Source organism: Argentina silus, assembly GCF_951799395.1.
Source record: "Argentina silus genome assembly, chromosome: 19".
In the NCBI taxonomy this organism is placed as follows: Eukaryota; Metazoa; Chordata; class Actinopteri; order Argentiniformes; family Argentinidae; genus Argentina; species Argentina silus.
Genome location: NC_139673.1, coordinates 6,149,313 through 6,212,111, shown reverse-complemented (window position 1 = coordinate 6,212,111; position 62,799 = coordinate 6,149,313). Strand labels below are relative to the sequence as shown.

Below are 62,799 nucleotides of genomic sequence, written 5' to 3'. Positions count from 1 at the left end.
GAGTGTCCCTTTAAAGAGTGATGGAGCTAGCTACCCCACTAATGTCACCCGCGAGGCACATGGGACCGTCCCCCTACTGGCCGCGCTGACAGGTGAAGATGGAGGCGGGAGTGTGAGCGTGTCGGAGGATGAGAACCGAAGTGGATTCCTGTCTATTAGACATGGCGTCTGAGGGGCGGTGCATCGCCCGGCTGTCCACGCTGCCGGAGTCACCCCGACTCTGGGCCTCCGCCACTCTGGACAGAGGGTCCACCCGAGTGATACACAACTAAGCCTTCACGATCCATGTCTAATGAGACCACCGTGAAGTCTGGGTGGTCCTTCTGCTCTTTAACGCAGCCGACACCACAGTTAAGTCAGAAGGACATTTTCACCTTCTGTATCTCTCAGGGAGGGGCAGGTGCTGGCATCAACACCTCCCAGTGTGCAGTGGGAGGGGGGGACACCATTGACAAAGAGTTATAGTGTTGTGATGGGTTAGTGAGGGATGCCAGTGGAGGCGGCGGGGGGGGGGGGGCTGTGGAATGGGGTGCAGCTGCGATCCCCCTAGGGAGGATGGGGGGGGGAGGGGCCAAGGCTGTGGAATGAGGTGCAGCTGCGATCCCCCTGGGGAAGATAGGGGGTGGGGGGAGGGAGGGGGTCCCATGGGGAGGCCAGTCTGAGTGGTGCCTCAGCTAATGGACAGTCTGCAGCTGTGTGTGTGTGTGTGTGTGTGTGCATGTTGCTGGGGCTGGGGACGGGCCTGGAATGCACAGGATTCCTGCTGACCCGAAAACATAGGAGAGCACGCAGCCCATCTGATCAAGGGTGAGTTTCCAGTCCAGCGTTCTGTAAATCTCCACCGGGACAGCTCGGAACACAGACGTTTGGCTCACAGGTCCATACACCTGGCGTGAAGTTGGAAGTTCAACCCGCCTGGAGCAGAGTTTCACACACCTGGATTTTACCCCGCCCCCCCCACCCCTCACACCTGCAAGTCATACTAGCTTCCTTCCACCTTCTCTGTGACCAGATGAAACGTAGTCAGGTGCTTTTGAGGGCCGAGATACAGGACAGGCCCATCGTATAGGGTCAGGCGTAAACAGCAGTGTGGCGCTGGAGGGGGGCGGGGTGGGGTGGGGGGCTGGCTGGGCTCTGACAGACAGACAGGCCCTTCGGTGGTTGTGAGTTATGGGTAGAATGGAGTCTGTGGGCCGGGCCCAGTGTCATCTAGCACCAGTGGAATGAGACAGCTGAGCGTCCGCGTCACAAACAGAGCCTTGTTGGCTGGGCCGGCTGACGAAAGGCCTGCTGACAGCTGGGGACAGGGGGATGCCGCAGGGACAGAGGGGACAGTCATGTGCCCCTACGAGCCAACATGGAGGACCAGGGCATTGATACCGTCTAACCCATCTACTGTATCCATGTATTATATGTCTCAAAGGGCTCAATTTTGCTTCCACTAAATAGCGCCCCGGAGTGAAAAAACACGGGCACAAGCTAGCAACACATTTCATGTAAACAGCGTGAAACTTTTAATTGATTCATTGGCACGTCCCTGTCAGGATTTTCTATCTCTATAGGTGCTATTTAGTGGAAGGTCAATGGAGCTGTAGGTCTCTATGTCTAGAAGCTGCGATGGGTTGAGCTGTGGGCAAGAAAGAGTTCCACTGTGAGCTGTTAGCTGTTAGCCACAGAGAGGCTAACTCAATACATCACTGTTAAAGGCAGAGACTGACCTGAGAGAATGTGGCCACTGACCATCTACACTGAGAAAAAAAAAGGGTTCTAAAAGGGTTCTTCATTTGACGCCATAGGGGAACCCTTTGAAGAACCCTTTTGGGTTCAATGTAGAGCCGTTTTGGGTTCCATGTTGAACCCTTTTGGGTTAAATTTAGAACCTTCTCTGAAAAGGGTTCTATGTGGAACCCAGAAGGTGTCTACATCTAACCCAAAAGAGTTCTACATTGAACCCAAATGGGTTCTTCAAAGGGTTCCCCTATGGGGACAAATGAAGAACCCTTTTAGAACCCTTTTTTGTGTGTTAAAGGATGCACTGCATGGGGGGACCGGTTGTGTGTTAGTGGTCGTACGAAACAGAATAGAGAAGGATAGTTTAAAAGGGGGGAGAAATAAGCTTCAAATTGTTGACACACATATCATATGATCAATAAAGCTTATAATGTTGATAAGAGCAGTATACCTAGTGTTAAACATATACATACAATATGTAGGTAATATATGTAGGAGCTTTCCAACACTAACAAATGACTGCAGATTGTGGCATGTTTTACAAAAAAATATTGACTGAAAAATGACATCTGAATAATAGCAATAATCATAATAGCAACAATTACAATAATACTAGAGGTAGCAGCTGATTAGGGTCTTCTATTCTCACTTGAACATTTCAAACATGTCTCCTTTCATTTTTGTCTTCCAGGGCGTGTCCTGTATTGCATGTCGTCTCCAGCGCCTGTCCTCTGACAGCCCAAAGTGTCTCAGATACATCGCACCGTCAAGTGCTTTTCAAGTGGTCTTCAGCGGCGACAGGGGTCTCATTGCAGACGAGGAAACAGATGCACACCGATACACACACACACACACACACACACACACACACACACACACTCACACACACACACTGTCATATTATACAAACTGGACACTTGGCACTGCTCTCCCCTCACCTATTTTCCTTCATATATTTCCTCTGATACGTTACAGTCTCTTAAGCCATGGAGTGACGGTCTGGGAGGGTTTGTGGTGCCGGCGTGGCCATCAGAGAGGGTCTCAGCCTTAAAGGGATGAGTGGAGTCCAACAAAGTCTTTTCTCACGCTGTTCCTCTGGCTCCTCTAACACACCCCTCCTGCCCCCCCCCCCCCCAGCCCCTAGCCCTCTGGCTCAAAGAGAAGACTCAAACACTGGCCTGCTGCCTCACAGGGCCTCTTAATGCCTGGAACACCCCATAATAACCCCCTTCCCCAACAACAGCCCCAACAACACCCCAGTACTGGGCTGCACCTCCCCGTGTCCTCCACATGTCCTCTCCCTCTCCCTCTCTCTCTCTCTCTCTCTCCAGTCCCACAGTGCCAGCTCCTCCTGTGGCCAAGGCCTGGGCTTACTCCCCTTGGCCCAGTCCCCTGGCTGTGCTCTGCTCTGCTGGGCTATGCTGTACAGGAGGGGCTCCTTCCTGCAGTGTCTGCTGGCCTGGGGTAGAGTCCTGGGTGGGGGGGGCTGCAGGCCCTGGTACTGGGTGAGGGGGTGGGGGTAGCAGAGGGGGGCTCAGGACTGGTAGAAGTGGTGGTAGTGGTGGTGGTGTTCATGGTGGTGGTGGTGCTCATGCCTCTGGACCACCTGGGCCAGCCCCCCATCGTAGAGCAGCACGCTGGGCAAGTCCCTCACCTGCTCTTTCTCCACCACGGGGCCCGGGGCCGAGGCCGAGGGGGCCCCCAGAGAGCCCAGCGCCCGGTATTGGTGCTGCTGACCCTCCTTGGCCCTTTGCTTGTGCCGGCGGTAGGGAGCTGAAGCCTGGTGAGGAGCGGTCTGGCTGGGCAAGGCCGGGGGAGGGGGGACCCCACCGCCTCGGCTCCTCATCACCCTGCCGGAGGTGGTCTGTGTTACGGGGGTGCGGCTGTGGGTCTTGGGGGAGCGCAAGGCGTGTTTGTCCTGGCCCCTGGTCCGCGGGGGACACAGGGTGTTGGGGGGGCCCGCTGCTGCGCTCTCCGTGACCATCTGTGAGCGCCGGTGGTGGGGGTAGGAGTGGGTGTGGCCATTCTCGGGTTCGTGGGAGCGGGACCGGGTCTGGTTGGATGGTCGGGTCTGCGGTTCTGCTTTCACAGTGTGAGGCTCTGCGGTGGGCGGGGCTGTAGAAGAGGGAAACACGGGTCTGAACACGTGATCCATGACGTGTGAACCATGACATACAGCAGCTCATAAAGACATCTTAATTGAACGGTCGTTACTCATCATTACCAAATCAGCCGTTTCAGGTTTCATTCTTCAAAGGTTACAGAGTGGCACAGATAACTGTTAACACTGGAACCCCATGAAGTAATCATCCTGTCATCATTGACGTCTGAGACCAAAGCGGCCGCTTTATTAAACATAACTGATAACTCATAATGGAGCTCAGCCCGTGAACACATGTTGTATTGTGCAACGTGGCTCCACATGTTTCTACCGGCCAGACTTGTTGTGTGCAGAGCACCTCATGGCTCCAGGCAGGTGCTGCAGCGACAGGGGCCTCTACCTGGAGGCAGCTTCAAAGGATATTGAGGCGGCGGAGGAGGACCTCTCCATCATCATTATTGCCATCATTATCATTCCCCCCCCGGCCCACACACACCTGTTCCAAAGCGGGACGTGTAGTTCTCTATGCCGGCCAGGTCCAGGTAATGGTTCCGGCGCTCCAGGTTCTCGTCCACACAGTTGCGCTGGCAACCCTGCCCCTGCTGGGTGTGGTGGTCGCTGTGGTGGCGCCTAAGGGTGGGAAGGAGGAGGAGGGGGGACGGGTAGATGGGGCGTTTAATCAGATTACAGACATATCCTACTTCTCCAAGAGGAAGTTGATAGAATACATTTTGCAAATGGGTCAAAGTTGCTGCCCGATAAGATTTGTTTGTATTGTTGTCGTGTTTTCAGAGCGAGTGACAGATGTTCTGTTCAAACGCTGCGACGGGAGGCTCATTACCTGAGGAGGGCCCGGGACTTCTTGTCGGCACTTTTGGGGTCTTCGATGCCCTTGTCTGCCTTGTGTCTGGGGTAGGACACGTCTGTGTGAGAGAGAGCAGGCCATTATCAAAGAGAGAAGCACACAGAGCAGCCACACACTCCTCCACACACACACACACACACACACACACACACACTACAGCAGTCACACAGCCAAGCCTTAGAAGAAAGGAACCTTTGTTCACAACCCTTTTACTTTGAAGATCTATAAAAGAGGAAAAACAACAATGCTTCATTTATTCTATTTTCAACTCCAGGCCTCATATATATAATCAAATAAAAACATTCATCGCCCTGAGTTTATTAACGGGGTGAGATCTGATGTGGTTTGAAATTAGCATGAAGACAGCCAACAATTTTCAAAGCTGGCGTCTTTTGAATCGCTTGATAGATATAAATAGCCACAACAACAGTCCATAAACAAACAGGAATATGTTTTTTAAGCGATTTTTTTTCTCGATACTTGTTTACCCAGTCGTCAGTTAGAAAAGTTAAGTTGAATGGAGCTATATTTTCCCGACAGCTCTGAGCAGGGGAGAGGAAAAGGGGGAAAAAAAACACTTTGGAGAAAAGAAAATGGCTGTGGTTATCAAAAGGACTCGATGCATCTCTTAAGGTTTCTTTCAGAGTATTTGAAGGCGCTGGGGGGGGAGGGGAGATGGGGGGAGATGGGGATGGTGGGGGGGGATACTCTCTCGGCTCTGTCACTCATCCCATCATAAAAAATGAAACCCATTGTGCCGGGATGAGATGGAGCGATGGAGAGACAGGGAGAGAGAGAGAGAGAGAGAGAGAGAGAGAGACAGTGTGACAACAAACACACCTCTAGATGTGCTGACAGTAGGCAACGCAGGGGAACACACACAAACTCCCCCCCCCCCCCAACCCCCACCCCCCTCACCCCCAAACCCTGTAATCCCCCCCCCCCCCCAGGCCCTCCTTTACCTGCTACGCCAACGCCCTGCGTGCAGCTCCTCCACCGCCTGGTGGAGTCGGGCGCCACAGAGAGCTTGACCCGCAGTGTCTTACTGCTGCTGGGGGAATGGTTGACGGAGGCATCCACTACCTCGTATATGGTGTGGAGCAGGCTGGTGATGTCCTGAGGGAGACAGAGAGAGAGAGAGAGAGAGAGAGAGAGCGGTGAGCACAGGCCTGTATACGCATAGAGCTGGCAGCACACTGGCACTTCACATGCAAGCAGGCAACGAGCGCTGGTGTCAGTCGTTAAGGTTTCTAGCCTAAGCTGAACTGTTCAGCTTTCCCCATAAAGCGTTCAGGCAGGGAGGAACAGGCTGGAATGAAGGCATGAAAAGATGTGTCTGGGAGGTGGGAGGAGATGTCAGAGTGGATGTACAGCTCACTCCGCTCTACTCTTTGTTCATTTCCATACCTCTCTCTCTCTCTTGCTGTTCTATTTCTCTCTCTTTCTCTCTCTCTATGACCGTGCACATGATTCTGCGGTTCAGCTAAGTAGCTATGGGGGCATGGTTAAGACTTTTGCCTTAGGGCTACGAGAGAAAGAGAGAGAGAGAGAGAGGGAGAGAGAGAGTTTGAGAGAGAGAGACAAGACAGATAGGGAAAGAGGGCCAATATAACACCCGCACACAAAGAGAGTCAGACAGCGTCTGAAATCTGCGCTCGCTGAAGCCTTAAAAGCCTGTTTTAGGGTGAGAGCGTCACATTAATATCCCCAGATCAAAAAACATATCATGTTCAATTATACATTTTTCAAACCTTGTTAGCGTTTTCCCTTGGAAGGTAATTACAGTTTTGCTCTCTCGACTGTCACTGCCGGGAAACGCAGGGCTGACTAAATGACTCTGAAATTAGGCAGTTTTTTTTTTTTTTTTGCACCTATTAGCAACTCCCGCTCTCCTGTTCTCTTCCCGGAAAAAAAAAGTCAAAGTGCCTGACTTCCTGTTCGGTGCCGTCTCTCCCTGACTAGCGAAATAAAGGACTATTATGAGTTCTTCGGGGACCGGTTCCAGATACCGCTTTCAAACACAGACGTTAAAAAAGCCTCCCGTGTCATTTTTTGGTTTCCATTTTTTCATACGTGTGAAGAAATAAAAACAAAAGGATCTGGAGAAGAAAAAGCTGGGTGTTTTTTCTCTCTCTCCTTTCTTGTGCAAGCTGCCGCCTGCCTTCTTGTGCCTGCGGGGCCACGAGCCATGCCAAAGAAACTGGAGATCCAACCACACAGAGGACGGCTTCAGTCTCTCTTCACACCGTTTCAAGTCGCTCTCAAAAAATACGGGCCTTTTTGACGGCACTCTCAGATCTTTACAAGGCAAGAAGCCAGCCACTAGGTATCTTTGGATGGAAAAGGGGGAAAAAGCAAAGAGTTCTCTAGATTTGGCTCCTCACTGTATTATTGAAATGGATTAATGTGACTTAATCTGCTCTGTGTCTCACTCTGAAACATCCGGCTGCCATTCAAGGCAGTGTGGTGCACGCGTGTGTGTGTGTGCGTGAATGAATGTGTGTTTGTGTGTATCTAGTTGTGGTTTATTTGTATGTCTGATGGTCGACAGAGGTCCTTACATCTCTGGTGACCTTTCCATTGTTGTCAAAGTCATACAGAGTGAAGGTCCACTCCTGCCTGTTGTCCTCCTCCACAGAGACCGCACACTCCAGTTCCTGAAACAATACACAGTATCAATACCATACGTGTGTGTGTGTGTGTGTGTGTGAAGGTGTGTGTGTGTGTGTGTGTGTGTGTGCATGCACGTGTCTGTGTGTGTTGCTAGTCCTTCCATCTGTGAGAAGAGTCATATGTTGTCGCCCTAGTTTCGTCCTTGGGGACAGTAATAAATGGCCCAGTCGATGTTCACACTCACTTCAAATTGGAGCTGCTTCTGTGTGCCCGCGGGCGCCTGGCTCTCCCTCTCCTGCATCTTCTCATCCACACAGCAGCTGTCTGTCTTCTCTGGGGGCAGAGCCACTGTGGACACACACACACACACACACACACACACACACACACACACACACACACACACACACAGATTAAAAACAGGGTTGGGGGGCCCACACTCACAAGACTGGGGGACATGGACTGGGGTTTCAATCATAACCGGGGGAGAGATCACCCAGGGGATCTTTGGAAAGTTGCTAGCCTAGCATAGCCCTGGGGGAGTGTGTGTGTGGGGGGTGGAGGGGGGGTAGAGAGAGAGGTGGGGGTGGAGGGGGGGTAGAGAGAGAGGTGGATGAATGTTCTCAAACATGGAACGGAGCAGACATAAAATGCCAGGACAGGATATGAGTTAGGTGGTGTTCAAAAATAAATGCTCAACTGGAAACAGTGTGTGGTGTGTGTGTGTGTGTGTGTGTGTGTGTGTGTGTGTGTGTGTGTGTGTGTGTGTGTGTGTGTGTGTGAACATCAAAGACCCAATGGGAGGCCAGCCCTCTGTCCCTGGCTGGCCCAATACAGCTGAGCTCATAATTCTGTATGTGGCATGACGTTCGCTGAGCACTAGCTCCCAGACATACAGTACAGACAGACAGACAGTGCAGACAGACAGACAGACAGACAGAGTGCCCCCCCCCCTCCCACCCCTACTCCCCCCTCCCCCTCTCCCCTCCACCCTCACCCCCCCTCCCATTACACTTTGAAGTTGCCCATTCTCAAAACCTTTTGGATGAGGATCAGACCGGCTGTAAAACAGAATCACTAATTAATTAAGCCAAGTCAAAAAATGTGAAACAGTGTTTGTTGTGCTCGCCAAAGGAGCAGACAGACACAACAGCCTCCGTTCTTCTACCTCCTGATCCAAAGCAGATCAAAGAGGACCTGTCCCGTCCCTGGGCAGAGAGAGAGAGAGAGAGGGGGAGGGGGGGGGGAGAGAGAGAGAGAGAGAGAGAAAGAGAGAGAGAGAGAAAGAGAGAGAGAGACACCGAGAATGAAAGGCACAATCCCAGGGAGGCTTTTTTTACCAACTTTTTGGAGGAGAATAACGTCGGGTCTCGTCTTTTGATCATCCAGAGAGAGGTACTCAAAGGGAACATTGTGCACGGGGGCAAAAATCTGTTCAGTAGTTAGCCCATATTCTAGTGGAGATGCATATCTCACGCCTAATGAAATACCCAGAGGAATACTGTAGTAATCTGCCATCTCCCCGCTACCCCCCCCCTCCCCCACTCTGTCTGACCCCCCATCGCTGACATAAGCCTGCTCTTTATGGCTGGAGCTGCCGCCAGGGGATTGGCTGAGGATCAGACCTGATGGAGGAGAGGAGAGGAGGGGAGAGGAGAGGCAGGCTGGGGTTGGCACTCCCCACTCTAACCATGCCTGTTCCAATAGCCCTCCCTCCCTCCCTGCCATCCACACACACACACACACACACACACACACACACACACACACTGCTGTTGCAATATCACACCCAGGGCAGGAGCGATGCCACACGCTTGTAGATATCACACCCAGCTTAGGCTGCTGTATTACACACAACAGGGTCCGTGCCTTAACCACACTGCCAGGTGGCACAGCTCTATGTGTTCAGACTGCAAGCAAGTGGGGACAGTAGGACCTGTATACAGGTTTACACTTGAACGTGCATATTGCTAGTAACTTATAGTTCAGATTTATTCATCCTGTGAAAAGAATTACAGATAGGGCCTCTCTCTCTCTCTCTCTCTCTCTCCCTCCCTCTCTCTCTTTCTCACGAGTATGGCACGCATGCACACGCGCACCCAGATGCACGCGCGCACACACACACACACACACACACACACACACACACACACACACACACACCTCACTGCATGATCATAGAGTCGTGAGAATTCATTGAAAACACGCTTTCATCTTGGATCCCTTTTGCTTCTTCCCTCTTTGCAATTTAGCCAGCTAGTTCTTTTTTAATCCCCACAAAACTTTCTTTGGAAGTGCCGTCTGAAGCCCAGAGGACTCTCTCTCTCTCTCTCTTGCTCTCTCCTTTCTTTCTCGGTCTCTCTCTCTCTCCCTCTCCCCCCCCTCTCTCTCCCTCCCTCTCTCTCCTTTCACTCCACTTTGTCAGATGTGTAGTTATGATTGTATTGAAGTGGAGTTCATTCCAGGGTTGCAGTCAACCTCCAGTCAGACAGAGCCCCTTCATAAAACCCACCACAACGCTCTGTTACTGTTCAAATGTTCTATGGTTCTGTGTTTCAACTTCTCAGGTATAAAGAAGCGTTGTACCTGAACGGATATAAAGCATCACTTTAAAAAAAGTTTTTTTTTTTAAAGTGTGTAAGTTGAGTAAGCCTGTCTGAGCTGGATCACAAAGGGTGGTTGTCTACAGAGGGTGAGAGGGAGCGGTGGTGTGTGTGTCTGCTCTGCACCGGGAGAGGGCAAGCAGGAAGGAGAATAAGCTGACTCTTAAGCTGACACAGAGAGAGCTTAAAACAGGACTAAGCTACGGTATGACGGTCCACTTTACTCAAATGTGTATACGGATAACCCTCACTCTCAGAATCCTTTTGGATCATGTGTGGCGCCGACCAGAGTGAGAGGTCCTGACCCGGCATTTTTGTTTCGGACGACAACCCAGTCTACGTGAACCATGTGACCAGTCGGCCTCCAGGCAGCACTACCTAACCCAGCCACACCGACCCACATGCGGTGCTGTATCTGGGCTAGGCCCGTCCCACTCTACCCCTGCTGCCAGGCCAGCACCCTCCCTGTGCTCCTCTCCGGCTCAATTCACATGGAGGGGGAGGTGTGTGTGGGAGGGGAGGTGGGGACAGAGTAGATGGAGGGAGAGGAGGTGTGTGTGTGTGTGTGGGAGGGAGGTATCCTCCTGGAGCTCTTTAATCAAGGATCACACCACATGTGGGCGATACCAGAGAAGACAGAGGGAGAGGAGGGAGGAAGAGAAAGAGAGGGAAAGAGAGGGAAGGTAATGGAGGACTAATGGAGGAGTTTCATCCACCTCATCAGCACTTTTCGGGGAGGGCTTACTGGGGTGTGTGTGTGTGTGTGTGTGTGTGTGTGTGTGTGTGTGTGTGTGTGTGTGTACCTTCTAAGCGGTAATGTTCATCGCTGATCCCCTCAGCACACGCCTCATCCAAGGCACCCTGGAGAGAGAGAGAGAGGGAGAGAGAGAGAGAGAGAGAGAGAGAGAGAGGGAGAGAGAGGGAGAGAGAGAGAGAGGGAGAGAGAGAGAGAGGGAGAGAGAGAGAGAGAGAGGGAGAGAGAGAAATACACATCAGTTTATGAATGTATATAGTAGAAAGGGTAGAAAGAGTATATTCATCATGTAAGAACAAACATCTCTCGCTAGACCCTGGAAATTCACGCTAACGCCTGCCAATACGTAGTGTCACGGCGAAATCGAAATTACAACGTTCAAACTCTATATATGTAGAGCGCCTGACAACTGTGAGCTGAAGCTAAACACAGCCTTAAAATAGGAGGAGGCAGTAACTGGAGGATCCAAGCGTCAGTTGAGCGGATGACTGGCACATGGTGCGTGAGTTAGTGAAAGGACCGTCTCAATCACTGCGCTGGGAGTTCGGGGAAAAAAGGCTGGGTGGCGAGGTTATTTCTGTGACGGGGTCTGTTGTGTCGTCACTGGGGGCAGCGGTCTCGTTTTTTCCACCTCTTGGCGGGGGCGTCTGTGAGTGCAGACCAGAGATACAGGGGTTTCATATGTGAGCGCAGGGGTTCACCGTGGAAAGGTCTGGCTCAGGTGTCCTCCCTCTGGCATTATGGTCGTAACCATTACACTCACACACACACCTGAGCCGTGAGCTCTCTGTAACGTACACACACGCTACGTAAAACACGCTCACCCCACACACAAATCACACCCCGTCAAGCATCCACGCACGCACGCACACACACGCACGCACACACACACACACACCAAACCCGCCTAACTACAACCCCCCAGTACTGCTTTTTCTATGTAGCGCTGCTATCTCTCCGTATGGGAGTTATGAGAGTGAGAACGTGTAGGAGGGATTTCTGTTTAATCCACAAGAGGTAGAGGTCAGCTGAGTGTGATCCCCGGCCCAGCTCTGCTCTGCTGCTGCAGCACTGTGGGTGGCCTCCTACACACACACACACACACACACACACACACACACACACACACACACACACACACACACACACACACACACACACACACACACACACACACACACACACACACACACACACACACACACACACACAGAGGCTGTCTGACTCACTAAAAAACTTCACCTCTCTGGCAGGTTCCTCTAAGCTGAAACCTTACTAGCCTGCTATTTAAACTTGGCTTGAACCCCACTAATATGGCCCGGACAGGGAAGGCTGCCGGGGAGATAAAAATCTGATATAGTGTGTGGAGTGAGAGTGAGTGAGAGTGAGGGGAATGGGGGGCGGTGGGTCGCCAGGAGTGGGTTACATGAAATGGTTTTGTGTTGCTGCTGCTTAGTGCTCAGCCCCGGCTTTGAGAGCCAGCCAGCAGCCAGCAGCCTGCGGCCAGAGTAACAGGAGAGGCCTCTCCGTGTGTGTGTGTGTGTACGCTAGCGCTGAAAGGTCTTCCTGTCCGACGCAACACGTAAGCCTCTGCCCTGAAATCCTCCCAACTGTCGACACACATTCTGCGACGTATTTCTTAATGTCTGAATGCATTTAGAGGTGTTCGAAAAAGAGGGCCTGAAAGTAGCAGTGAAGAGATGAGGCTGCGCTGTGACGGTGTGCCTCAGCCTGCCTCAGAGAGAGAGAATCAAATCAAACTTTATTTATCACGTACGTAGAATACAGCCGTAGGCAATGCAATGAAATGCTTAGGGCAAGCAAACACAGCAAACAACAATCAGTCAATCAATATAATGATAATAATAAAAAACTGACATAAGGGGGCAAAGTGTATCGCAGAGAGAGAGAGAGAGACACACACACACCGAGTGAGTGTGTGTGTGTGTGTGTGTGTGTGTGTGTGTGTGTCTGTGTGTCTGTCTGTATGCTTACGTGTGCGGTGTGTGTGTGTGTGTGTGTGTGTGTGAGTGTGTGTGTGTGTGTGTGTGTGTGATGAGTGCACTCAGATGCCTGTCCTTGAGAGTGGCGTCAGGACTATCTCTCCGGGTCACCCAGAGGCCGTACAGCCACTACCAGCATCCCCAGCCCTGCTACCAGAGCCTCAGCCACCCTGTTCCCAACCAGAGCCCCGGCCCCAGACCTCACAACCCCCTACAAGAACAACATCACCTCTCAATCCACATTCCTCCTGCCTCTCTCTCACCAGGGTTTGTGTTCTGACATCCTAACAATGAAGGAGCTGGGCTTCAGTTACAGCGACAACCCTTCAGTCACATTCTCAAACGATACACGCACACACACGCGAACACACACGCGAACACACACACACACACACACACGCAAACACACACACACACACACACACACACACACACACACACACACACACACACTGTATTGAGCATTTTTTGATGAACGGCCCAAAATTATGGGGAGGTTAGCCAAGAACATGAGAACAGGGGGAAGAAGAATGTGCTAATTGGTTGTTGTCTGTGGTGATGGATGGCAGCTGTATTATTAGTATGCTGGGGTTACTCTGGGATTTGCTTTTGGCATCTCTGGTTTAATGTTGAAAAAAACAAATACATTCAGCAAAAACCTCAGATTTTCAGAGCCCTCTCTAGGCCGCCCCCCCTCCTCCTCCTCCTCCTCTCTTTTGCTCTCATCCCCTCATCAAATGACCTGACCGCTAAATGGCAGGAGGGAAATGAGCAGAAACAGACATGGAGAGAGAGAGAGAGAGAGAGAGAAAGAGAGAGAGAGAAATGAGCCCAGTATCATTTCAGTCAGTGGATTTCCTATGTTTTCCCTCCCCCTTTCAAGAATGCCAGGTCGGAGTGTGCAATTCGACTCGCGCGCGTTGTCAAAAAACCTTGCAGGACGGCCAAAATTTCCCATCTCTCCTTAGGTCCCATTTCTCCTCGGTCCCTGGCAGTGGAAGTGTCCACATTTCTCTCATTCTGGAACGTCCTGTCCCCCAGAGGAACAATGAGGCCCCAGTGTCTTTGTCCAGCTTGGGGGGCTGTTGCGCCCCCGGACGGAGGCTTTAATGGCTGGTATAACCCATTGGTGGTGAAGCTCAGGTCCTTACTGGGCAGCAGAGTTCCCATTCAGCGCTGTGAGAAAGAGCTTAATCCTCTGAACCTCACTTCTGACTCTGGTGACACACTGAGCTCTCAAGCCCTCCTTCTCTCCACAGATCAATGCAGGCCTATTGCCCTGGTCCTGGCCCTGCACCCCTCCCTCTCTACTGAGGGCCTGGCTACTGATTGACTGCTCTTTTCTTTAGGGAGGGAAAAAGAGGGACCCCACAGCAGGGGAGGCTGGTGGAGGTAGAAATCGGAGGACGGGCTCATTGTAATGCATGGGATGGAACAAGGAATGGTATCAAACGCCTGTTGATCCTCTGATTCCTACCTTTACCAGCCTCCACTGATTGACTGACTGCTTTTCTTTGGGAGGGAACAGAGGGACCAGGGCTGGGGATTAGGCTCCCCATACTGACCACTCCTGGAGATACTGACCACTCCTCTTTCAACTCCACATGTTCTGTGCTCAGTGTTATTATTCATCAAGGCATAGAATCAGAATCAGAATCACAATCAGAATTCTTTTATTTGGCCAAGTATATTTGCACATACAGGAAATTGACTTGGTGAGGTTGGTGCATGGGACATAAAAAACAATATAAAAAAAACAATATATAGGCAAATATTAATTAAATAATAAAATATTATAAATTTTAAATAAAATATTAACAAAATAGCAATAACAAATTTACTAAATAGAACAATAAAACAATAATAGAGGGATAGAGGGATTTATAGAGGGATTGTAAGTGGATGTTGAGCGTGTGAATTTTACTTACTTTGACAGTATTTTACTTCGTAAAACTGATCAAAGAAGGCATGTAAAAGGAAAGATACCATTGTTTTATTTTATTTTTCATTCCAGTTTGAGGCTACGCTTTCATCTTTATCTCGAGTGACCATGTTAGGCACTATACACATGATAATGAGGTGACCTTTCAAAGAGTCATCCATCTTGACCTGTCCCAACAGAACAATGGGCCAATCACAAGCCTGCCTAATGACCCCTTGCCCACCCAGGGGTCAAGGGTCACTGTGGGAGTGCAGCTTAAGGCAAATAGTGCGTGGGACAAGGCCAAGTGCTGGACCCCTTTGATCATCTCAAGTAGGACTCAATGAACAATGCAGCTTCATTAACTATTTTTCATACTATATATGCAAATCCAATGATATTCAACGCCCAGCTGCTCATTTGAACATTTGCACAGGAAAAACACATGGCTTGAATGATGAACCTTGGGATAGCCTACTGGCCATGTAAAGGTCTTTTGAGATATTTTTCATGTGCGTTTACGACATGTGTTATGAAGTGTTTATGAATGTTTTATGAAGGCTACACTGAGGTGTCACTTTCCCAGCCCTGCCGAAGCGTTCTGCCAGCGCTGCAAGCTTCAGCGTATCATGAAAGGCATTTAGCGCATAAACAAGCGCCTTCCTTCCAACACTTGGGACCACCGAAAACAATTTTCCAGACATGATGTTTAATGTTCTGTGGAAACCAAAGTATAAAAGCATTTCACTTTCAACAGGAGCCAGACCCTTCAGAGCGTCTTCGGGGCTTGGAGGAGCAGGACTGTATGGCCCCAGTGTGTTTTAAACTTGTTAGAGCCCCTTCACGGAAAGTGATTTATTCCTAGAGCACACACAGGGACACAGTCCCTGCATTACAGCATCACAACTACATTACCGGACGGGCTCCGGGCCTGTTTGATTTGGCCACGGATTCAAAACGGCAAACCACGTCAACGACTTACAACATAAATATGGATTTGAATAAAGGAAAATCCAGATTTGCGTATTTACAAACAATAATATTTTAAGAACAAACATCGGGGCAGAATGGATATATTGAGACTGTGAGTGTAGGGGAGAGTGCCAAATGCCACTGGGGCAGAGAGATCATCGTAGACTGACTGAAGTTTGGCAAGTCAGGGCATGAAGTTGCCATGGAGTCCCAACCAGCTTTACCCTGGCACGGTGTGTGTGTGTGTGTGTGTGTGTGCGTGTGTGTGTGTGTTTGGGTGTGTGTGTGTGTGTGTGTGTGTGTGTGTGCATGTGTGTGTGTGTGTGTGTGTGTGTGTGTGTGTGTGTGCATGTGTGTGTGTGTGTGTGTGTGTGTTTGGGTGTGTGTGCATGTGTATGTGTGTGCATGTGTGCGTGTATGCGTGTGTGTGTGTGTGTGTGTGTGTGTGTGCATGTGTGCGTGTATGCGTGCATGTGTGCATGTATGGGAGGTGTGTGGGAGGTTGGGGAGCTTAAAACCCTCTAATGTTTGGCATATTAAGACATAAGCGGCACAGAGAGGAAAGCAATAATCTAAGCCAGCCAGGGTGCCTGGGTGACAACCGAGTGAGATCCTGTCTTGTGGCAGGGGGAGGCCGCGTGGGCCTGTGTGCCAGTGCATGTGTGCGACAGCGTCTGCGTGAGGCAAGCGTGTGTTTACGTGTGAGAGTGTGCGGTTGTGGAAAGTCCCACAAGGCCCTCGGTCTACGCTGTCTGCCTCTGCACCACGCCACACAGGCTGAAAATGTCCAAGGCCGACGACAGCTCTCCCTGATCGTGTGCCAGGGCTCAGCGGAGGCAGGACTCTGGAACAGCGGTGGTGTTACTGGCACTCCTTCAAAAACGCAGGAAAAATCTCATTAGGGGCTGCGTTTGAGTGCCTCCTGCACTGGAAAACACCTTCAGGTCTGACATTTAGAGCAAGACAGCCGAAGCAAAGGAAAGCAAGCGACACATGAAAGATAATTTAGCAAAGCAGGCATGACAAACAGAGAGAGAAAAGACAGGGGAGAGGGAGGGAGAGAGAGAGAGAGGGGGGGGGGGGGGGGGGATGGTGGAAACACCTCTCTGGTTCTATGTGCATCTCCTCCTGGAGCCACTTCATAGTGGATAACTGTGGAGATTCACAGCTCTGTCCGTGGAGTTGGCTAGAGAGAGTCGGTGGAAGGATCCCAGGTGCCTACAGCATAGTCGGCACACACTTCTTAGCCCTGGCAGCATATCAGGCCCATGATGGGGTCGTAAATAACCCAAATAACAGCAGCACAGCCATGCTAACACCTCTAAATTCATAATGAAGAGCAAGAAAAGAAGAAAAGCTTCTTGTTTTTGAGACCAGGATCTTTTGGGCCAAGAGTTTAGTTCTTCTACCTTTCGACACATAAATGCCAATGTTGAAAGTTTAGAAACTAAAACAACAAAAAGTCTTATTAGCTTTTAGGGCTGCAAATTAGCTTAAGGTGTAGTGTTACTAGCGCGAGAGGAAACGGCCACCCCCTCCTCCGCCTCCCAACAGAGTAAGCTGAGATGCTCAGGAGGCAGTTTCAAAAGGTCTGAGCACAACTTTGAGACTGATGCAGCCGTGGCCTTGAGTTAGGGGGATCAGAGAGTTGAGGAGCACAGTGCACCGACCCTTTCACTTGCATCTTGCATGGCACAGTGGAAAAACAGAAGACATCACCAGACACACGAAGCAACGCGATGCCTTGAGACGGAGCCAAGATAGCCAAGTGTTGATGTGAAGTCGTGAACTGAGCCCGGCAGCCGACCGTGGCTTCAAAGGGGATCGGTTTGCACACGTGAAATTAAGATCTCAGATAATCATATAGCGTAGCTAACCTAGCAGCAGACGACGGCACGTCTAGAGAGGTGGAAACGAGACAGACACAGAGCCAATTACTGTAGAACACGTCTCTGAATCGAGAACCGTGGCTGAGAAAACATAATGTAGGTGTCTGCGTGTAATGTGCCTCAATCAGACGGAACCAGAGAGACCTGTTTACAACACACAAACGGGCCTATCGCTGCCAAGCATCTGACGCTGCGTCGAGGTACTTCTTGGGTCTGCTCCAAAATGATAATGACTTGGGTCCGCTCCAAAATTATGGATACTTGGGATCGCGCCACAATGATAGATCTTTACTATGAATAAATGCATAAAAGCTAAGGAGAAGCCTTTACGCCAGCCAAGAAAGAGTCATATTTAATGTCTTTACAATGTGATTCGACGCACAGTTGATAATCAACTGAACATTTCTTACCGAGACGAGGTCACAGTATGCTGATCTTGGGTCCCTTTGAACCCGTAAGAAAGCCTGATCAGATAAGCTTGGAGTAAACAAAGAATGTTCTCCCCAACTGGACAAAACAAGTCATTGAACTCAGCGTCTCGAACTTCTGTTCGAGACGCTATTCAAGAGGGGGAGGCGGTGCATCGTTTGAAGGTTTGTAGGTTGTGGGTTTGATTCCCGCTGGGACCACATATACTGAAATGTATGCACTCACTGCAACCTAAGTCGCTTTGGATAAAAGCGTCAGCTAAATGGCATATATTATTATATCATATATTATAAGCCGTTGAAGAGAGCAGACACCTTTCCTGCGGTTGGCTGCAGACACAACACACCCACTTGTCTTCCTGCGCACCAGGAAGGGAAATTATAGCCACAGGGTTCAGGATCCATCAGCACCCTGGTTGGAGGAAGCTGCCCTATGATTAAAGTGTGCGTGGTCAGCAGCAGGGCTCTGGGGCCAGAGGGGCCCGCGCATGCCAGTGGGCTTACCCTCTTATCTCTAGTTCACTGGACAGGTCAGCCAGGGGCTCCATACACAGACAGCTTTGGCCATGCTGGAACAAAGCCCTGGGTTTGGAGGAGGAGTGGCATGGCATCCAAACGTCATGCTTTTTTTTGTATCTTTGTATATTTAGCGTCGTTTGCAAACAAACTGCGTGACATTTGACGAACGTGGTGCCCTCAGATATGAACTCTTGTGTGTGTGTGTGTGTGTGTGTGTGTGTGTGTGTGTGTGTCTGCGTGTGAATTCAATGCTGTTGATAGCCACCATAAGACTTCTCTCTTCTATAGACTGACTGCGCACTGCACAGCCGCCAGTCATTTTTTCACGTACGATTCACATTGCAAACATTGCTGGTCACATTACCTCATCCACATCAAAGGCAGCCTCCCAAAAGGCTCAGTAGAATATTAGTGGAGATTTACAGCCCTCATCTCTGGACTTCAGAAACATGCTGATTTGAGCTAATCTCCCCTCCCCCCCTTTGTGCTTCATGTGTGTTAGCCAACGCTTTAATTACCCATTTACAAAACTTTTCACCTGCAAAGATAAGCTTTTACAACTCAGCTAACCCCTCGGGCACTGAAACCTGCCTGTTACTCAAGGGGCTGGTATTTATTAGCTTTGAAAAATATGTAACCAGAGCAATTAGCATTTATCAGGCTGTTTATCAAACGCGTCTCTCACGGAGGGGAGGAGGGGGAGATGGATGCAGATCAAGGGTCTTAAAGCTCCCCAGGTTCCCCCTTGGCAGAGAGGGGGTTAATGGAGAATATGAACTCCAGGTGGACTCCTCCAACACGATCCCTGCAAGCTGACGAACCCGCTCTGGGAGCCTCCATTCCCAAGGGGAACTGGGGATTGGGAAGGAATGGAGACTGCCTGTCACTTGGCCTTGATTTACAGGTGGCCCGGTCTGCCAAGAGCAACAAATCACAACGTTATGGCCCTTTGAATTGCGAGTGAAGCTCGTTTCCAAAAGAATGGGAGAGGGAGCCAGAGGCGGAGTGACATGCCTCATCTCCGTAGGCCTGTGGGGTTAGCACTGCAATCACATACCTCCCCCTACACACAGGAAATGATAGAGCTTTGGAACCATCTCACCATTCCACCAAGAAGGCAGCTCTCCTATAAAACAGTATGTGTGTGCAAATTGTGTCTGAGTGTGTGCATGTGTGTGTGTGCGTGTGTGTGTGTGTGTGTGTGTGTGTGTGTGTGTGTGTGCTGCGTTCCTGAGGGCGTGACACAGTGTGCCTAGGAGGTCTGGGTAATTAGTTAAAGTATCATGACAGGGGAGACAGTCCTTTAGGGGTCTGTGTGTGGGTTCAGACGCCAGCCTAAAGTGCTGCGGCGTGTGGGAGGAACAGGGCCTTAGTCAGGAACTCTACCCTTAGGGAGGTAGAAAGTGACAGCCACTTGAACCTTTCTCCACAGGACACCGGCCAACTAAACACAGCTCTGCACCATGTCACGGAATGACATCTCCACCTGCCTCGCCTGGCTGCCATAGAGCCTAAGGGGAGCATTCCAGGGATCATTCACCTTTAGACAATTCTGCCTCAAGTCTCCATCTGTTGTAAGTCATTGCAGCCTAAGACGACGCTCAACCAGGTTCCTTTGAGAAGGCCATCCCCAAAACACACTGACTATGTCGCTATGTGTGGGAGCAATTCAGCTGCAGCTGTCAGACGCTTCCCCCCTTCCATAACGGAGACGTGACATGCCCAGTGTGGTTTGGGGGTCAGACTGAGATGCACACTTTCTGAAGCTGACCTCAGAACCCCTTGAGGTCACTGCCAGCGTGGCCAGCCTCTCATCTCAGCCCACACAGAGACACTGTCTAATTTAGTACAGACAGACTCCCTAGTCGCTACCCCATACTACTGCCTCAAAGACATCGCTCACAATTGACCTTTCAACTTTACACTAACATTTTCTCTAATTACAGACAAATTCTCAAATTAGCAACATGTCTTAAGACACATGACTTCAGAAATAGCCACTTCCACTATATGAGCGTTCTGGTGCAAGTGGCAGGTTTCTATTCACAGCTAAGTGGGATAAGTGGGGTGCATGTATACACACTAACACACACACACACACACACACACACACACACACACACACACACACACACACACACACAGACACACACACACAGACACACACACACAGACGCACGCACGCACGCACGCACACACAGCTAAAAGTGGCCGATGACGATAAACCAAATCAGGAAACGGAAACTCAAACATGAAGACAACTCTCGGAGAGCCCGATTGAATCTGGAATCCGAGGACTGAACGTCTCACTTTTGTTGGGAGTTTCAAAGATTTCGGGGAGTGCGTAGCGCCCTGTAGGCTCCGTAATCGCAAGTGAACGCCTCGCACCGACGGCATACAGGCGGATTGCCTTTGAAGCATCAAATATGAATCGGCACAGTCGGCTTGTTCCACTTCCATTCCCTCCAGGCTATCCCCTGTCTTTCACTTCTAAATCCATGAGGTTCCACTACCGCTGCAGCAGAACGCTCAGGCAGAATAGCTCAAACAGCTATATCTCAGAATGAGGAGGCGAAAGACACACCGGGTTTTCAGCAGCATTTCCACCTGCCCCAGGTGAACCTGAGAGAGGGAGAAAGCACGGACCAGTGGCCGTCGGCCTGAGAGACGGAGGAAGCAATGCCCGACGTCAGCTGCGTAGACGAGCTGGGAGGAGAAGGAGAAGGAGAAGAAGAAGCATGCTTACGGAGAGGAGAGATGACCCAGCAATGTGGCATAGTGATGTGTGCCTAGATTCTCCACGGTGGTTGGGATCTTACTGCCAGACTGTTATTATGAAGTAGCAGAGGCAGAGAGAAAGACTGAGGCGTGTGCTAGTCTCTGTCTAGTGGGGAAACCTAGAGCTCGTCCCTGGTTAGTGCTGCACCCTCAGGCAGAGATCACTCATTTCTCCTTGAGCCCTGACAAAGCCACACACACACACACACACACACACACACAAGCTCGTGCCGCACACACACACGCACACACACACACACACACACACACACGCACACGCAGACGCAGACGCAGACGCAGACGCAAACACAGACACAGACACAGACACAGAGACAGAGACACACACACACACACACACACACACACACACACACACACACACACACACCCCCCCCGCAACAAAAACAACTCTGTCTGGGCAAGCTATAATAATCAGAGGCCATACATAACCATCCACGCTCCACCAGAAACCAGTATGAGCGCTGCAGTATCAGTCCTATGGCCACTGCAGTTCCATTCAGATCAACTCTGAGCTCTGGATAAGCACTCTTCTGGTTGTGGCTTCCTCTGTGTTTAACATGAGTGATGGGTTGAAGGTTAACGGTGGGGCCAAATGGCCCTTCAGGGACTCCTGGGGGCTGTCCTGCCCCGTTAAGAGGCTGTGGGGGTGGGGGAGGTGAGGTCCTCTCAGGGCTCGGCACCTGTGGAGCGTAAACACACCAGGAGGAGCAGGGCCAGGGCCAGGGCCCATCCTTTCAGCAAGGCCTGCTCCTGAGTTTGGCTTTGGCTTTCTCTCCACCAAAAACATCCCCTAACATCCAGGCCACCTCCAACCCTGGAGCCCTCGCTAGCTGTCGGGAGGAGATCACAATGCTCCCAGAGCTCTGGTCATCTATCTGTTTATCTAAGCCCGTTTCCTCCATTTGCTCCCACTCAGGTGGCCACAGAGCAGAGGCCTCCTCCTCCTCCTCCTCCTCCTCCTCCTCCTCTCCCTGGCTCTCAGGCATTAAGAGGATAAACACTCCAGCAGAGCTACAGCCAAGCTGCAGAGCCCATCAACATCCCCCCAGTTATGAAAACAAATACAAGCGGAATGTGTGTAAACCAAATGAGGATTCAGCACTTACTCTAGTAATGCTAAGCAGACACAACTTGGAAATAGATCGAATGTGTGTGCGTGTGTGTGTGTGCGTGCGCATGTGTTTACAGTATGTGTGTGTGTGTGTGTGTGTGTGTGTGTGTGTGTGTGCGTGTGTGTGTGAGGGTGTTTTTGACTGAGTACAGTTGTGCGTGTGATTGCTGTTTCATGCAGATGTTGATCGTGTCCTGTTCATTGCAGCGCTGCGATGGTGCCTGCTCAGCCAAATTATTCAGTGCTTACTGCACGGGCCAGAACGCAACACACAGGGGGACCTGATAAACAAACAAGAGAGAATTATTCAGGGTTTAAACGCTTAAACGCCCACTTCAGCAGAGCCTTTTAAGTGGGTGATTAAAACGGGCACTGCGTTCACGTGGAAAGCTCAGCGGAGGCCAAAGCCACCACAGGAGCCCCGGTCTCCCAGTCTCCAGCTCTCTCCACCAATCTCTCTCCCCTCTATCGCTCTATACCAATCACTCACTTCCCCTATATCTCTCTCTCTCTCTCTCCACCAAAAGGCCCATTTCACTCCTAATGGGGACACCCGGAGCTGTAGAGCCTTGTACCGTAGTTATCCATGACTCTCATACCCTCTCTGTCCCACAGAACACCCACACCATGTGGAGGCAGTAATCGGAGGACGTGCTCATTGTAATGAGGAACGGTATCAAACACACCTGCTTTACAATGAACCCCCGTCCTCCGGTTTCTACCTCCACCTGCCTCTCCTGATCCATAACTACCATTATACTCCTTGTCCTTCACTACCATGCTCTCTTCATCACGACTGTTGTTGGCCTCCGTTTACTCCCTTAAGTCGTGTCCTGGACTAAATCACCTTTACAGTGGAGAATCTTCATTGAAGATGCTTTTTAGTTGAGGATTAGGCTTAATCTATGTCTGGGAAACCACCCCTTTAATGTGTACGTGCACTGGATGGATTGAGTTCAGTTACGGCGCATGTCTATGTCTATTTACATTGATGGCATTTAGCAGACTTTTTATCCAAAGCGACTTACAACAAATACATTTGTCTAAGTAAGTGAATCATCTATCCATCAGTCATCGTAAGAAAAAGTAATCCATGCTTGGACCAGGGGCCATAGGCAGTCAAAATGCTAGAAGAAGGAAGAATTCTTGGAGTGAACATTTATGTTATGTGTCTATTTGGGTGAACATTTAATGTGCTACATATCATGCACTCTTTTCAGTCTTTCTCATTTTCTCTCAATCACTTTTACCCTTGCGTTCCCTCCAAGACAGTACCCTCAATCACATCCTAATCTGTCCCTGCGCTCTCCGTAAATCCCGCTATTAGCTTCCCCCTCAGCACGCCGGAGTGATATCTCGCTTCAGAGGTCTAGTTTTTGAAATGCGAGTGTCTTCTGCATGCACACACATCAAAAGGACAAAGAAGAGAGAGCTATGATGATGTCAGCTTGATTAACTCTATATTTAGATGGGTAATCTGCTAATTAGGCATTTCACAGATACAGCATTTAATATGCACATGCTCATCAACTGTAAGCTTTCTCAAACAGTTTTTTTTTTTTTTTTGTTATATATTTTTTTTTACCCTTATAGCGAAACATAGGACGAGGGTTGGGGGGGGGGGGGGGGGGGTAGATCAAAATCTACCCGTGGTGTTCAAATTCCATTTTTAATTAGCATTTTAAGTCAATGCCATTGAGCAGTCTCTCTCTCAAGCATACTGAACAAACAATCTACTGAAAGTATCATAAAAGGGGGGAGAGGAGAATCACTTTGAAATGATCCAGGGCTATCCACTGCTCCACAGTGAGCAGATATTTGGGAAAACAAAGCCCAAATCTCAGCTGCTAATCCCTGGGGATTCGGAGCACATTCCCAGGGACGCCTTTGATCTCCGGAGTGCATCCGGACAGCCGATCCCAGACAAAAAACACCCTCAGACACACACAAACACACGCACACACACACACACACACACACCCCAACCCCAACCCCCACACACACACACACACACATAACAGACACACACACACATACCCACACACACATAACAGACACACACTCACCCCCCCCACACACACACGCACACACATAACAGACACACACACACACACACACACACACACCCACACACACACACACAGGCGTCACGTTGCTCACTGCACACCCCCATACCTCACATACTATCACTATTTGTACATAAACCTAAAAGAGATCAAACAAGCAAATCCAAAAATAAGAAGAGGGGGATGACGCTCCTCAGGAAGCTGAACTGGGGAGGAGACGATGTTGTGGCTCAGTAGTCATTTCACTGAAGAAGTCCCAAAGGAGGCAACAGTAAAAAACAACAAAAACACACAAAGAGAAACCTAACCAGATGTCCTCACTACCTTACATACCATCATCATCTCATTCTCTCACAGAGGCCTTTCCCAGCAGCACCCAGGGCAGCCCAGCAGCACCACTCCTTCACACCACCAGATGAGGGCCGTCTGCTTGGCTGCACCTTGTCACGCTGGAGAAGCTCCTCCAGCTAAGTAATCTATGTGACATACGATACGGGAGGTGACACTAACGCCACCTGCGTCTCCTCTCCCTCCCAGTCCCCCCCCCAGCTACGTAAACGTAAACGTCCCAAGACTTCCTCCCCTCTCCTCTCCTCATGGGAAAATCACAGAAGCCTTCCCTTAGCCAGGTGCGGTCCCCCTCTCCCCAAAGGCAAACGCTTTTCTTTTCTTAGACCCACAAACTCTCAAACTTCTCTCAGCCTCTTCAAAGAGGCAACAACAGGCTTCCTGCTCCCAGGAAGGGCCAGGCGGGAGAGGGGCATACGACACACAGCATGCATAGAGGACAGCTGGTGGGAAAAGCACAGGCATGGGGAGAGGACAGAGAGAGAGAGAGAGAGAGAGAGGGGGGAGGGGGGGGGAGAGAGGAGTCTTGCATTTGAAAGGTGCATTCAGCTCCGAGACAAGGGCCTGTGCTTTGTGAAGACGACAAAAAAAAAAAAGAAAAAACACAACAGGAGAAGTGAGAAAAGAAGGGCCACAAACCTGCAGTGTCTTTTATCACACTCAGAAGCTGGGGTAACAGCATTTGAAAGCTGGCTTCCAAGAAAGAACTTCTGCTAGCACAATATCAGAGCACCGGCACCTAGTGTGTAACATGGGGGGTTGGGGCAGAAGTTCCACTGTGATTCCATTTTAAAGCAACGCTTGTCCTCAGATGTACCTTTGGTTTTTTTGTTTGGGGTTTTTGTATGGGTTAAGATGGGAGCGTTTAAAAAAAAAACAACAAAAAAAAACCAAGTGCTTTGGAATTGTGAGAGCAGAGACTTGGGACTCCAGCAGAGTGAGTTCCTCTGGGAGGAGGGGGGGGGGGGGTTCTTTTACTACACTGAGGGTAGGGCCTCACAGAGGAGGAGGAGGGGGGAGGGGGAGGAGGAGTGGTGGAGGGGAGGGGGGCGTCAATGTCACTACACCCACCTCCCTGACCCACTTCAAATGCAGTCTCATTTCATCAGCGACAACCAGCAAGGCCACAGGGTAAACGCAAGAAACAGATGGAGCCTGAGAGGGAAAAGAGGGGAGAGGGGGAGAGAGGGATGATGGGGGGGGGGAGGGGGCTTTAGAGAGGAGAGGAGAGGAGAGCAGGACTTGGCAGGGGAATGGGGAAAATGCTTTAACAAATCATCAAATAGAATCTTTCAGGTTGCTTTCAGAACCTCACCCTCAGGACAGGGCACAAATCACAACTCTGATCCCCCAAACTCACTTTCGTTCACTGATGGGGACGGGAGACCTTCGTCATCCTGATTCAAAGACATCTTAATCCCTAACAAACATTTCGTGGACAAATGATGTCTTGTAGAACTTTCTAGGCCTACTACTTCTCAATGTCCATCTAAAATACATAACTTTACTGGGGAAATACATAAATCATCAATACAGACCTAAAACAGCCCTTGGATTTCGAGGGTAGGGGTAGGGGTAAACCAAGCTGAGTGTCAAATATAATCAGTCAGGCTAACCTGCTGTGGATCTCACAACGTGACCACAGACCTGCCTGTCATCACTGCTCACCTCCTCAAAAAGGGGTTCCCTGCACACTTACGAAAGACACTTCACTCAGCCCTGCGGTGTCTTCATGTCCGTCCCCCATCCCCCTCCCCCTCCCCCTCCCCACGTCCTACCACTTAACACAATCCAATGCATAGCCTAGTTGCTAATCAAAACAAGCTTTCAAATGTAATCAGCTCTATAAAACAAACACATGTTCCATAAAAGGGGCATGTTCATAGAGGAGCTGCAATCCCTTGTCAGGGATATGTTTTTTGGGAGGAGGTTCAGATCAAAAGAATTCCAGGCCAAGACTCCCCACTGTTGCCACCATCTGACCCACATTCTCCTGGACCCGAATTCAGCTGGGAGGCAAAAAGAACAAGGGTTATAAATAGCTATCTCACCAGGTATCCTTTACAACACGGACAGCTTTTAAGGCTAAGAGGGTTGACTTGCATTCTCATCTAAGAGGTTTGAGCCTTTTTCATTTTACAACACTTTGGAGTTAGGCTACTTACCCCTACTCATGGAGGGTAATAACCTCTACAAACCTCCACTCAAGTTTGGAGTGCCTGGAACACTTTGTAGTGAGGTCTGGGTGTAGATAATTAATCATTTAACATTAATAAGACATTCGTTAATTATCTATTCACAATGATACAGCGTCCCTACGAGTACTAGACAACCTTAATATAAAGTGGCACAATCTTCTTATTTAAAAAATAAATAAATAATATATATATATATATATATATATACATATACAAATCTGAATCTGAATCATGACTTGTCAAGGCAAAAACTAAAAGTGAATGAAAGATTCAAATTTAAAAAAAGAATGTTGGGTTGACTTAGTTCAAAGAAAACAAAGGAAAATTGCATCCAAATAAATATTGATGTCAGGAACACCTTTCGCCTATTTTATTCATTTCCCCTCCAAGCTGTAAAAGCCATTAGGCAAATAGAATTCAATTATTTATAAAAACAGAACTCAGCGGAGTACAAATTGTTCTAACCATCCAACTTTTTCAGCTGGGTTACCTTTACTATCCTTGCCAAATCTCACTTCACACCATCTGGGAAATGAAAACACGCTCCACAAAACAAGCCCACCCTTTCAGATGTTTCCCAGAATGCCCTCCGGTGAGCTGAACCGAAGAGGGCTTGAGAATACGGTGCCCAGAGGGCAGCACAGAACCCCGATGATGTCACAGAGAGGGTCCGATTACAATATGAAGATGTTTATTAGAGGCCTGAGCACATGTCAGGCTTAGCGACTTTGACACCGTGTGCATGCGACATGCAGACCGGGGTCTGACCCCGCGCGACACGCCGTGCCACACTCGATCGCTCGCACGGTCATCTCAGACCGGGGGCCCAGTCGTAAAAGCCCGGTGCTTTTTTCCCATCAGCCACCCTCTATCACACCATCGCGAGCCACCGGGCAACGCACCGCTATTAAAAACACCTCAGCCTCGGAGAGAAAACAACCGTGGACTTTAGACGAGGCTTGGACTTTGATCAGGAGACATTCTGCCAGCTTTCTGATGGCCGATTGTCACTTCCTGAAGCAGGTCTCATGGTGTGTTCACTCCTCAGCAGACTCTCTGAGACGTCTTCCTCATACCTCTACCGTCTCAGAGCTGATTCACATGAACTGACCTGGCGTCTGCTGCCGTTGCTCGCTTCCTTGTTGTGTCAACACAAGCACATCGGTTCAGTTCAGAGGCATGACATCACCTCAGCGAGGAAGCATGTCTGACAGGCTAATGATAACATTTCCAAAGTTTAGAAAGTGTTTGGTTCATGGCGTTTTAAGATCATCCAAGACCATGAAACAATGCCAAACTGTTTGAACTCTGTGGTCTTTCATTGAAGTGGTACAAAGCTGTTAATAAGCTTTTAATACACATACTTGTAATCTCTGTGAAGTATTTTAAGAGTGAAATTCATATGGTTTCCGTTGAATGTAACTTGTATATAAATGTAGCATTTAAACATAAAAATATGATATTTCTGTGTCTATAACATGATGGACACTTGCTGGCCGAAGTGTTTTGGTTCCCTGCTGTTTGAGTGGGCTGAGGGGATGAGCTTCCTGGTGCATTTTTGATGAGCTCTCAATCCTCAAAAATGCTGCCTTTGAGAAGCATCCCTAACCAAAGAGGCTTACGGCTCCTCTGAAGCAATTCCAAAGGATTTCTTCTCTTGACAACAACAACATTATGTGTTTACCAGGATGCCAAATACGAAACAGACATGACCTCCACCACCCCGCCCCAGCCATACAATGCACCCCTGTCACCAGACTGTCAGAGTGCTATGCTTTCAACTCAGGCGTGATCTATTACCTAGTGAAAACCTTAGCATCTGTTCATAGTCTGACACATTTGTTCCCACCACAGTTAGATTAGACATTTACCCAACAAAGTAGAGTGTTCAAAGTCAGGAGTCCTTTTGTTGAAAACGTTGTAGTGAAACATTAGGGAGGGTATTCATTTGTGGAAAAAAAGACAAGGATAAAATACTGGAAAATGTTGAGGAAATATTGTATGAAAGAGAGATACACATATGTTGGTGTGGAGGTTTACACACAACTCCCTCTTAAAGTCTATCATGTATATACTGCAGTCAAGTGTGAGTTAATTTCACACTTTCATTCTCCAGAATCAACAAAAAAAAACAACACGTTACAAATTGGATCATTTAGCCAACTAATTGTTCACCATTGGAATCAAATTAACACACTGCTAAGAACCTAAGCCTAGTACCTGGCTAAAACAATAAGATTCTTCCTGCAGTATGTATAGCTTCACTTTTTTATTATTTTGGGTTTTCCCCATTAAGCCTGCTCTACTGCAGCAAGTGTCTGCTCCTACATGAGCCAGCCTAGGCAGTCTAGGAGAAATGTTGGTCAAACTTCAAAAACAATTTACGTGAGAAAGTTATCCATGTCATTTCACCGTATAATGTCACGCATTTGTAATGCACTATTTATTCAACGTTTTTTATTTATTTATTTATTTTAAACGTTTTAATTGTATTATTAGCTTTGAATTATACTCAACTGACAGAAAATGCATCTCTTTGCAAAAACGGATAGGTAGGTCTGGCCTATTCTGATTTTCTTTTAAATTGCAATAAGCTATATACAACCACAAAAAAGTAAAAGCTGCAAAAATTATCTTGAGAATGCCTTTGAAGACCACAGAAAGTAACGCCGCCAGCCAAGTGTCGGAAACGTGTAGCGGGTATCATGTGAGGATTGTATTGGTATCCTCAAGTTTATTCTGTTGTTGTGCGATAGCTTAATTGATGATACTTTATATTCAGCTGTTAAACATTGGGCGCTTTGAAACACATTAATTGCCTACAGGGCATAGCCAACGAAAGTCTTTGAAAACTTAATTGCCAAAAAATACTTCGGTAAACCTCAACGGGAAGATAAACACAAAGTCCAAACTGTCCAGTCTGAATAAACGCCTACTGAGTAACACACATATTTACATTCATAGACTAACTTGTTATGGAAACATTTCTTACTTACCCGAGTCGTCAACCCGCAGTGAGTCTTGTGGTGACAGTCCTGTTGCTCAAGCCGCGAGCCCGTGCAATAGTATTTCTGTTTCACGAGCCAGTCGTCGATCCCTTTTCTTGCCAAACAGGCGTTAACTACAAAACTGTCGCCTGAAACCAACATAAAAGGCACGTTATAACAATGTAACAAACAAACATCTTTCCTAAGCACAATGTTTTCTTGAAAGATACTCGTTCACTTTTTGTCGGATGTCGCCAGAGGATCGTTATTGGTGCATGGATAGATGGCAAGACAGACTGGAAATATGAAATGCCGCTCTTTTCTTAAAATATAAGGAAATATAGCCTACATATAGTGTATTGCCTAAGCTTAGTGTATAGCCTACTCACCCTCTGGACTCTCCCTCGGTTTACAAATAGCAGCTTTTCGGGACAATTGAGAGAAAAAGAGAACATAATGAGTTGTATTACTCGAAAGTATTACCGCAAGTGAGCATTCAGATGAACGACTACGGTGAAAATATCCAATCTTACCATGTTTCGAGTGAAGTTTACCCATTTCTCTGCATTGAGTTTGGATTGAAAACCATCAGATTTATTTATAATCCCAAAAAATCAGCGATATCCCGAAACAAGGGTCCGTAAGAAAGCAGGCTGCGTTCAGTACATCCTACGGCAACAGAGCCATACAGCCTTTGATCCAGAGCAAGCTTCCCCCCCGTCTCCCTTCCAAGCGTAGAGGAGGCGGTTACCAAAACCCGCACTTCAACCACTGAAGGAACATGATTGACACCTCGCCCAAGATTAGACGACTTGCAGGCAGTCTTTGTGTTTTATTGGACCAAGGCGGCACATGAAAGCCTGACGAGATTCTTTCGGAGTCTCCAAATATAAAAAGAGCAGCCCCCCCACACCATTCCAAGCCAGCCAACGAGGCGCAGTAGGCAAAGAGAAGCGCGACAGGGATTTAAATGATATTGCACTGGAAAAAGAAATGAGTAAATCATGTCATATATGACTGATAATCATTTACGCTTGATCTTTTATGATTTAAAGTGTTTATTTTGGGTTAATTCATTCCTAACATAGTGCGCTTCGACCTTTAGTTCACAAACATATACATTGTTGGAGAGTGTCCAGAATCAACGGAAAGTCATGGGTAATTTAGGATGCTGATTTCATGATTTTTTTAAATATTAGTAAATAATTTTGCGTCTATTCAATTAACTCTTAGAATAATGCAATGCACTTATGACACGCATTTATGACACTTTGTAGCATAAATCACGTTCAGCTTGAGGTACATAATTTTATTACTGTCATTTCAAAACGTCCCACTGAAGTGCCATGTAATCTGACACATGATCAAAGTCTCTTTGAAAGAAATAGTGAAGGTGCTAATCTATTCGGCAAAGTGCTGCTTTAACGAAAATGTGCACCATTTCACAGGATGGCTCCCACATGGCCTAAGCTTAATGGCCCCTAAATTATCCCACTATGGTCAAGGCTATGTTTAAGTTTACAGGTCAGGTTCAGCCTCCTGATGTCCTGCCCAGCCACCTGCACCACGCCTCTGCCTCTATGTGTTTGATTCCGTTCCTCATTCCGTCCCATGCATTACAATGAGCCCGTCCTCCGATTCCTCCAACCACCCGGCCTCTACAGCCCCAGACATGCTCTCTGCTCCTGCTCTTAAGGCCATGCCCCATTAGTAGTAGAGTCTGACAGGCCCAGGAGAAACAGATAACATCAATGGCACCACCATAAAACTGGTAGCCTCTAAAACTGCTCCTGTTGACTACTGCTCAGACACGGCTCAGCTGGACCAAGACGGCTGTTCCATCAGGCAGCAGTCTGTAGATGTAGGTGGATAAGTGTGGCAGCAGAGGTGGCATGACGACAGTGTGGCGGACATGTTAGAATGAGCCTATCCCCTCCGTTGGAAACCTGTGGTCTGTCCGTTCTCTTTGTGTTATTCAGCTGCAGCCGAGCTTGAAGACACTCGTGGGAGCAGGCCCACGTGGGAGGTCTCCGGGCTGCAGTGTGCTGTGCTTTGCTGTGCTGAGCTGTACGGACGTGGCACTTTGAGCGCTATTCCAGTTGTACCTGCTCAGGAAGTCTGGTAAAGTAGTGCAGTGACTGAGGGACACATACTGCAGTCATTGCTGGTTTTCATTTAAGTTTTAATGGAGTGGGTGAGATTTCCGAGGATGCCATGCTCTCAAACATCTAATCTAGCACCACTTTTGGGGGATTTTCACCTCTTCGAGGATGTGGCCGTAGAGTACAGAAGCATGTCCCTGACACAGCCCCTCCGAGCGCATTTTCTGCTAAACAGCGGTTTCCGCATCCTGAGTCTATCATCACATGTTGTACCAGAGGAATCAGGCTCCTCTTTGAACTGCCCCTGCCACAGACACGCAGATGAGCTTGTTATTATAGCGGCTCGCCTGCATTCGCTGGGAAAGAAGGCCTGTCCCTCTGACACACTTCCTGTCCTTTGAAGAGGCCAACGGAGAGATGGCTTTGTGGGCCCTATTTCCGAGCATCGCCTTTGATGCCTGTGAGAGAGGAGGTGGAGGGGGGTTTCAACTAGAATTCCATCGCATGGATCTCCAACCACCCCCACTGATGGAAAACATTCTGTTGTGTACCGTTTCAGCCAAATTCATCATCACAGGCTCCCACTACAGAAAGAAGCTAAAACTACTTACAAAGGAAGGGGGGGGTCATCATCTTATTTTCATGTTTAATAAATCCTTGGATCGGTCATGTTCAGAGGGGTGTGTGGCAATCTCTATCCCTCTTAAGACCTGTGAGAGGAAACTGGGCAACAGTCACTTTGAGGCAAGAAGAAGGGGTCCTTTGAGCTAGCCACAGAGCTCAAGAGCAGAGCAGTGGTTTTAAGATGTGATACGCACCTGCCTGCCTGCCCGTAAGTGTACAGGGTATTTATTGACCTCCAGAGAGCACCCACCTTGGTGGCCAAGCCGAGTTCATTCCACCATATGACCACTTTTTCCCTGGAAACAAGGCATAAAAGGGGACATTCAGGCTCCCAGATTGGGGGTATCTAATGGTTTGTCTGTGTTTATGTCCTTGTAACAATGTTAGGGAGGCTGCCTAGGGAGCCCACTGGAGGCGGCGGGGGGGGGGGGGGGGGGGGGGTGAGGGGTGGGGTGTGTGTGTGTGTGTGTGTGGGGGGGGGGGGGGGGGGGGAGGAAAGGGGGGTGTGAAGCATATATAGAGAGAGTAGCGAGCAGCTGCTGGGCGCTTAGAGCCCTGACATGTGACTGTTGCCTTTCTCTGAGGGGACAAAAGGGGGTGGATGTTGTAAAGGGCAGAAGACAATTGTGATTGAAGTACAGTGTTGATTCCTGGAGCGGCTGTGAGTCAGCTCATTGTGGTGGCCCAGCGTGTGGTGTGTCAGGCGAGGGGGTCTGCACGGAGGGAACTGCGGCCTGTCGTGTGTGCGCCATTCCATACGGAAAGCCTGGTCACCCAGTCTTGTTTATTGAGAAATAGCGGCAACCACATCAAGACGAGATACAGTTTGATGATATTTTCTTTTCTATACAATTCCTTATTGTGTCAATGTTTTCTGCACATCGGTCATACTGTAGAGACCAGGGGAGGCTGGTGGAGGTAGAAATGGAGGACAGGCTCATTGTAACGCATGGAATGGAATGAGGAATGGTATCAAACACTTTACAGTGAGCCCGTCCTCCGATTTCTACCTCCACCAGCCTCCACTGATAGAGACATAAGACGTAAAAACCCTAGAGCACTATGGCGGAATGACCTCATCTCCCTCATCCCCCACAGCACTGCCTCCACTAACCCATATCTGAACTACCATCTGTTGTGCTGAAGGATTGACAAATGCTTCTGCTGGGCTGTTTCTGCTGCTAAAATATCAACACTTATCCTGCCATCCTTCATACTGTACAGCAGTTGTTCTAAATGATAGTGACAGTGGATATGGTGTCTCTCCAAGTACTGTATTGATAAACGGCATGAATCACTGAGGCTGACCCAGAAATACACATCATTAATTTCAAACTGATTTAAATCGATTAAAGCTTTCCTCCCAACTTCTCTCTCTCCATTTGTGGTTGTAGACATGTAGTACTTTGATGTCATAAAAATGTCAGGGTGTGTCAGAGTGTGTGATCATATGCTTTATTGAGAGATTTCTGTAGTAACAACATTGCATCAACATGTTATTAGATAATAATGACGTCATGACATTTGAGCTGGTTGTGTTTGTGAAATGAGGTCCATATTCCACTTGCCTGAACACTAACCGCTCATCTCTATTACCATGCCATTACAATGCAATAACTAATGTATTAACATGTATTAAAGGGTTATTCCACTCCATTTACGTCTTATAGGATTTTAATATAGTCACCTACCTCAAGTAGTTGTTATGCGCGTACCTCACTTCTTTGAATGTTTAGATGCAGCTTTTGTTGTCCATTGAAGCCCATCCGTTCTGTAAAGATATCTTAAACACACTCCGAACACTCAAATCGAGGATATGTTACGCGAATGTTGCTTCTGAGTAATTTATCAGTTTTATTTTTTTCCATGTGTTATTTATAAAGCCACTTTTGAACCTAATTTTACTGAAAGAAGTTCCGATTAAAGGCAAGTTTCGGTTTCTCTTTGACAGAATTGCACGCCCGAGGCAACCCAATGGACCGATTAGTGCTGACAGAGCAAGAGATCTACTTGCGGATTTGCCAAGAAATAGTCTTGAGGAACTTTAAAACGGAACGGAACATTTTATTCAGAAACTAAAAGAGACATATTACATATTAGTATTTCAGAGTTGAGTTTGAGTGTTGTTATGGACTTTTAAAAAAAATATGGAGATTCCGAGAGAAATTATATTCTAAATATACCATCAATGCACGTAAACACTATCTGAGGTGGTGTACTACTTTGAATACTAGTGCTAAACAACTATATGATGTAATTAGAGTGGGACATCCCTTTAATACAATGTTGTTACGAAAGTAATTACTAGAGGTTACTACACAGATAAGAGGAAAGTTGTGACGTAAATTTTTATCAAGATAAGCAAAATAAAAAGTGAAGGTGCTGCAAACTGTAAAATATGCACTACAGTATCTTAGAAATACAGAATCTTCCGGATGGGGCTTTCTTTTAAAGACATATCATAATTAGCTGCTGATCCAGTACTTTATGCAATTGGCTTGTAGTGTAAAAGAGGGAAAACTCCACTTAAAAATTCCTTTTTATCTGATAAAGGCGGCATTTAAAAACACTCTTAATTGAGCCTTAAGCCCACTAAGCTTTTTCTGCTAATGTGTCCACACAACAAGAAAGTTGAGTAAATAATGTGTAGTGCTGTATTAGTTACTGTATAATGAATAAAATGCACACTTCTACTGACTTGAGTCAAAGCTTTGAATGGCTGTGTTAATTTTTGGGCTGTCAGAGACCTTGTCCAAATGTTGCTCTATAATCAATACTTTCTGCTTCCATACCTCTCTTTTGGCTATCTGCACCCGGCACTGGCTCCTTTTTGAAGCGGTGGGGGTGTAGCCCCATCCAGAACGAGGACACAATTAGTGTATTCAGCCGAAAACAGTGGGGATCCCTCTTTGATGTGGGGATCAAATGAAGGAGCTGTGTGTTTTTGTCCAAAATGACAGGCTTGCCAGGTTTACTAATGGGTAGCTAATAGAAAGAGAGGTTTATGATGCTCATTAATTACACGGCCTGTCATGTGCTGGAAGGGCAGAAAAAGTGGAGATAGGAAGAAAGAAAAAGGGAGCAGGGCGCAACAGACAGTGGGGGTGGAGGTGAGGGAGGCAGGGGAGGCAGAAATCGGAGGACGGGCTCATTGTAATGCATGGGATGGAATGAGGAATGGTATCAAACATGCTGGGGTGGAGGTGAGAGAGGCTGGGTGTACTGTGAAATGGGGGGAACATTGGAATGGATAGGAGAGAAACAGTGAGTGGAGAATCAGGGGGAAGATGGAGACAAAGGTGGTGGTGGTGGTGGTGGTGGTGGTGGTGGTGGTGGTGGTGGTGGTGGTGGGGGTGCTGGGACAAAACCTGAGGTTAGAGAGAGAGTAAAAAAATAATAAAGTATGAGAGAAATACAAAAAGAAAGGGAGAAAGAGAGAGAGAGAGAGAAAGAGAGAGAGAGAGAGAAAGCTAAAGGAGAATGAATGAAACTTGAGGGAGGAGATAAAATAATCCTTCCCTGAGATAAGAGAAGCCACCAAGACAGGAGCTTCAAAGAGCGGGAGACGCTCTCGTGGGAGCATGCCGTAAAGCTTTTTCCACATCTTCAGAGGAAATTCAGTCCCTGATCCAAACACGCCCTGGCTCTCAGCACCCACGACTCCACAGGCGTCCGTGGCCCGGCACCTCCTGGGGTGGCTTGCACACACTTCCAAGCAACGCTTCCTTTGAACTTGCTTGGCCCCACGTCGAGCAGTGATGGTGATCTGCACACAAGGTGCAAATGTGAATGGCTAATGAGGAAAACCAAAAAAAATAAAATATTACAGCCCGCCACTCCTCCCACCAGTGGGAAAGGAGTAATCTCTCCTATAAGCTCCAACCGGCACCATCTCACAGTCACATGAACCCTCCAAAGACACAGATTGCCATTTCAAGCTGGGCCATCAACAATACCATTGCCATACTTCCACAGTGTACCCTATCCCACGTCATCGTCTGAGAGGTGTGACCGGTGCAGTGTGATATAGCCAGTGGGAGCATCACAGTGGGTTCTCTCTGAGTAAATGAGCAGTGTCAGTAGCACTGAGGGTGGCTCAGTGACCTGAGAGTGACCAGCATGCTCTCCTCCCCACAGGGCCAGGGCAGCAGCAGGGCCACTCTGCCAGACGAAGGTTTATTTAGCTAAGCTCCGAGTCTCCCACACATAGAGGCCCGCACGGCCATGGAATTCAGTATCCCGGGCCGTAAACGGGCCGCCGCTGTTTTGAATAGTTTCAGCACGCTTTGAAAGTGCACTCTCTGCTCGTCAGAGGACGCGATCGGATTGCGCCTGAATGTTGTATCATCTTTGAGGTATTCGCCGTTAGCTCACGCCGCGGCCGTGGCCCACAGAAAAACAATGGGCGGCTAATACCCAAATATTTACAAGGGCCTTCCACAGCTAAAGAGGCTTGTTTGGAATAACATGGGCAGGGTTTGGCTGGGCGGGCCCACAGGCTCTGGTTGCAGCGAGGCTCCCTCTGCATGGCACCGTGAGCCCGTCTGACCTTTCACCTACAGACACATGGGAAACCAGGTAACAGGATTTCTCCTTACACTGAGAGGAAGGGAGGGAGAAGAAGCAAAGACGTGCTATTGGAGGGAGATATGAGGCTGATAGGAAACTACGCAGAGGAGAGGGGGAGAAGGAGAGGGAGGGAGAGAGAGAGAGAGAGAGAGTGAGAAAGAGAAGAGGAGAGTTCAGGGGATGCTTATCTCTCAGGGCGATGCAGTACTAAATCACCCAGAAACCTTTGGGGTCTTAGTGGGTGGGGCCAGAGGTGAGTGGGTGGGGCCTGTCTGGGCTGGGCAGGGGAGGGGTGTGTGTAGGGAGGGGTGTGTGTGGGGAGGGGTGTGTGTGGGGAGGGGTGTGTGTGTCTCAGTCTGTCTGCAAACCCAAGTTGAAATCAGGGGACCCCACATGGAACTGCTAGTCTAGAGTCATGTATGGAAAGAAACACATACTCATACTACCTATGAGCTTACTACAGTATACAGTGCTGCTTGAAAGTATGTGAACCCCTTGTGCAATTATAGATTTGTTTAGTTTTTACCATGATTTTTTTATTTAATCAGAACCAGTCTTTTTTAATTGACATAACAGGTTTATATTTACCAATTCCATATGTTGGTTTAGAGGAAATCATGCCTGTAGTAGAAATTCTAAAGAAATTAGTGCAGGTGCAAAAATAAGTGAACCCCAAGTTACATTGGTTAAATCAAGTAGGAAAGTAGAATCAGGTGGGTAAATAATTGGGTACCAAATGAACCAATCAACGCAGAGATCTTTAGGAAAGAGTTTGGGCGGGACTGAGATAAATAGAGATAAGAAACTTGGTCAGTTTTGTGTTACTCATACATGTGAATGCAAAACACACCATGCCGAGAGGAAAGGAGATCTCAGAGGACATCAGGAAGAGGATAGTGAGAGCACATCAGTCTGGGGAATAAAATCTATAAAATCATCTCAACAAGATTTGAGCTCCATCAGTCCACTGTGAGGCAAATCATTTACAATTGGAGAGCATTTAACATGACAGCAACTGGGCCTAAAAGTGGACGCCCTTCCAAAATATCCCCAAGAGCCACAAGGAACATAATAAATCAGGTAAAAGCCAACCCAAACATAACATCTACAGATTTGCAGACCTCCCTTGCTGCATCTCAGGTAACTGGGCATGCTTCAACAATAAGAAGAACAATGAATTGTAATGGCATTCATGGAAGGGTTGCTAGGAAGAAGCCTCTGCTGTCAAAAAAGAACCAAACTGCCCGTCTTAACTTTGCCAGAGACCACCTGGATAAGCCTGAAGGTTTCTGGAAGTCCATTCTGGACAGATGAGTCAAAAATTACCTTTTTGGTCACAATCAAAATCACTAAGTTTGGCGAAAACCCAACACTGCCTACCACCAAAAGAACCTTATCCCAACAGACAAGCATGGTGGTGGGAATGTCAAGATCTGGGGCTGATTTTCCTCCTCTAGACCTGGACGACTCCACATCATTAAGAGAACCATGAATTCTGAGGTATGCCAGGAGATTCTTGAACAGAACGTCAAGAACGTCAATCAGTCAAGGAGCTAAATCTGGGCTGAAAATGGGTCTTCCGGCAAGATAACGACCCAAAGCATTCAAGCAAATCTACCAAAGAATGGCTCAGGAGAAAGAAGGTTTGTGTTTTGGATTGGCCAAGTCAAAGTTCTGACCTAAATCCAATCTGCCACAGGCAGGACCTGAAGCGGGCAGTTCATGCCAGACACCCCTCAAACCTCACTCAATTGGCTGAGTTCTGTAAGGAGGAGTGGGCAAAAATCCCTCAAAACAGATGTCAGAGACTGATTTGTGGCTATACAAGACCAAGTTATCGCTGCTAATGGAGGTGCCACAAGCTATTGACTGAAGAGGTTCACATATTTTTGCACACATGAAATCAGAGTTTTTGTTAAATAAACCACTTTGGTGGTTTATGAAAATATATATATTTTTGTTTGTGTCCTTTATTTGAAATGTCTTTATTACGAATTGGGGTTTAGATAAAGATTTTATAAGTTCATTTTAATATTTTATACAAAAATAATGACCATCTCTGTAGGGTTCACAAACTTTCAAGCACACTGTATATGTTTAGTTTGTATATAAGAATGAGGCAAATATCATGAATGCAAGTCTTTGGTTGTTTATAAGGCAGCAACGGTGTCCTTACTGACCTAACCACATAGAGCCCCTCCTTGACATACATAGCATTGAGACAATGCAGCACAATGACAGCACTTGTGGGTCTTATTATTGTATTGTTTAAATATTCTCCACAGAATAGTGGTACTTTGACATTGTTGTTTTTATTTGTTTACTTAAACAGATCTTAAAAATGTACAGTTCAGCAAAACAAAATCAGCACAGTCCTGTCAGCAGAAACAGGCATGCCTCGAGCAGCGTTGTAAAACAAGTACTTAAAATATTTTTTCCACAACAATAAAACATTTTTATTTTGGCTCCCTGCCATCCCCACAGAATTCTGCCTGTGGTTGCTGAGCAACAGTAGAACAGTGAGCGATATTTCTGAAGAAAAACAACGAAAGGCCTTGCTAATTCTTTATAAGCTGATTTCTACCTTCATAAAACGTTTAAATGACAGCATGTTACAATGAACAAATATTATAACAGATTTAATTCCTTTTATAGCGCTATTTCTGACTCTAAGCATAAAGTATATGAGACCGTTCAAATGCTTAAATTCCTCTCTACTGTAATGAAGAACAAAGTCAGATGTCCATTAGCCAAAATTCAATCCAGTCATACAAGTGTGAAGATCCATAATATCCATGGAGACAATGGGCTATGGACTAGTCTCCTCTCTCTCTACAATGTAACCTACAAGGAAGTATACTCACTGAACACTTTATTAGGAACACTATACTAATACTGGGTATGGCCTCCCTTTGCTCTCAATTCTTCATGGCATTGATTCCACAAGATGTTGGAAACATTCCTTTGAGATTCTGGTCCATAATGACATGATTGCATCACGCAATTCCTGCAGATTTTTCAGGTGCACTTTCAAGCTGTGAATCGCCTGTTCTACCACATCCCAAAGGTGTTCTATTGGATTCAGATTGCATTCAGTCCGGTGACTGGGAAGGCCACTGAAGGCCACTGAAGAACACTGAACTCACGACTTTTGCTTTGTGACATGGTGCATTATCATGCTGGAGGTAGCCATTAGAAGATGGGTAAATTGTGGCCATGAAGGGATGCACATGGTCAGCAACAATACTCAAATAGGCTGTGGGATTCAAGCGATGATTGATTGATACTAACAGGCCAAGAAAAGTGTGCCAAGAAAACATTCCCCACACCATTACACCACCTCCGCCATGAGAAGATGTACAGGTGTTCCTAATAAAGAGTTTGGTGAGTGTATATTGAATTATATAAAGAAGAAAATGAATTGCATCCATTGATGATTATCCTCTCAGGACATTCACACAATATGGCATCTGTCACATAGGCATTTTTCTCTCACAAACACGGGAAACACAAACAAGACTTTCCCCCAGGAGAGTAGAGCAGGCGTCTGTCTTCATGTTAGAAAACCATAATATTCAAAACATAAACATGTCACATTTACAAGATGACATTTATGGTTTGATACTATTTTAAAAATGCAAATGTTTACAACAGCTTACACTTCCTCCTTGGAACATTTGGATGGTTGAAGCGAACTTTCATGTCTTGGCCCAGAATCTGTTGTTGTTGTTGTTGTTGTTGTTGTTATATGTACTGTATGTGTGAGCAGACGCAGGTGTATGGGTTCACTCTGTAGAGTGGTCCAGGACTGGGACTTTGTCCTTTGCTAGAGGAAATCTCTGCTTCCTTCAAGAGCTGATCAAACACTCTCTCTCTCAGTTCCCCTCCTCTCCCACCAGCCCTGCCCTCCTGACACCTTCCACACACGCTAGCTTCCTTGGGCTAGCATGCCGACTGCCTACTACCCTACTTCCTACAATGCACAAGTCAGACTTTTCAAACACATGATGATGCCCACCGGACTTCAGTGATGAATATCCCCTCTTTCACACAATGGTACACAAGGTCAGGCGCTAGACCCCAAAATACCCAGGCTTTTCTCCATCATCAAAGACCCTAGAGCCTCCCCTGATAGTCAGTCCAGTATGTGGTGTAAATCACATCAATAATTTAGGCGGTTTATGACTTTCACACTTTGCTCTTGTTCATAATTGTTTAAACCTTACTGTAGTGCCTCAAAGGGATTCAACTGAGCCTTTCAACTGATTCTGCCTTATAGAGGAGTAGGCAGCACTGCAGGGAGCACAGAGAGAGAAAATTGATTTTGGTTGAGGTCTTTAATACGAGTTCAACTTGAATTCACAGTTGGCCACTTCACATATGACCACCCAACTTCTACAGGGACGTAACATTTTTGAAAAACCTAAAAAGTATTTTGCCAGATTTCCCAAAGATGAACTATAATATTCAGTCCTGGGTTCGGGTTCCCTCCGGATGTTTTAGAGAAAGGTCCCCTGCGTCCCTCCTCTGAAAGGAAAGAGTGATCCAGTGATCCGTTACATGAGATGTTTTTGAAACACTGGGTGAACTGACCCCAAAAGCTGGGTCGCTGCATGATGCCCCTATGTCCAGCACGGCCCCACCCTCTCCTGTGAGCAGGGCAGTTGGGTCCTCACAATAAGACAATTCATCTCCCTAATGAAGCTGTGTGCTCCCAGAGAGAGGGAGAGGGGGGACTGACTGGCTGGCAGGCCTGTCTCAGCTGTGCTGGGTCCCTTTTGTTCAAGGCCCCAAGCCTGGAGGTGGGGGTGGAGGTACTAAAAGGGGGGGTGGGGGTACAGAGAGGGGGAGTGGGTGGTGTTGGGGGTGGGTGGGTGGTAGGTCCAGAAAGAGACCAGTGATGTCATCCTGCTGAACGCCAGGCTTTTTTTGTGGCCCACTTTTGCCTGGGAAAAATGTTGCATAGAGAGCACTGGTGGAAATCAGTTGATTAGAATGAAACAATTCCAAATGAAGTGTTGCCCGGGGGGCTGCTTCTGTGCTCCTAGACAGTGCAAACGTGAAGGGGAGGAGGAGGGGAGTGAGAGTGGGAGGGGAAGAGAAAGAGAGAGAGAGAGAGAGAGAGAGAGAGAGGGCAGGAGATTAGGGGTTAGGGGAGAGATGGGAGGAGACTAAGAGGGAGAAGAGGAGGTCGAGAGAAGAAAAAAGGGGTGAGGAAAAAAAACAATGTCTGATGAAAGTTTGTTTCAGCCCTTGCGGCGGAGATTGCCCTCTCTGGAATCTGTACAAATCCTCAGTTTACTTTCCCCCACCTCAACACTCCCACAGTGGTGATATCACATTACCCCCCCCCACACACTGCAGTTGAAATGTACTCTGAAGCTGTAGTAGGGATAATGCATGAAGCAGAGGAACACAACATCAGGGTAATTTCTAAAAACTTCAGAAATTGTTTTCCTTCCAAATTCTTATCACCCCAAGGATCACATAGAGATGACCCATTTATCGCAAGACTGCAAATACAATATATTGTTAAAGTCTGTAGTGTACTGTATGTAGGCTTATGACCTAGCCATCCACCATACATACATACAAGCAGCATAAGTAAATTCAGCCTATATCTTAAGGACAGCAGAACTGAGGATCCAACTGTTTCTGTGAAGCAATAATGCAGGCCAGATCCACCCAGCTGAGGGGAGGGGGAGTGGGGGGGGGGGCCTCTCACCCTGTCTGTCTCTCCTGCATGTCGAGAGACATCTGGACAGCGTATGGGCCTCCACACACAACCGTCCATGTGATGCTCTCAAACACAACAGCCCTCAGAATCACCTGTGAAAACACTGTGTGTGCCAGCTACTTACCTCACACAACAGTTACTTCACCCACTCTTATCACTGACAACACATCATCACAACTGTGGGACCAGGATTATACAGTGAAGACGTTTGATGGTTCCATCTACAGTATATATTACAATACAGGGGAGGCTGGTGGAGGTAGAAATCGGAGGACGGGCCCTGATATATTTTTCACTCTGCAAACCTGTAGCTTTATGCTATTTCATCTTGATTTGCTATTTCTCCCCTGTATCCTCCCCCGAGGATTTTGTACTGTATTTTGTCAAAGTGTGTGTAAAACCACGATTTCATCTACTAACTGAGAGGATCTGTTGGTTGTATGTCTTGACTTACAGGTATTCGCAGGACATTTCATGGAACGCTTATCTGTACCGTAGCATTTTAATCTGCTATATCTGCATTGATGCTTGATGTTCTGTATAAACTGAGCGATCCATGGACAGCGAATGTTAGTGCAGCTTAATCCAAGATTAAGAACGTTCTCTGCACTCTGTACACATTTCTCTCTATCTGTAATCTGAGGAATGCTTTCAAAAACATAGAGAGTGCCAAAATTCGAGACAAATAATTCAGTCGAGGCAAAGAATGTAAACAGTATAACTGACTTTAAAAAGCAACAAGAAAAACAAGACAGTAAAAAAGAAAATGCAAGAATGCAAGTGCCTTTTTTCATCTTTTTCTTTTGACCTCTGTGGATTTTATGGCTTCTCATGTGCATCCAGAACTAACCACTGTTCAATTACAAGCCAGCCAGCCAGCCAGCCAGCCAGCCAGACAGCCAGCCAGACTGCCAGCAAGCCAGCCAATCAACTAGACAGACAGACAGCTAGCCAGCCAACCAGCCAGCCAACCAGCCAGCCAGCTGGTCAGGCAGACAGACAGACAGACAGACAGACAGACAGACAGACAGACATCTTGCCAGCCAGCCAGCCAGCCAAACAGAGAAACAGACAGCCAGCCAGACAGCCAACCAGACAGCCAACCAGACAGACAGACAGGGCCTGTCACGCAGGCAACCAGGAGCAGCGCAGTGGGAGTGAGAGCAGAGATACAAGGCATGTAGAGACAGTAATCCCACGCCTTCTTACTGTACTGCTGCTCGATCCTGATCTGCTCTATTTGATCCTACTTTCCCATATCTAATCATACACACTAATACGGCATCAGATAACATCCTCTAATGCCAGGCGGTAGATGTCCTATATTTGAGTTGGGAGTGTTATTAGACAACCACATGAATTCCAGCCTGCTGGATCCACTGGTTGGGCCCGTCGGTGGTTTGTTTTCTTGAGGTCTCAGGTTTTTCCTCCTGGTTTCATAATAGTTTGAAGTCTTTCCTCGTCGAGAAGTTAGCGCCGGCATAATTGGGAGCAGACGCGGAGGCCCCCGCGTGCCTGCCCGGTGATGTCAGCGCTGGCCCTGCCACTGAAAGAGGACGGAGGGGCGCGGGGGGAAACGTGCGGTGAGCCGGAATGTCTGAGAGGCGGCTCTCACACGCGCGCAGGTCTGAGGTGAAAAGACCGTACCACCTCCACTACCAGAGCTGTGGCAGGAGGACATAGATGGTAGCACACACCTCGACCAATAAAAGAGGAGAAATCCCCCCTCTGTAAGAACTCATGAAGAGGAGCTGCAGATGTTTATCACCGGGGCGATTAGTGTCGGTCAATATTGTGATTACACCTCTCACACAAGGTTATTGGGTCACATGTACACTGTTAGAACAAAAAGGGTTCTTTGGCTTGTCCCCGTAGTAGGTGAATCCTTTGAAGAACCCATTCTGGACCCATGTTCCCACAGAGAGAGGTCTACATGGCCCTGAGAGGTTACTCAAAGGGTTCCTCAACAGGGTTCCTCAACAGGGTTCTTCTAGAGTTCTCCTAGAGGGATTTATTTACCGCCTTGTCATTCTGAAATATCTTTTCTGGTACTACGGTAGATCAAAAGGTTCTCTATTACTTTATGATATACAGTACCCCGATGTGACGACTAATTATTTCCGAACACTATTTGTCTAATCAAAGGGAAGCCAGTTTGGCCTTTGTGAAACCCTTTGAGAGCTAAGTATTAACAAGGCTGCTTTTTCAGTTGTCTTTCGTTTTTTGAGGTCCTGTGATTTAAAATGTAAATGTCTCTCGTTAAGCGCTTTGCTCCATCCTGGTACACACAAACTGAGCCCACCCGGAGCTGCCTTGACCCATTTCACTGCATGCAGGACATTTGCATGAAAGAACTGGAACTCAATGCCAAAATAAACATCAATTATAGCTGTCATCCACCACCAAAACAGCTGCAGCTTTGAACACCCAGAGCAGCGGGCTTCAAACGCAGGCCGTCTTTAAAGGACTGCTTCACATATACCAAAGGCCTGGCTGAAATTAGCCCAGTCTAGGTTAGAGCAAATATCACCCCTACAAATGAACTCAAGCCACTGTGCATGGAATGTTCAAGACACTCAAAAATCCTTCATCACACCACCTTGGTCTGAAAACGGCATCTTCTGAATTTCCATAGAAACACAGGAAGAACTTCCCGCAAGACCGATGAGGAAGAACCGATAAACTTCCTTCATGTGCTATCTCTGGTAGGAACGTGACACACACAAATAGTTTTGGCAGAAAAATCATTAGTAGGAAATTACAGAAGAAAAAAAAAACTCTTTCTCCTCAGAGTTTTGTTGACCGTTTAATAAGGGGAGCCTGAACCATTGGTCAATACGGTTTTGGGGGCTGATAGTAATGCATTATGGCTTCTCCCCTACTGTTCATTTGCTCATACAGAGCTCCCATTGAGCTTCTGCCATGTCTCATTACTGCTGCAGTACCAAACAAACACAGCCTGGACAGTGGACAGGCCGTTCACATTTAGTCTGAGATACCCTGCTAATATCCAACACCACACTGTGTACAAAGAGAAAAAGAGAGTGAAGGGATGATGCAGGTTGTGCTTTTGCATGGATGCTTACTGTGTGTTTGTGTGTGTGTGTGCGCGTGTATGTGTATGTGTGAGGAAGAGGTCGGGAGTGGAAAAAATATCAAGAAATAGGAGTTGTCATCGATTACTACACTAAATCAGCAGGACCTGACTGATCTACAACATAGTAACCTTTAGGACAGTAAACCATGGAGTCCAAATAACAAAAACGGCACTCCTGAGACTATAAACCTGGTACTGACCACCATATAAGCTTTCTCTGTTCTAAGTATTCCCCTCAGTCTTGCCCTTTCACATACTCGCACACACACCAGGAGGGGTGTCGAGTTCAGTGATATCCAAATGACCAACATAAACATTGGATTTTGTCGCTGTATTTCATTAGAAAAGTAAAGCAAACGAGGCCTTGGAGTGTTTCTCCAAACACTCAAAGGTAAACACATTCTTCCCTCACTACACACACAAGGGAAAGTGTCAACTAAATGACCAAATTAACGGTCAGTCAGTACAACATGGAAGAGAGGGGGAAATGCTCCAGACCCCTTTGATGTGGCGTCTTTGGGAGGGATCTGCTCTGCAAAATGTTAATCTACCCTCCATATTGAAGATTAGCTTCCCCCTCTTCAAAATGTGACTGTTCTCAGATGGTCAAGGTAATTCTGACCCACTTAGGCTGCTTTGATCCGAAACCCCTTTTCACAGATCCTCTGCGCAAGAGTTCAAACTGATTTTGTCACTGCAGACCACAGCCCTCCACTAAGATTCAGAGTAGGAGCTAAGCTCTTCCAAGCTGCCAAAGCTGCTGACAGCCAGCCGAGTTGAAAGCACTTTCTAATGCTGACGATCAGTGTGGATGACTAGCTGCTAATGGTTTGCACTCCCACTTTTTTTTTTTTCCTGCACTGTCTCTACTTTGGGACAGGAAGGTTCTTTAATATTCCTTTCAAGAAAATTATGAAGTTTGCAAATTATCTTGTTTGTTCTCGTATTGCTCTGGCTTTCACTCAGACAGGATGACAGCCCACTTTCTGCGGCTTGCCTTTTAAAGTCTCTCTCTTCCCTGTGATTCTTGCTGCTCTTTTCTGAGCCGGTGAATCGGCTATACGATTCGCTACAGTACTTTCTGGAGTGACTAACACAACGTCGGGACGTACAGCAACAAAGCGGCATCACACAAGTGTTGCGATGGCATAGAGATGGTGATTAAAGAGCCAGATAACAAGACAAAATAACAATGGGGAATGTTGAAAGGAGTCTGTCTGTGGCTTTTAAAAAATGATCTCAACCCCACTTCACTTTGAAACCTGTTTCCCATCAGAAACACTTCGCTTATGTTTCCACTGTCAACTTTATTTAGGAACTTACAAGTCACTCTGTCTGACTTAACTAACTTATCTCAGAAACCACGTTCCATAAACATGCTCTATACTGATCATCACCTGGGGAACTTGCTCCCACTTCACCTGAGTACCTAGTTCCAGTTCATTTTCTCAGTTTATTAGCCCCTGGCTAAGCAAAGCATAGTATAGCCATAAGGGACGTTTTGAAAAGTGTTGCTTGATAATGAAGCCATTTGTCATAATTTAAGTAATCCACATGGAGTATGTGCAGTTAATTGATTCCTCAAACAGCTGTTGGACACTACTTTGGAGGTTTTTTTTGCTATCATTGATAAATAAGAGCCAAGGACGGCACAAGCTGGGTTCCCACAGTGTAGCCGCCTCTCTGGACCACGTTCTCCCTGAGAGAGGAATGTTCCCAGCTCCACTGTGAAGAAAGTGCAATGCTTTCAACTTCCACACAAATATGCAAGAAATCTGCTAAGAATTTATGTTTCTCCTCTGGGTCACATTTGCACATTTGTGTCTAATGAAACCGTTTGCCGTGTGTTTCACTGTGCTTTGGAGTAAAGCCCCTAATGGTAATTAATTGATTTCTAACACAACTGTATGGCAATTACAACATTTCTGGGGAGAATTGAACAAGGCTGCCAACATGTTCTGCATTAATAGCATAACCTTCATTTGAACAAAAAGCAGAATTTGTGATGTCTCACCACAGAGACTGCTCATTAGCAGAAAATATGTCGAGTTGTTATTAAGGGAATTTTTCGGCCTTCATTTCCCCATTCGCCTGAATAACAACAATTAAGACAAAGGCAGGCCGCTTTATTTTACTTAAGTTGTTCATGTTAAAACTCCAAAGACATTTGTTTGGAGTGTAAATAAGTGTCCATTCAACATCTTTCTTTAGTGAGAAAAATAAAAAAAACAACTAAAAGCTGTTTTTATGCTAATGTCAAGCTTAATTGGCATTAGAAAAGTTGCTCTGGCATGCTGAGGGCTCTAAGATTAGCCAGAAGAGAAAGAACAAGATAAAGCCTTCAAAAGGCCTATTTCAGAGGAATTATGGTTTCCTTTGAACATCTTCCAAGTTTTAAATACATTAAAAGCCTGTTGGCATACATGTAAATTAAGCAGTACCAAAGCGTTCCAAAGAATTCATGGTGAATCAGACCAAGGGTGCGAGGACAAATGCAGGAGGAACGTGTCCCAGAAGGAGCGGGCAGGAATCCTGCCATCTCCCACAAGCCCCTCCGCTTGGTCCTTTCTTCCTCCTGTCCATTCTCCCTCCATCCCAGGGCCAAGTGGCTTAGCAGATGAAAAGAACAACGGTTTGGAGCTCACTGAGCAGAGGAGTCATTGCCCTGTCCAAAGCCCAGTGATGGAGCGTAGCGTACACAAAAGCCAGTTAAGCACCACTCAGCACAGAGCACCAGGGATCCCCCTTGATTCCTCTGGCTATAGTGGGCTAAACATGGAGGGAGCAGCCAATGCAACATACCAGGGGACAGTGTGGGCTAGCTACTGTAGTACAACGGTACCTGTTCATCTGACCCATCCCACCACAATCCCTATAGATACTTCTAGATGATAAATGTTCCATCAATTATGAATCTGGGCCTACCATATTCAGCAGGGGAGGCTGGTGGAGGTAGACTTCATTGTAATACATGGAATGGAATGAGGAATGGTATGTTTGATACATATATTACAATGAGCCTTTCCTCCAATTTCTACCTCACCAGCCTCCCCTGTTATGCACTATGTATATGTCATACAGTATATACTGTATCTCTCACAAACAGAAGATCTAGATCAAATTACACTGATTTATTTTCACATCATTGAACAACACGTCTTTGTTGGTACTCAACTGAGCAGCAGTGTACAGTTTGTACTGTGTGTAGCCCCATTGAATGTTATCCCCTGCAAGGCTTTGGACCAGATGTGTGTCACTATAGTGCTTTTAGGAGCAGGCCAGCTGTTTTGGCTAATCCTCTGAGCCCCATATTGTATCTCTACACTGACATATGGGCCATTAGAGGTCCTTCTCTGTGAGGCTGTGTGGATACCCTGGATGCTGGTGTGAAGATAGGGAGCATACATTCCAATGAGGTTGGAATTGAGTTGTGAATGCTGATGTCACAGGGCGTGATATCTGTGACCCTATCAGAGCGTGTGCTCCGGCCCCGGTGGTATTCTGTGCATTCAGAGCCTTGCTGGCCTTCGCACTGAGGTCATCACAATACCACCTCTGTGCTAATTTCGGCAAGACAATAGCAAACAGGCAAGCACATGAGACGAAAGAAAGAAAACATTCCCTAAGTGATTGGGTCATTATCTATATTGTGTCGACTAATGTTTCCCTCAGTTAGTGATTGGTTGATAGTCCTTTGTATACACAACTGTTGGCATAATTAATGGTAGACTCTGGGATATGACGTCGTAGAGAAACATTGTGGGGTGATGCTGCCAGAGACTAGATGCAACGGACTAGAGAATAGAGCGTGTTTCTACGGAGAGAAAATCCAAAGTTGAAAATCCAAATCCAAACCAAAGGCATTTCAGAGTAGGGAGGAAAAGATTACACTGTAGAGTTGAACTCTGCCATCTTACGTCGGAGGGCAGTGAAACGAGTGGACGCTCTCATTCGCTCTTGTTCACTATAATATCTTTGATGAAAGTTGCTCTGTTTTCACGGGCGTGATGTCATATCCCAGCGCCTATCTTTAAGTAGAGTGAATAGTCAAACATCATCTTCCCCCTTTTGCACTGTCAATGTAATTTCAGGGAGATGGCTCACTGCTCTGAGACTTTTCACTTGTTCACACGATGAGGTCATGTGAGCTGTTTGTCATTCGTACAGATGAGGTCATATGATCTGAATTAAGAGCAATCGAACGTCCACATCTAAGATCTCAACTGTACATGATCAAACCATCTATTTTCCAAGAGGATTTACGTCTCAAGACGAATAGTGACTTGAAAGCTCAGAAGCTTCAAGGGGCTGAGGCACTTGATTTAAAGTTAAGAAGATTTAGATCAAAAGGTTAGAAAAAAAAACATTCAAAGGACGACCCCCTGAAAAAACGTGGCCTTCTCAGTCTTAAGCTGTGCAAGTTCACGGCCATAGCAGGACACAGTCCATTCCTTCACAGCTTCAGACAGATGAAAGGGAAGATTGTCCGCTCGCCGAGGACGCCAAGGCTCCTTTTGATTCCGGAGCTAAGGCGCAACGACGTCTAAAGAATGCCCTGGCAAAGTTTGTTTTCTCAAACCTCAAAGATGCATTTCAAAAGTCCCCCCATTAGAGCGGAGCGAGCCGAGAGAATTTGTACAATGTTAATTACTTTGGCTTGCTGTGATGCAGAGCTGTGAGCTGGGACTGCATTGTCTAGCTGAGCCGTTTGAGTCCAGGGAAAAGGGGATGATGACAGAGAAGCCTCGCTTTGTTGGAACACTTGATCAACAAGCCCCCTGAAAACTGTAAACACGACACTCTTGGACCGGCCTTTCCTCCATGTGCATCCAAATGCGGGAATTTCTTTTGGAGGGAGAATAGAAAGCTCACAGCAACAATTGGAATGTTGTGTATCCCACTCTACCACCTGGTGAGAGACAATAGAGGCCGACTGAGCTTCCCCCTGGCATCCGTAGGCATCGCTCGCCAAATTCTCATTTGAGCTATCGCCATAGCAACTCAGGAGCGGCACAAAAGAGTGCCACCCGCTATTCTTGTGGGAAAGTGAGGTCACCTGTGAAGTGCTGTTTTTCTGAAATATGCACCTTTGTTTGATTATAGAACTGAGTTAGCAGATGATCTGAGGTGGGACTTAGGTTCCACGAAGACCTTTAATGATTCAGTTACTGTCCAGCTGTGCAAACTGACGTTATGTGAAATTTGAGCCACATTAATGATCCAAAATGAGCGTGTCCACTTAGGAAACACATTTTGAGGGACTTGTACATGTGTTCTATAGAACAAAGTCTGAGTTCAATCTCTTTTGATGCTGGCTCTGGAGAAATCTCACATTTCTGAAATTCCAAATCTTTAGATCCATCTGACAGAGTATCTGTTTGAAATGAATCTGTCAAATAACTTTTCCATGAGAAAACTGAAACCATGAGCATCCATTGTAAGCTCCCTCTGATGTAGATCTCAAAGTGCTTCCATGTGAAGGGACTTTAGACTTGTGAAATAACTTCTGAGACATTTCCAAATAAACAATGATGGGAAACAATATTTAATCACATGCGTGTGCTTGTATTCATGTCTGCACATCAGAAAGCCGTTCCCTCTGTAATTGCGATTGCTGCGGTTTATTTCAGAGAACTTCAAATGCAGATCACTTTAATTGACACAGCCATTTCATCTTCAAACTACGCTTGACAATCAGCAATTCAAGAGTATAATAATTACTTAAACAACACATTTGAAAGGCCTCAGTGAGTCTGTAGAATGTCTAAAACAGCATTATCAGAGACTACATAGTTCTCTGTGATCAGAGCACCCCCAGACTTAGGCAGTCTGTTGGGTAGGCAGGGGGTAAGATTACAGCAACATGGCCTTTGAGCTGCCTGGTGCTCTCAAATGCACATTAATATATTTCACAAGGCTAATTAACCAGGCAATCACTTAGAGATGTCTTTCGCCAGGTTGGCTTTGTAGTGGTGTGGAATTACCACTCAGTCCCCAAGGGAGAGCGCTTTCACAATGGGAACCGTTCACAGTGTCGATGTTATCTCTCCTGCTGGATCAATCCCAGATGCCTCTCCATTCCTCCAAAAAACAAAACAGGCCCATAAACGAGAGGAACCAGAAAACAGTGTTGAGGTTCGGTGCATGACACAGTGTTCTGAGAACTGGTGGGCACATTCATCCGTCAGCCCGTTTCCTCCCGAAAAAGGTTGTGTTGAAACGTGGGAGTGCTTTTGAAAGGCGCGGAAGGGCTGGGTGTGTCCCGTGGTGTTCTGACTCCAGGAAGTAGTCCTCCCCGCACCACCGCTGTCTTTAGTCAGGATCAAAGGCTAACCCTGCCTCCTCCAGCTTTGGGCTCCTTGCTCAAACAATTAATGGGAAATGAATCATCATCACTCTACTATGCAGATATGGGGCCTTCAAAAGACAAACATAAGGTGATGCTTTAGATTATGGGACTAACACTCTCCCATCCTAATCTCGGAGTACAGGGTTTCCAATCCCATTGGAAGCACACGCTCCATCGTGTTGAACATGTTGACTGAAGAGGTAGATTGTTGACGGCCTTCCCATCCCCTCTGCCTAGGGTTCAGCACCAGAGTGCAGTAATAATAATAATAATAATTTATTACATTTATAAAACGCTTTTCATTAAACAAGAATAATCTCTAAATATTTATAAAATATATACAATAAAAAATAAATAATAATAATAAAGAAAACATATATAACTATGTCATAAAAGCATCAATCAAAGTCAAAGCAGCGGTGCCTGTCCAATTACAGTGCCCAGCAATTTAAAGCTACACTGGTACAAAGACAGCTGAGGCCTAGCTGAGGCTTCATCAAGGTGATGGCTGAGAAAAGGAACATCTGGGAGCATTTTGACAGCTATGGCAATGGACTGTGACAGAACGCATGAGGGAGCTGATTACAGCTACCATGAACTGAAGTGGCTGGACTGACGGAGGAAGCTTCCAGTCATGCAACGAACCAGTGGAGGCTGGTGGAGGTAGAAATCGGACTCATTGTAATGCATCCACAACATGTTTGATACCATTCCTCATTCCATTCCGTGCATTGCAATGAGCTGTTACTGACAGGCTTTCTACTTTCACTGAGGTAACTATAGGTAATATTCACCATAAATCAAGGGGTATATCATTATTTGAAATTTCTGAAAATATTGCTGACGGTGGTTTTAATGGCATACCACAGGTCATCTTATGTGTGTCCAACGAGGGCCTGTCCATGCTCTCTCTGCGAGTCTGGTAATGCAGTCAGACTTCCTGACAAGAGACCTCCATGAGTGAGCCTGCAGGGAGCTGAGGGCAGATGAGCTCTACACACCCAGACATGCTTCAGCAACCCTGCACTCGTCTCTTGTTTTGACAGGAGAGACAGCGCTGCTATGAGTCATTGTTGTCTGTTCAGGGTGACTACCCTGCAGTTTTAAATCGCTTGGCTGGTTGGTGGGCTCTTCCTCTCTCTCTGCCTGGCCTGTTGTTCTGCCTGGGCCACGCGTCGGTGATGTCAAATGGGTTACCAGCATTACTCAACCCCTCAATGGCCTCCTGCTGTCTGCTCTACTCCATATTAGAGGTCGACCTAAAGGGAAATGGCTGCTCGAGTTGAATTCATGTTCGAATTCGCTGTTAAGACAGAAATTGACCAGGTCTCTCTCTTGTAAAAGAGATTTCATCTCAATGAAACTAACCTCGATAAAAGATTTAAAATAACAGATTTTCATAATGATAGGTTACAACTAAATCATGAGGTACGTATCGTATTTCATTTTGTCTACAGCACAAAGAGGCTTGACTTTTTCAACAGGGTTATATAACAAAGTCCATTCTAGGTATTGTAATGTTGTACATGATGAATCAAACATCTACAAGCATGAAGCATTCCCCTATGGGAACTGTTAATGACACACATGGCCCCTCATTCCTCGTACGCACATAGCGGCCCTGGCTGCTCGCATATTGAACACATCTGGAGCTCAAAGCGTTGCCAAGGCCAGACGGAATGAACAATAATTAGTCTCTCCGCATTGATGTCATTGTTTGAAGCCGGCGACCAAAAAGAAAGAAAAAAAAAAGAAAAAAGAAAGACAAACGGAGAAAAGAAAGCAAGAAAAAAAAGCAAAGAAAATCTAAAACCATTAGCTAAATATTGATACAATCGTTTATCAAGTTGATGGTGCTTAGGACAGCCTTCACTCTCTCAAATGATTTGTTTCTATCCTTCTATGATTCTTTTCACATTATATCTATTGACCAATGGAAGCTGGTGGAGGTATAAATCGGAGGACGGAGCTCATTGTGATGCATGGAATGGAATGAGGAATAGTGTTTGATACCAGTCCTTATTCCATTCCCTGCATCACAATGAGCCCGTCCTCTGACCAGCCTCCCCTGATCTACAGTAGACTGACATCTTGATGATTGTGTAAATGTGCACTGTAAGCATGTTCGTGGTCAGGCTGGCTTACAGTTCTCCTTTGGTACTGCCACGCATGTATTTCCAAAGCGTGCCAGGACTAAACCTGTGGCAATAAACAATATCCCAACAAATGCTTTACGATGTGTGATGCTTAGAGTTGGACACTATTAATGGGGTCTGTATGGGGTCTGTATTTGTGCATCGGTAAACTGATTTAAGCTATAGCAGGTGTCCGGGCCGGAGCACACACAGACAGTCCCAGGCACAAAGGCGGCTGCTGCCTGGGCTTTGTAGACGAGGATGTCCACAGATGTGGAGCCAGACCAGATGGCATGTACATCTGAGACAGTAGGAGACACTGGAGACAGAGGGATGAAGAGAGATGGAGGGACAAGGGGGACGAGGCCCAGACACAGGCCAAGCGTTAGACTATGTGAGTGGCGCGACCGGGTGACGGTGACATTTAACCAGCCCCCGACTCTCCCATTGACTCCCTCTGCTTAGCCTACAACATGCCTGCAGGCCATGGAGGACAATAGCTGCCTTCTCCCTTTAACCAGCATCAAACACGCAGATGAAAACAGCCGCATGATCGAGGGGCCTTCAGAAGTGTAAAACAAAAATTTTAATATGTGAACACTGTATGTCCCTGTGGTGGACCCGGGCCTGGACCTCAGTCATTATACAAACTGGCCTTGTCCAACTCTCCGCCACAATGGGCCCATAATAATTCCTTAGCCGTAATTTGTCTGTAGAGAGAATGCAAGATATGAAGAAAAGAACAAATGCTTCAAATCAAAAAATGCTTTTCTTTGTACAGCAGCGAGTGAAGTCTTCTACATCTGAACTCTGAGTCCTTGCGGTTGCACAACAACGGCACAAAGGGAATGCCAGATGAAAGCATTAGAGATGTAAATAACTTTTCTGCTGGTGAAAGAGAGAGAGAGACAGCAACAGAACGTCGCCCAATTAAAGGTTCAACAGCACAGCCTGTGGGAGGCAGCCAGACAGAGGCTATTGCCAAACTGTAATCACAGGACAAGGGACAGACAGATAGCTGTGATCTGTCTGTAAGTAAATAGCTCAACTGAGGGGAAGCACAGACAGACAGATAGACAAACAGACACAGACAAACGGACAGATGGACAGACGGACAGACAGACAGACAGACAGACAGACAGACAGACCAAATGCAGCTCAGTGACTGGACGGACAGGCAGACAGATGGATGGATTGACAGACAGACAGACAGACAGACAGACAGACAGACAGACAGACCAAATGCAGCTCAGTGACTCAGAGAAGGGGGAGGTGTACACAGCTGGCCCTGGCAGATCCGAGGATGTGATGACAAGGCCGACAGAGAGCTCCACGTCCGCTTGTGTGATGGAGAGGACTTGTGTTCCACTCTTTATATTTACCTAAGCTCTGCAAGGGACTCTGGGTGACAGTATGGGCTAAATAAAGAAATAATATCATGATGATACCATGAAGACAGGGACAGACAGCTCAGATAGAGATCTGGAGCTGAGAGGAAAGACTCTCCACTCTGTCTGTGGTATTCTTAATGTGACTTACCCTCTCTATCTCGCTCTCCCTTTAAACAGAGTTATGTTGAAAGGAAGATCCATTAAACATGGACTTTCAGTCCAATTTGTCTTCAAAAGGGGGTAAAACAGCTCATTATGTGGGCTCTGCTCTTTCTTGACTATTAGATTGGCTAAGAAAGAGAAGTTAGTCATGCCTGCTTATCTCACAACCTTATGAGCACAGGATTAAAAGATCAAAGGCCGACTTGGTTTATATTATAGAAAATGTAAGCCCTTTATAGACGCTCTTTAGACCATGCCTTTTATCCACTTTCAATACTTAGATCAAAATACTGGAAATTCATATTAATTTCACCGAATGTCCAATGTGAATTTTATGACCACACTTCTCCTATATATCCAGACAGAGAGAGAGAGAAAGGCAGCTGCGCCAACTGATTTATTTAAAAGTGGAACCTTTAAGACCTCTAAGTCAAATCGCTGTTGATTACACGCACATCAAGAGTCTTGCATAAACACCGAAATTTGGGTTTAAAAAGAAACATGAAAGTAAAGAGGGCTGAAAGTGAAAGCGCACTGTCAGGGCTGGACAGCCGTACACACAAACTCTGACTTAATGAAAAGATCCAGTAAGCACTCAATTATAAACTTGAAGGGGACTGATGCAAACACAATGGCCTTCAAAGTGCGAGATGGGAACTTTATGTTCTCAGGGGCTCCGGGCTACTCTAACGAGGATGTGCGTTTCTGGCATTCACTTCAGAGAGCAAATCCAGCTTTGCTGTCTGACGGCCTCATGCTCATTATTCCACAGGGGGAATGTGCTCCACAACAACAGAAATGGGGACACTGACTTTTGTGGCAGACAGTATGTCTCTGGCTGGGGCCAACTTAGGGTGACAACAGAGAGTTTTCAGACGACCCTGCCCCTCAGCCCAAACTTATATTAATTTACCGGAAGACCTAGAACACAGGCACCATCTAGACAATGTTCTGCAGCTTTGATGTACTCATCTTTTAATCTGCTCCATCGGCTGAATGCCAAGGTTGCGACATGGTAGAAAATGGCCTGTTTGGGGGCTTTTAAGGGGCCTCGTTGGTGAAGATCAACAGCTTCAAAAGCCAGCAGCACAGACACACAGGGCCCTGTGAAATAAACAAGCCAAACCTGGGTGGCGGGTTTTGGATCCGGGGTCAGTCCTGGGTTTATGTAACCAACTTTTCAAGTTAAAAGGAAATCCAGCTTGTTAACACAACAGGCAGATCCTCAGATATTCGTGGTAGTGTGGCTCAAAAACCTGGCTCTCCCAAGAAGACTGGTGAGCATCGGAAATCGATACCCAGTGGAGGTGTTGAATTTGAACAACCCAGACAAGAGCAACAGACTACATCTATGAAAACCTCTTTCACAGTTAGAGTTCGAGTTAGTGTGCATCTTCTCTAACTGACTGATCTGTTGACTAGCATCAGCAGAAGGCCTGTCAGCTGAAGAGGGTGCCTCTCAGTATTAAGGGACGCCCTCCGAGCCGTTTAGTGCCGACGTGACAGGTGTTGTTCCTAATGTGAGTCCTGAGGAGACATGGAGGAGTTAAGCGTCACTCTGGATCCCTTTTCCCTCTCCTCACAGAATGGCACTTGTTCAGCTGTACTTACAGCGTGCAACTGATCAGAGGTGTCTGATGAACAGCTGGGTGGCTATACTGTATGTACTGTATGCTGAAGGGGAAGTTCACCCAAAATCCGTTTTCACGTGTATTTCTGGTCAATCCACGGTGCATACGGTCTCGACCTATCATCGTTTCGCGTGCAGCTGCATCATAGCTGTGGAAATGCGAGCTGTGTGTTTACGGGAGTTTTTGCACTCTGACCCTGCTCTCCTATGTCAGTGATTACCAGAGAGCAGCTAGCTACCCGCTAGCTCTGGTGCTGTTCAACAGAAGGACTTCGCGTGGGAGGGAGCAGGCAATTTGGAACATCAGGACTGATGAGGGCATTCAAAGAGAGATATCTTGACTCAGACATCGTTTTAAAAAGCGTTTTTCTTTGTGAATGTGTTGACTATTGACTAATGAAAACAACAAATCCCCTGGATTACAGGGTAAAATTCTGCTTCAGGGACTTAGTGAAAAAAGCTCTTACGAATGTCGTCAAAGGCAAACAGCACACAGCGCATTACCCCCACAGAACAACCCAGCTGGTTAGGCCGGAACTTCTTTAGACGGTTTGATGCCAGGGCACGGTACATCATTAACGGTTGAGAGGCTGGTGATTTGCACTTCACAGGCGGAATATGTGCGTTCTCAGGCTCTCACAGGCTCTCATTTAAGGCCTCCAGGTCCTCATGCTGTGGAAGGTCAGGGCCATCTTCCTCTTCCTCTTTGGACGTAGGTAGACACGTCTACTCTGGCCCATTGAGATAAGAGACAGACCTCACATGCTTTTAATTACCTCCACTTTCTCAAATCTGGTGCCGACAGGCCAATAAAATCATGGAATCCAGAGGCACAGATATATAAGATGGAGGGAGGGAGAGAGAGAGAGAGAGAGAGAGAGAGAGAGAGAAGGCATAGACACAAGATAAAACATTGCATCTGGGGGTCAGAAATTTAAGGTGGCAGGCAGTCGAAGATCCTTGTTTCATTCATCCCGTTTCCCCTAGTTGTGAAACTGGACTCATGTTAGGATCTGCCTTTTTTTTGGTGGGCTTTACACCAAAAAATGAGCTTAAACAAACTGGTGGGATAGACAGACTGATAAATGCTAATGGCTCTGAGCTGTGTGTCCGGCCTAGGCTCCCTGGGCTGGGGCCTGCTCGTGGGAGAGAGTAGAGCTGCCCAGGGGACAGCAGAGGCAGCAGATCATTAAAGCTTGTTAGTGTCCCTGTTGTGGGCGGCCCTCGGCCTGGCGTGGGGGCTACCGCTCAGCGAACCTCTCCACTGATCCCGCTGAGATGGAGGGAGCGTGGTGGAGGAGAGTGGCAGGAGGGAGGGAGGAAGGGAGGGAGGGCGGGAGGGATGGGGTCCACGCCACTTACAGGAGCCCCAGAGACATCCAACAGATCTGCAGCTCTCATTTCATCTGCCTCATCCCCCAAAGCCATTAGGCAGTTTAGCAGGGAAATGGCTGTTAAAATATACATCTGTCTTCGTGTCAGCACATAGCAGCTCCTTTTCCTCGATCTGCGCGCCACACCACCAGTTTTGAGGGATCAATTCAATATTTAAAACGTCAGCCGTGGCGCCGCGTTTGATGTGAGCTCTTAACGAGCTCCGTCTCTCACTCTGACAGAGAGGTGGACGCCAGGAATTGTTTACTCTCGGAGAAAGAAAGCACACTGCCGTTGTCTCTCCGTGTGTCAATAAGATCTGATGAGGCCGTTATGTTTGAACAAACGCACCAAAGGACTCAACTAAATGTGCCGTTCAGCAACTCCGTCTCACTGTCTCAGCGATCACTTGGTTTCTATCGCCTATAGAAGTTCCACTGAAGCCTGAAAACACTGTGCGCAGCAGCGCAGATAAGGCATAAGATTTAATTGACATTTACATTGAAGTCATTTTTGCAGACACTTTTATCGAGAGCGACTTACAATAAGTACATTTGTCTCAGTAAGTGAATCAACTATACATGAACAATATATGTCACAGAGAAGTCACAGAAAGAGAAAAATAGAGAAAGGAAGAACTTAAAAAAAACCCTAACCCTTTTTTTCTTCTTTTTTTTTTATAGTAGAACATTCGACACAATCTAGTCAACATAAATACACATAGGGCCATTTGACCTTTTGACCTACTAAACCCTCCTCGGTGTTATAGGGGCCTCCATGGAGCTGAGTGCTTGTTGCTGTGTGTGTGTGTGTGTGTGTGCGTGTGTGTGTGTGTGTGTGTGTGTGTTTGTGTGTGTGTGTGTGTGTGGTGTGTCTGGTGTGTGTGTATGCGTGTGTGCACAGGGTGTGCGTGTTCACCGTGGGGCCAACTGATGGGATTAGCATGTGAGAGCCCCCGTTCCTCCAAAATGCACACATTCAACACGCAGCCCCCTGCCGCTCTGCTGTCTTACACTGCACAAACCCTGACCTCTCGTCAACTCAGCCCCTAAAAACTGCCATTTTCCACTGCGTCTGTCAGTAGGGGTGTCCATCCATCCCCCCCTGCACAGTTAACTACCATGTGGGTGGCGGAACATGAAGGGCTAGAGTAAGGACAGAGAAATAGAAAAGGGATTTGGGTGATCGGGTGAGGGAGATCAAAACAACCTTCTGAATCAATGCGTTAAGCATCGGCAAATACAAAGCTATCTGGAAGAGTGGATCTTGCTGTAGATACAAAGTGGGAAACAGATGGTGAAGATTTTTTGGTGGGTTAAAAGGGGATTTCAGTGTTACAAATGATCCCCTGGCATCACAGACATGCTATTTATTTACCAGAGATTGGACCAGAAACATCTGATGATAAAGCAATGAGATTATGATGAAAAAACAAGTGTGTATGATTTATAAATCGTAGCAATCCCTCTGCCCGCCATTGTGTACACACCTTTTTCACCCACCATCATGCTTCCACCACCTCCTCCCCCTTCCCATCTTCCTCCTCCTCTTCCTCCTCACCCCCTCTCCCTTCCCCTCCTCTTCCTCTCCTCCCCCTCCTCCTCTTCCTCCTCACCCCCTCTCCCTTCCCCTCCTCTTCCTCTCCTCCCCCTCTCCCTTCCCCTCGTCTTCCTCCTCCTCCTCCCCCTCTTCCTCCTCCTCCCCCTCCTCCTCTTCCTCCTCCTCTCCCCCTCCTCCTCTTCCTCCTCCATCTCTGTGCACACAACAGCTCTTTCAGGATGCTCACGCAAGGAGAGGGCGTGGGCCTCGGGAGCGCAGCGTCTCCCCCCAGCATGCTCTCTCCCTCTCTGTGGGCCTCCCCTGGGGCAGAGGGAAGATTAAAACAAACAGGAGTTTAATCAGTGGGCCCCCGCTTCTCCCCGCTCAGCCGCCAACAGAAGGAGCCCTCTCCAGGAAGGCTGCCTCAAATCAAAGCTTCCTGCTCGCCACTCGCTGCTTCTCCGATCCGTATCACAACAACAAAACCAGCAGAAACAATTATTTATTCCTTTTGATGTGGGTTTTGAAGTTACCCCACCTCCCCTCCGCCCCCCACCCCCTCCACCCCCCACCCCTGCCTCCCCTTCTTCTCCCTCGCCCCTCCTCCTCTCTGCTCTCCATTTTATACACCAAGTGAACAAGGTCATGCAAGCTTCTCCAGCAAGGGGGCTTCTCTGAAAGAAGCAGAGACTCGGGAATGATTATCCCACCCTTTCACATCTCTTGGTGGAAAGAGCAGCTTTCTTGTTCACTCTGGTTCAATTAGAGGGAACATGTTTCACGGCGAGCTCCTCCTTGTAATAGGGTGTGAAGCAGGCTGATGGACTGCTTTATTGGAGGCAGCCTACGTACTGTATATCCACCCAGCAGAGGCAGATGCTTGGATATGTGTGTATTTTTGGGAGATGAGGGTATGAGGGTCTGGTGTACATGAATGGATGTGCCTAAGGGGTGGAATTGCGTTGTGTGTAAGAGATAGAAGCATAAAGGGGTAGTGTTGGGGTCCTTGTCTAGTCTGGGAGTGGGTAATGGGTTTATGAGGAGGGCAAAACAAGGGGACGATGACCCAATTAGCTTTTTGTCACATGGTATAACAAAATATGCACACAGAGAGGGAGAGTTTGGTTAAGTGCTGGCTTTGACCATGGAAAATGCATCCAGGTATACAGTACTAGTTAAAAAAAAAATTCTAAGAGGATAGAAATTGCTTCGTGTTGCTATAGTCTTCTCGCAATACCACAACATCTGTTACAACTATCAAATTACTCTGCTGCCTCATCAAAAGGTCTGGCAGAGACCTCCTCAAAAACACAGATGGTAATCATGTTTTTTTATCATTTGCTGAAAGTTGTGATACACTAAATTCATTTAATTAGGCGCTACACAATTCAACCTTAAAAACAGATTTTTTTCAGGTCAGATGTTATTTGCCATGAGAAACTTTTGGTGAAATGAGGTTTCAGCTCAATACTCTCGATTTCAACACATGCCCACATGACATTTATTTTCATGGTTGGGTGGATCTGTTTCACATTTTCACCACTTTTAAATGAGTTGAGAGATTGGACGCAAATACATCCTGACCTGAAACTGAGGGGGAACTGCCAAGATCTGCACATTGAACAGATTTGGGATTTTAGAACCCACATTTCTCTATTGAGGGGATAGTCATCCAAGCCCTCCACAACATGAATCACAATTGGGTAGGCCTATTTAATAATAACTGATTTCAAGACATAATTCAACCTTTCAAATACACTGTGAAACATTTGGGAAAGGGCTTCCCTGTCTCAGGACCCCAACATCAATGGAGTCCCTGTCTCAGGACCCCGACATCAATGGAACATCAATCCACAGCAACAATACTTAGCTTGAAGAGTTATATTAATCTTTGTTGTCTATACAGTTACATACAGGGATTCAGTGCAGGGAGCGATGACAGGGCCAGTCTGTTAGACAGGAACCAGGCTGGTTGTGGCCTCCTGGCCTCTCTCACGGCCAGAGAGCCAGGCTGAGGAGTGAGGAGTGAAAGAGTTCCTGGAAGGACCCCTCTGGACCAGCGCCTTGTTACAATGCCTGCTCTATAATTACATATTGGATATAAAGTCTCTGAAATGCATTTTGAAAAACATATCTGAAAATAGGTTACACAATCGTATTTTAGGGATGTTTTTTTGGCTGT

At 47.1% G+C, this 62,799-nt stretch overlaps 1 protein-coding gene across 1 annotated transcript; it reads right to left on the bottom strand.

The window, feature by feature from the left end:
• Nucleotides 1-2,138: 2,138 nt before the first annotated feature.
• nkd1 (NKD inhibitor of WNT signaling pathway 1) lies at nt 2,139-30,585 on the bottom strand. Its single transcript, XM_083691017.1, has 10 exons — nt 30,442-30,585; nt 30,298-30,330; nt 29,918-30,057; nt 10,717-10,774; nt 7,555-7,658; nt 7,259-7,354; nt 5,660-5,813; nt 4,674-4,755; nt 4,329-4,462; nt 2,139-3,846 (listed from the first exon to the last, which is right to left on the bottom strand). Exons 1-10 carry the CDS (start codon nt 30,464-30,466, stop codon nt 3,266-3,268), a joined length of 1,407 nt encoding a protein of 468 aa, XP_083547143.1. The 5' UTR covers nt 30,467-30,585; the 3' UTR covers nt 2,139-3,265.
• Between the last annotated feature and the right edge of the window lie 32,214 nt (nt 30,586-62,799).

Excerpts from the sequence above, each read along its gene's own strand:
- nkd1 (XM_083691017.1), bottom strand. The coding sequence starts at position 30,466 with ATGGGTAAACTTCACTCGAAACATG. Across the intron at positions 10,775-29,917 it reads ACTGCGGGTTGACGACTCGG|GGTGCCTTGGATGAGGCGTG; the intron begins GTAAGTAAGAAA and ends CTCTCTCTCCAG. Across the intron at positions 7,355-7,554 it reads AGAAGCAGCTCCAATTTGAA|GAACTGGAGTGTGCGGTCTC; the intron begins GTGAGTGTGAAC and ends GTATTGTTTCAG.